The sequence below is a fragment of the Ammospiza caudacuta genome, chromosome 25 (genome assembly GCF_027887145.1).
Source record: "Ammospiza caudacuta isolate bAmmCau1 chromosome 25, bAmmCau1.pri, whole genome shotgun sequence".
Taxonomy (NCBI): Eukaryota; Metazoa; Chordata; class Aves; order Passeriformes; family Passerellidae; genus Ammospiza; species Ammospiza caudacuta.
In genome coordinates, this window is record NC_080617.1 from 3,993,627 (window position 1) to 4,062,781 (window position 69,155).

At 49.6% G+C, this 69,155-nt stretch overlaps 3 protein-coding genes across 4 annotated transcripts; 2 read left to right on the forward strand and 1 right to left on the reverse strand.

The window, feature by feature from the left end:
* The first annotated feature begins 11,532 nt into the window (after positions 1-11,532).
* EPHA10 (EPH receptor A10) lies at positions 11,533-43,504 on the forward strand. The gene is made up of 17 exons (XM_058819742.1): positions 11,533-11,590; positions 12,990-13,054; positions 14,882-15,551; positions 24,201-24,356; positions 25,539-25,880; positions 31,131-31,255; positions 33,642-33,795; positions 35,198-35,306; positions 36,001-36,056; positions 36,796-36,921; positions 39,213-39,398; positions 40,475-40,536; positions 40,624-40,827; positions 41,971-42,120; positions 42,219-42,412; positions 42,486-42,650; positions 43,390-43,504. Exons 3-17 carry the CDS (start codon positions 14,948-14,950, stop codon positions 43,502-43,504), a joined length of 2,748 nt encoding a protein of 915 aa, XP_058675725.1. The 5' UTR covers positions 11,533-11,590; positions 12,990-13,054; positions 14,882-14,947.
* Positions 43,505-55,995: 12,491 nt separating this feature from the next.
* Positions 55,996-60,722, reverse strand: CDCA8 (cell division cycle associated 8). The gene is made up of 10 exons (XM_058819843.1): positions 60,460-60,722; positions 60,240-60,368; positions 59,947-59,981; positions 59,388-59,463; positions 58,947-59,077; positions 58,591-58,664; positions 58,212-58,310; positions 57,175-57,301; positions 56,588-56,674; positions 55,996-56,294 (listed from the first exon to the last, which is right to left on the reverse strand). The coding sequence occupies exons 1-10, from the start codon at positions 60,539-60,541 to the stop codon at positions 56,238-56,240; spliced, it is 897 nt and encodes a 298-aa protein (XP_058675826.1). The 5' UTR covers positions 60,542-60,722; the 3' UTR covers positions 55,996-56,237.
* An 86-nt stretch (positions 60,723-60,808) lies between these two features.
* Positions 60,809-65,505, forward strand: AIRIM (AFG2 interacting ribosome maturation factor). Of its 2 annotated transcripts, XM_058819841.1 has the most exons (5): positions 60,821-61,074; positions 61,142-61,324; positions 61,420-61,541; positions 61,835-61,878; positions 65,297-65,505. In XM_058819841.1, exons 1-5 carry the CDS (start codon positions 60,821-60,823, stop codon positions 65,324-65,326), a joined length of 633 nt encoding a protein of 210 aa, XP_058675824.1. In that variant the 3' UTR covers positions 65,327-65,505. The 2 variants fall into 2 exon arrangements, with proteins under 2 accessions (XP_058675823.1, XP_058675824.1); XM_058819840.1 differs by lacking the exon at positions 65,297-65,505 and having other exon boundaries at positions 60,809-61,074; positions 61,835-62,672.
* Positions 65,506-69,155: the final 3,650 nt, after the last annotated feature.

Consider the following 69,155-nt stretch of genomic DNA (forward strand, 5'->3'; position numbering starts at 1 on the left):
CTGTGCCATGCCCTGGTGGCCCAGATCTGCCTGTGCCATGTCCTGGTGGCCCTTCAAAGGAAAAATGCTAATCTCTGTCTGAACAAGACGAGTTACAAATTCTACATCAGCCCCTTTTTGTGTGTGCTCCATGCAGCACCTCTGCAAAGGGTTTGAACAGGGATGAAAACCCCCTGGTAAGAAGAGAGGATGAGTATGGTGCTGGCTGGCAGCTGCTCCAGGCCTGTGGTATCTCAAAGCTGGGGCTGCCATTGAGGGTCCCCAGCCACCTGCAAGGGAAGAGCTTCTTTAGGATTATAACAGTGGCATCCCGTGTCCTCTTTGGTCCAAGCTGATGTTTGCTGAAGGATATTGGGAGAATTAGTAGAGCTATTTCTCTTTAATCCTGTCCCAAGTGACAGGAGCAAAATCAAACTAAAAGGCAGGAGATCCTGTGCTGTTGTTTTAGGCAAGAGCCCAGTGGTGATAACAAAGGGTTTTATCTTTATGGGGGTTGTTTGATTCAGAGAATAAAATAACCCTAAATAACAAAGCTGGATGAATTAAAAGCTTAACAGCAAAAAAACATTTTCTAGCCCCACAAACTCTTCAGGAACTTGTCTGGGCTGTCCCACTCCTCCCTGAGACCAGTGACACTGCCAGGCAGCACTGTCCTTCCCTCTGGGGCTGTCCATACTTGGTTGCTGGATTTACCCTTTGTAGGAAAGAGGTTTTAGGGCAGGCAGGTGGTGGCTTTTGGCAGGGATGCAGCACTGTGGGGCTGCTGGGGGGTTCAAAGAGCCAGGACACCAATTCTCACTGCTTGTGGTTTGACTTTTATTTGATGAGTCAAGGGATTTCAATAAATGGGCTGTGTTTGCAAGGGTGATGTTTCTGCATCCCTGACTGCCATGAACAAGGGCTGGGAGGGGAGGGATAATGGGAAGGGATGTTTCTGAGAATCTTCTTCAGTCTTTGCTCTCCTTTCCTGGCAATATCAGCGAGCACTCCAGCACTGCTGCCCTCTAATCTAATCAGAGCCAGGGAAACAGGATTTGTCTGACCACTTAGATACCCACCAGCAGAGTAAATACCAGATATGTTCTGTGAGAATGGCCAAAAGCTATTCCAGCCCCTTTCAGTGCAGGGACAAGATCTCAGGAACCTGCACCTCTCCCTGCTTTGGGCTGCTGCTCCAAATTCCACCGCTGCTGGCCTTGAGCAAGGCTCTGCAGGTGGGTTCATCAATACAGGGCAGGATCTGTACATGGGGAACTGCAGCCCCTTCCTTCTCATGAGCATTTATGGGTGTCTTCCAAAGTGTTTTCCTTTATGATTATTGATTAGTAGATAAAAGGCCATTTCTTCTTTTAATAGAGGCTCTGATGTTAATGGATTCCCTCCAATCAGATTAAGGTGTTTTGGCCCATTTTGCTCTAATGGAGGATGATTGAGAAATAAATATCTGGTTCACAGCTGGCTCCTTGCACTCTCACTGTGCTGAGATGCTGAGACACTGCTGGGAAATAAAAACCAAAAAGGCTGGAGGAGTTTGAAAGCCTTTACAGAGGGTCCAGCACTCCCTCCTACCAACCCCTTCTGGGCTGGGGGCACATCCTGGGACTATCCCAAGAAGCACATGGAGAATAGGGGGAGGTTGTGCTGGGGTTGTGCTCATCCCTCTGAGCTCTTGGGGCAACTGGTGCTGCAGTGACTGCTCTGCTCTCATGCAGTGGGAGCTGTGCTGCCCTCCCTGCCTGCTCCTGCCCTCCCTGGCAGCCTCTGCCATGTGCCATGGACAAGGGCAAAGCAAAGCTCTGTTGTCTGCTGGATAATCAGAGCTATTAGATGCACTCGTGTGTGCAAGAGGGTGTGAAATGCAGATGGCTGGAGGGCCCTGGGGAGCAGCAGAGAACAAGTGGGGACGTGCCCATGGCTCTGCTGAGGCCAGGATGGAGCACTGGCTGTGGTTGCTGGCCTGGGGGCCCCTTGGGCCCCTGAGCCCATCTGAGTTGTACAGAGCAGCTCCCCAGGCTGTGGTTGGTCCCATTGTGTTAAGGCACCACTTCTGCATTTTAAGTGTGTACTCCTGCCTCTAAATGATCCTGGAAATGCATTGCCTCCTTAACTACTTTTTAATTAAAAGTCAGGGATATTAGAAAAGAGAAATCAATTCTTGTCACAATTAAGACTTGGTTTGAACAATTGCAGCATGTTTCAGTGAAGGATCCTCTCTGGGCTTATTGATCTGTATTGTCATAATGTCTAGGTTATTGCCATGGCTCAGACAGACTTAAATGAATATTTCAGCTGAATTATGTATGTTATCTGGCAGGCAGAGGAGGCTGCCTGCTGCCACTCAGAGCCTGCAGGGCTCCCCTGGCTCCCACTCCTGCCGAGGCCTGGCTGGGATGAGCACTTTGTCTCCTCTGTGAGCCTGCTGATTGTGCCCAGGGCCTGGTGAGTGGCTGGGCAAGCCAGGTAATCTCGGGGTTTGCAGCCGCAGGAAATTCTCAAAGCTTGCAGGCAGCCACAGGGCAGCCAGTGGCACCTGCAGTGCTGCATCTCCTGCTAACAGGAGCTGAGCACAGGGGCTGAGCCTTCCCCACAGCTGCCTGTGCCTCCCCCAGCCATGGAATTCTCTGTCTTCCTTTGTCTTCCCCTCCTTCTCCTTTTCCCCCTCTTTCTCTCCCTCTGCAGAGAGGGGCTGGTGGGAGGTGTCCAGCACTCTCCACTGACAAAGTGACAGGAGAGTAGGAGGCTGATTAATCAAAATCTAATATGATGAAGGACCTTTTTAAAGGTAAAAGATGTCCAAGTTATGGTTTGTCTGCCCTTTAAAAGTTCTTGAGAACTAGGGGGTCTTGGAGGGAAAAAAAATTGATTTCTCATGGTTCCTCTCGTACCTTGGAGCAGAAAGCAAATTCAAAGGGGCCCTGCCATGAAAGGTTAGAGTCTGCTGCTGTGGCTGATAATGAGATCTCTCAGAGATAAATCAAAACACCTGGACTCCACCACGGAGCAGCCACTGGTTTAACCCAAGAGCTGGAATCAGGAAGAAGAGAGGGTACGTGCTGAACCTGGCCTGCTGTGGAGGCAGAGGTGGCAGCAATGCTGCAGCTCCTGTTATGTTGGTGCCAGAGCTGTTCCCTCCTGCCTGGCGGTGCCTCTCCACAGTTTGTGCAGAGCCTCTGGCCCCCACCAATGTACTTTTCACATCATCACTGCTGCCTTCCATGCAGTGGCACATCAGCAGCTGTGCTCCCCCAGTCCTGTGAGCTGCATCCCCCAGACTTGGGGGCTGGGGAAGGAAAACCCTGATGGCCTTGAGTTAACCCTGGTTAACTCCTTGTTAACCAATGGCCATGCCTTCAAGGGCTGCAGCCCTCTAGATCCCATTCACTTTGTGATAAGTAGGATTCACATAATAACTTCTGGCTCGTATTAATGCTTTTAATCTGCAGACCTCAGAAAGAGATGAGCCAGAGAAAACCAGGAGGAAAAAAAAGAAAGGAAGCAGAGAAAAGTGAGTAGGATGAACTCTTTACCTCTCTATCCCATTAGCATGTTCACCATGGATTGCAAATCCTGTTAGGCACAGGCAGCCTGCAGATCTCCGGGCAGAGCAGAGCAGTGTTAGAGGTGGCTCTGGCTCTGCAGCAGTGCCAGGGCTCTCCTCACTGCTGGCTGCCCCCAGAGTGCTGGGGAGAGCTCCAGCACAGCCTACCCTGCACTGGTACTCCCCAGCTCTGAGATTTGGTGCTCTTTGTTTTGGGTTCAGCAACCCTCAGGCTCTGTGTTCGTGCCTTTGCTGTTTGACTAATTGGAGAAGTGTCTAATCCTCTTCTCCACCGATGTCACTGTCATGCAGCCTGTGATTAAACACGCTGTCAGCTGCTGCTGTTTACAGATAACAATGCTGCTTTCTCTCATTTCTACACTATCAGGCTCATTAGGAAGGTTTATGGATAAATTAGTCAGTCTGGGATTGAATAATGTCTGAAACGTCCTCAGTTCCACTGAGGAGCTGCATCTTCCTGCTCTGGATAGCCAAACGGGACAGGGTGACAGTGACCTGAACCACTGCATGGGGCACAGGGTGACACCCAGATCTGGAGCCTGGTTGCTGTCCCCATGTGGGCTGTCTTCAAGGAGACTCTTCCAGGGGTGAGCCCCCACTTCTGGTACCAGGCTGGAGACAGCAGTCAGTGCCTGGTTGATAAAATCCTCTCTGATGCTTCATTACAGCAGATTCTGCAATACACATAAAAAGAGGTTCTTTTCCCACTCTCTTTGCATGAAACTCTCCTACATTTCCAGAGAAGGTTCCTGCTAGGCTTGCTGCCTGGCTGTTCAATACAGCAGCAACAAACTGCAGCTGCAGATGGGAACAGGTTGTTTCTGCCATTTGTTATTTTTTCCCCTAATTATCATGCAGATTGGATGCTCTCTCCAGCATTCCCTCCCTTTCTGTTTATTCAAGCAGGATTTTTGTGTACCTGTACACCCATTTCTGTCTGGGCCTGGAGTCCCCCATTAGAATGGAGAAGAATTTATTGCTCCCCTGAACTGCAGCTCTTTCCCCAGTCCCTTCCACACTGGCCAGAGCTGAGCTGGGATGGCAGCAGGCTGGCATGTGAGGGTCCCCTCTCCATCCTCAGTCTCTTTTCTCTCTCCAGGGCTGTATCTCACCCCTGGCAGGGTGGCAGCAGGAGCAGAGGCACCTGCAGGCATGGAAAGCTGTCCTGCTCTCTGCTAAGCACTGAGCAATCTGTAATTACTGGAGAGCTTTCAGGGAGCTGGACACATCATGCTGGTGCCTTATTTAGAGTCTGCCCAAGTGCTGAGTCCTGGAGAGTAAAATGCATCTCTGAATTAGCCACAGCTGGATTAAATTGCTAATTATAATTTGCAAAGTGTGTTCCCTTCTTCTGTCAGGGACAAATGAGAAAGACTCACTCTGCATGACCTCCCCATCACCCTCACCCTGTGACTGGGGGGGATAATTGGTGAATGCCTTGTGGTGATTGAGTTACCAAGCAAGTCCTGAAGTGTCTTTCCTCATCAGTGTGTCACACAAGTTGCATTTCTGCTTTTCCTGGTGAGTAAGAGCCAGAGCAGAATCACTCCAGGGAAATCCCCAGCAGTTCAGTGCCCTCGTTGTTAAGGGGCATTTACTGCCATGTTATTGAGGGGGCCAGGAAAGTTAGAAATCTTGGTAATGCATTTTAAATCGTGATCTGCACAAAGATATAAATATGACAAAGCTCTTAATAAATAGAGGAAACACCATCAAACTGGGGAATCCAGGCCTAAGGTGCATTGGCACTTTGGGGTCCCCCTTTGGGGTGCACAGGGGTGCTCTCCTCAGGAGCAGTGTGAACCAGACTGGCACACTTAATCTTCAAATTAACCAAAGTTTGAGCTGCAGGTTCAGCACAGGGCAGCTTGGAGCTGCTGAGGGAGGTCTGGGAAGCACTCAGGCTGTGGAGGGAGCCAGGCACCAGGGCAGGCACTGGCCCTTGCTGTGGCCACTCTGGAGCTCCTTCCCTGGCACTCACCTCAGAACCACACAACCAGCAGGACCAGCCTAAAACACCTCTGACAGTGAATGATGGCCACATGCTACAGATCCCTCTGGGAAACATAACCAGCCTGCTGTAAAACCATTTCTGATGTGACTGAAAATAAAAATCCTGATGACAGCACTTCAAACAGAACTGCTGCAAAGCTCTGTAAGTGGATTTAATGAAACCAGCCAGGAAGAGAAGGAGAGCAAATCAAAGGTAGGACAACTTCTTTGTTCAAATTACTGTAATTGGTACCAAAATTATGTTGGTGGTGGTTTGCACCATTATACTTGAGGTACATCCTCATTTCTCCCTCAGTTCTCAGAGGTTCACCTACTCTGCACCTCTGCCTTTCAAACAGAGCAAGTGAAGCCACAGCAGAGGGGCAGGCTGAGGGGAAGAAGCCTGTGGGGTGCTGGAATCCTGCCCTGTGCTCAGGGCAAAGCATCTCTGTGGGGCAGCACCTGCCTGTTGGGAAGGATGAAAGTTTGACAAGAAAGTCTCACAGATATGTGTGCTTGGCAGAAAGATTTCTGAATGTAGAATCGGAAGAAGGAATAGAAAAGAAAGCAAGTTTTGATATAGAAGAAAAGAATTGCTGAGCCAGTCTTACTGGATAACCAAGGAGGCAAAGGGTGTGTTAGTTAGAAGGGGGTTTATGGCTTAGAGCAAAGGATAAACCCACCCCAAACAAGAAGATGGTTTTACCAAGCAGAAAGATTTCACAGGCAAACAAGTCAGCAAAGTTGCAAGTAAAAAAAGGTCTCAGAATTTTCCATTGCAAGAAAACTGAAAAACACCTTCTAGCTTAAACTGTAATGTACTGACTTTTAGTGATTGGAGAATAATAACATGAATATGGTAATTACAGTAGTTATGATAGGCTATAGATAAAAGTTAAGGTATAGATTGGTTCTGCTGTATTAAGATGCTCAGCAAAGAGAAGTATAGAATTCATTGTATCCAAAAGAAAAGTATAGAATGCAATGTAGCCAAAAGAAAAGTATAGAATGCAATGTAGCCAAAAGAAAATTATAGAATGCACTGTAACCAAAACCAAAGTGTCTCCAGGCCTGCCTGCAGCGGGAGCTGACAGCTGTAGGCACAGGCTCTGTCACCCACAGCCCCGGGCTGCTGCAATGACTTGGATGTCCTAAACTGCATTTTGGAGAGCAGCCTGGAGTCCCACATCTCATTTTGTCTCTCACACCTGCCTCCTCCATCAGCCTTCCCACTGCTCCCAGGGGAGCAGATCCCACACACAGCTCCTGAGCTCAGAGCCCCGTGTGCCCTTCAGGCTCTGTCACCAGGCTGTGACACCTGGATCCCTCCTGTCTGGCTCTAATTAGCAGCATGTGGTAATTTGTCTCTGCTTGAGTTGGAATTTAACACCGGGTGCATCCGTGCCCCAGCCAAAGGCAGGGTTCATGCTGGTGATGACAGAACAGGGTATGACTTACATAAGGGTAATGATGTTATGCTGCCTGGAGCTCTGGATTTTCTCAGTATATGATGAATGTGAGGCATTTAAAAAAATTAGAGACTCTATTTTACATTATTTTCTAGAACGTGGATATCTGGGAGCTGTCTGGAAATCCATTAGCAAGAAATGTAAAGATGCTTTAAGGCATTTACCCAGATTAGCTGTGTTTATGCAGTCAAGGGTCTTTTATGTGATTACCTTAAAAGCTAAAGAACGTTGCAAAACATTTCTAGTGCAGAAGACATTGTGAGGCAAAGAGTACAGATCTGACAGAAAGACAGAGCTGTTAAAAAACAAGAGCACAGCTCTGGTAGCTTTGTATTTGCAGACAAAGAACCCAGAAGGTGGAAGAGTTTTCCCTTTGCAGCTTTGAGCATGAGATTTATGGTGTGGTGGTGTTCACAGGGGTCTCAGGATGAGGGAAGAGATGAGAATCTTGACTTTGTGTTTTGGAAGGCTGATTTATTATTTTATGATATATATTATATTAAAATAAAATTATATATTAAAACTACACTAAAGAATAGAAGAAAAGGATTTCATCAGAAGGCTAGCAAGGAATAGAAAGGAATGATAATAAAATCTTGTGACTGACTAGAGAGTGAGACAGCTGGACTGTGATTGGCCATTAATTAAAAACAACTACATGAGACTAATCAAAGATTCAGCTGTTGCATTCCACAGCAGCAGATAATTATTGTTTACATTTTGTTTCTGAGGCTTCTCAGGAGAAAAATCTTGTCAAAAGGATTTTTCATAAAAGATGTCTGTGACAGGGAAGCTTTACATTAACTTCCATTTTCACTGTGATTTCTCCCTGTTAGCAAGAGGGGATGAGCAGGAATGGAGCATTGTGACACAGGGAAGAAATATCTGAGCCCTGGGATCAGCTGGGGCTGGCACACTGGTGAGGTGCCACTGGGACCTGATATCTGAGCCACTTTCCTCTCTGGGATATTCCAGAGAATAATGCCAGGCACACTTGTGCTGTATTGCTGCTGCTTCCTCTGCTCTGGCTCTGCCCTTGTCACAGCAGAAGTCCTGGACTGTGTTTGTGTGACATGCCAAAAACAGTACAAAACTGCAGAAATCCTTTGTTTTTATTGTACAATAATACTTGCAAGTGTGGAAGAGAAAGGAGAGGTGCAAAAGCTTTTGTCAAGGATTGCTCCTTCAGCTGTACATTGGGGCCTGCATCCTCATGGCTCCTTTGTCCTTTAGCATAAAAAGTAATTTGTCAGCAGAAGAAGTAAGTTTTGTTTTTCAGTACAGATCTGGCTGTCCTCCCACTGAGACTTTCAACTCTTTTTATCTCAGGAATTGATGGTCTTGGTTTTTTATTCTCTTTCCTTGGTGTTTGTATTGATTTTTTTTTCCAGGAGGGTTATTTTCACCGTGGTGTCAAAACTATCTTTCTGTCTGCACTTACAGCAGGTAATAGCTCAACTTGGCCAATTACACATTTTCTGGGCTAGCCCTGCTCTTTGCACAAGATCCCCTGAAAATCTGGAGCTTGGCTGACCTGATGCCTTTGCTTTCCCTTTGCTCTTGTCTGTGCAGGCTCCAGGAAGGAGTGGGGAAGGGCAGCAGCCCCAGAGCTGGATGTGAGCAGCAGAGATTGTGGTGTTTGTCAGGGTCCCCAGGATGAGGTGAGAGATGAGAATCTGACTACAAGTTCTTAGAAGGCTGATTTATTATTATATTATATTATATTATATTATATTATATTATATTATATTATATTATATTATATTATCAACATATCATATAATATATAATATCATGCTGTACTAAAACTGTACTAAATAAAGATAAAGGATACATCAGAAGCTTTAGCAAGAATAAATAATAAAATCTCATGACTGACTCAGAGTCTGACACAGCTGGCTGTGATTGGCCAGTAATTAAAAACAATTCAGATGCTGGATAAACAATTTTCAAATCACTTTCCAAAGCAGCAAAACAAGGAGAAGGTGAAGCTTCTCAGCTTCCCGGGAGAAGGAATCCTGGCAAAGGGATTTTTCAGAAAATATCATGGTGACAGAGATAACCAGACAACCTGGTGTTGCTCTTCCTTCACCTGCAGACACCAGCCCCTTGTTGTGGGCTGTGCCATCCTGGGGACAGCATTCCTCCATCCTATCCTTGGTGTGACTTTATGAAGAAATCCAGTAGAGTCCATTAAAGGCTGCTCTGTTTCTCTGTTTTCTTCACACCAGCAATGGCTTTGTCATCTGCTGCTGCTGCAACAAAATTCATGAGATCATTTTCCCCAAAGCATGATACTTAAAATCTCAATTAAAATACCTCTGGCTGTTCTACTACCAAGATTTTATAAGTGCTTGGAATAATATTTCATATAAATGGATAAGCTGTGTGCTTTTAACATGACAGACCCTTCTCCTAGTAAAACATATCTAACATAAAATCTTCCATATACTTCCAAAATCCTCTTCCCTGCTTGGCTCCTCAGTGACAGGAAAGTGTAGATGCCTGTGGAGCTTGGTGGTGAATGGAGCTGTCCCAGGGGTCTGGATTGATTTGCTTCATGACATTGATACCTTCCACTGTCCCAGCAGCAAGACCCAGTGTGTGAATACTAAAAGGAAGCTGCTGTGCCTGGAGGCAGGCAAGTGAAATCCTGTATATTACACCGTGAGAGTTGTGTGTCATATTAGAGCAATCTGCCTTTAAAGGGCATCTTTCAAGCACAAACTAGCTTTTTCCCACACTTGAGTGATCACACAAATAACTGTGATTAAAGGTCAAGTGCCTGGGTTTTTCTATTTTACTCCTTAAAAATTTATATGCGAAAGAAAACCTAGAAGTTAACATAGCATGAAATTGTCATGCAGTTCTGAGCCTTTAACGACAACTAAATATCACTTTTCTTCCTGGGTGGCTTGAGAAATCTCCAGTAATAACGGGTCACTTCTTTTGGTTTCCACTTGAGGAAGATTATGAATAAACCCTGTCTTTTGCTTCCCTGCTCTGTAACATGAAGGAGGGAGGGTTTTGGTGGTATGAACATGTGTCCTCAGCCTGCATGGCTGTTCCTGCTCTCACCAGGAGCTCCTGGGCTGCAGGTGCATGGCAGGAGGGGCTCCAGGGCTGGTGCAGCAGCACACCAAGCACTGATCCATGCTGAGCTGTCCTAGATGGGAAGAACATTGATAAATGGATTTCCTCACCAGTAAAGTTAACACAGAAAGGAAAGGTAATGACCATGTTGAGAAATGGAGAGCTGGAAACATCCTCTGGCTCCAGATATCCAGCTGGGCTTGGGCTGAAGTCTGAGCTCCAACTCCTGTGAGCAGGGCTTGGATTGGGCTACCAGAGCCTGGCCGGGCTGTGCTGGATGGAGGCTCAATGCTTTTAATTTATACTGCAATGTTTTACATCTGACACACAATCACAGCAAAAGGAACATCTCACAGGAATAAATGTTTGCTTTGGTATCACGGTATCTGCCATCAGGAGGAAAACTGGTGGGCATTCAGCCTGACTCAACTTTGCAAGAACCTGCAAGACCTACAATTAGTAATAATCAAACCTCATCGAGTTCCTTCCCCAGTGCAGAAGCTGGCGGCAAATACCTTGGCTTTTACACGACTAAAACAAAAAAGGGATTTTACACGACTAAAACAAGCCAATAAACACTGGATCGTTAAGGCTTTGTGCTGTGGTTTGCACACCAGCATGAGCACCAAGGGTCAGTCCAGCCCTTGGAATCCCAGGGCTGTACCTGGGGAGGTCACTGGGAGCTGTGCCATGTCTTGTTGTTTCATCAGCCCCTGGCTGTGCTGCTGGTGTTGGTCTAAAGCCACTTTCAGTGAGCTTGGAGTTGTGCTCCTTGCAGCCAAGGATTGAAGAATCGCCTCTCCAGCCCAGGTGGCCACAGCACTGCGCTGGGTGTGGGTCTGGCAGGACTCGCCCTGCCCGGGCTGCCTTTCTGGCGTTTCTCTCTGGGCATTTCTGCTTTCACAGCAGCTGCTGGGCTTGGAGGACCTCGACATGAAGCCGGGAATAAAATTCAAGACAGAAAGGCTCGATAAAACCGACATTCCCGGGCATCGTCTGCAGCCAAGGGCAGGGATGAGACTGCCCCGCTACTCTGCCGGGCCCTGAGGGCATGAGGGGGGCAAAGCGCTGCTGATTGCGGCCGCCATCAGCGAGGGGAGCAGCTCCAGCAGCACAAAGCTCGGAACAGCCGCGCGTTCCCTCAGGAGCCAGCCCGGTGACCGAGCCCGGTGACCGAGCCTGAGCCGGCGGCCGCCCTCCCTCAGCCGGTTCCGGAGTCACCGCCCGCCCGTCTTGACCACGCCCCCTTTCGCCCCGCCCTTGTCTCCCATTGGCTGCGCGGGCCGAGGCCCCGCCCCGGCGGCGGCGGTTGGCGCGCAGCGGCGGCGCGGGGCGCGGAGTCGCGGCGCCATGGAGACGGCGCTGCCGCTGCCGCCGCTGCTGCTGCCGGTGCTGCTGCCTCTGCCGCTGCTGCTGCCGCTGCTGCTGCCGGTACTGCCGGTACTGCCCGTGCTGCCCCGCGCCGCCGCCGAGCAGGGTGAGCCGGGCGTGGCGGCAGCGCCTGCCGGTGCTCCGGCGCCTCCCGGTTCTTCGCCGCTCCCGCGCCGTGTCCCCGGTGCTCCGTCACCGCCGTGTCCCCGGTGCTCCGTCACCGCCGTGTCCCCTCGGCGTATCGGCCCCGGCTTTGGTTGCCCGCGGCGGGTCGCGCTGCGCGTTGCGGTACCGGGAGCGGCCGGCTCGGCTCGGCGCTGGGGTCGCTCCGGGATGGCCGGACGGGTTGTGGGGCAGGTGTGCCGCCGCTCTCCGGGGCGCGGAGATGTGCCGGAGGAGCGGGAGAGGACGGACGGGTCCCCGTGGAGTGACCGGGTCAGCGCGGGGTGTCCCGGTCCCCGCGGTCACCGGAGGAACGAGGCAGCGCGCTGCCAGTGCCGTGACACGGTTCAACCCTGGGGTCCGCGTTCGCGGGGATCGCGCTGCCACGGACGGCGCTGGTCCCGGAGGCGAGAAGAGCGTCCCGGAGCATCCCGGAGCGGTGTCAGGGATGTCCCCGCCGCTATGCGCCGCCGCGCCCCTCGTTCCCGGTGTCCCGGAGCATCCCGGAGCGGTGTCAGGGATGTGCCCGCCGGGGATGCGCCGCCGCGCCCCTCGTTCCCGGTGTCTGAGCCCGAGGCTCAACCTGCCGCTCCGGGGCTGTGGCTGTTTGCTGGCTGTGGAAGGATCGTGAAGCTGTGAACTGAGGGAAATAGCTCTTCCTGTCAAAGACAGAATTGTCTGTTTTGTGGGAGAAGGGTGGTGTTTGCCAGGGAAATCCCTCTTTCAAAGCAGCTGCTGGTGCCTTTCGGGTCCAGCATCCGCACGCTGTGGGCATGGCACAGTGGCAGTGCTGTCTGAGATGATGGCACAGTGGCAGTGCTGTCTGTGGGCATGGAACAGTGCTGTCTGTGGTGATGGCACAGTGGCAGTGCTGTCTCTGGTGAGGGTACAGCGGCAGTGCTGTCTGTGCTGATGGTACCATGCTGTCTGTGGGCATGGTACAGTGGCAGTGCTGTCTGTGGTGAGGGTACAGTGCTGTCTGTGCTGATGGTACAGTGGCAGTGCTGTCTGTGGTGAGGGTACAGTGCTGTCTGTGGGCATGGTACAGTGGCAGTGCTGTCTGTGGTGAGGGTAAAGTGCTGTCTGTGGTGATGGCACAGTGGCAGTGCTGTCTGTGTGTCCCTGAGGTTGCACAGTCCTTAGGACATTGATCAGGCACCTGCGAGCTTGTTCTGGGTATGCAGTGACAGCTCCCTGCTCACACGGTGATGCCATGGCTGCTGGAGCCCTGGCACAGCATGGCACTGAGCTTCCCAATGCATGGACACGGTGGATTTTACCAGCTTTTTTTTAACCAGCATTTCCTGTGTCAGTGTTTTCTTAACACACTGTCTTGCCTGCAGTTGTCCTGCTGGACTCCAAGGAATCGCAGGCGGAGCTGGGCTGGACCTCTCACCCATCCAACGGGGTAAGCACGGGGTGGGACTGTCCCTCTGCACCTCTGGAGAGGGTGGAAGGGTCAAATGCTCAGCAGCACTTGAAGTCCTGCCTGTGAGAGCTTTGCTTACACGGAGCTGGGGTGGGGCTGGCAGCCTCGGGACCTCCTCATTCAAGGTCGATGGGTAGCTTGGTATGATCACTGCCAGAAGCCTCTGGGAGCAGAGCAAGGAGTGAGGTCCCTCCTCAAAAGGGATTTTACACTACTAAAACAAGCCAAAAAACAATAAACATCAGGGGGAAAACGGGTGGGCATTCAGCCTGACTCAACTTTGCAGGAACCTGCAAGACCTACAATTAGTAATAATCAAACCTCGCTGAGTTCCTTCCCTGATGCAGGAGGCTGCTGGCAAATACCTTGGCTTTTACAGTACTAAAACAAAAAAGGGATTTTACACTGCTAAAACAATAAACACTGGCTAGTTAAGGTTTGTGTTGTGGTTCACACACCAGCATGAGCACCAAGGGTCAGTCCAGCCCTTGGAATCCCAGGGCTGTACCTGGGGAGGTCACTGGGAACTGTGCCATGTAATATTTATTTCATCAGCCCCTGGCTTTGCTGCTGGTGTTGGTCTAAAGCCACTTTCAGTGAGCTTGGAGTTGTGCTCCTTGCAGCTTTGGGTTCATTTTCCTAAATGGAAATAAAGTGTTCAGAGGGAAGAGTGATAGGTCTGGAGTCATCTGTGTGGCACAGCTGTTTGTTTGCAGAAGGAACTCTGTTCTGGGTATGTTTTGACTGTTTTGCATAAATTTACCCCCAGAAAAGATTGCTCTGGGAAATTGCCAGGTTGTCATTCAGGCTGTGAGGGTTGAATCATCATCATTTCACTGATCAGAATCTCTGCTGATAGCTTTGGGGAAACCCTGTTTCACTTGCAGGATTGGAGGATTTGTCCTGTTGTAGCTGAAACTTCTCCTGGCAGAGAAGCTGCTGCTGTTTGTGAAGGTGTTTGACATCCTGATGTCATGATGTGACTGGTGTCCTTAGAGATGGATTTCTTGGAAATCTTGGATTTCTCTGGGTGGCCCAACCCTATCCAGCATTACACTGTGTGGATGCACCTTCCCAGAGATGGAAAATCTGAGGAGTGTGTGGGAGATGAAGGCTCTGGCTCCTCAGCAGAGGATGTGTCCAGAATCAGGCTTTGTTTTCCAAGATCTGCTGTCTTTCTGGTTGTGTTTTCACATTTGCACCTCTGTGGAGAGCTCAGGTGTTGGGTGGTCCAAGAGCAGCTGGTGGGTTTGGTGGGCTGAGGACTTCCAGTCCCTACAGCACCTTTCCAGGGACAGAAAATATGAGGAATGTGTGGGAGATGAAGGCTCTGGCTCCTCAGCAGAAGATGCGTCTAGAATCAAGCTTTGTTTTCCAAGACCTGCTGCCTTTGTGGTTGCATCTTGTGTGGTTGTAGCTCTGTGGAGAGCTCAGGTGTTGGGTGGTCCAAGATCAGCTGGTGGGTTTGGTGGGCTGAGGACTTCCAGTGCCTACATCACCTTCCCAGGGATGGAAAATCTGAGGAGTGTGTGGGAGATGAAGGCTCTGGCTCCTCAGCAGATGATGTGTCCAGAACCAAGCTTTATTTTCCAAAATCTGCTCCCTTTTTGGTTGCATTTTCACATTTTTACCTCTGTGGAGAGCTCAGGTGTTGGGTGGTCCAGGAGCAGCTGGTGGGTTTGGCGGGCTGAGGATTCCAGTGCCTAAAACATACTGACCTGTGGTGGGGAGGCTGTGGCAGTGACATTTCTGCTGGTTAGCATGTCTCTGCTGGGCCAGCTCCCGAGCTTTGTGTTCTGTCCCCAGTGGGAAGAGATCAGCGGCGTGGATGAGACCTACAAGCCCATCCGCACGTACCAGGTGTGCAACGTGATGGAGCCCAACCAGAACAACTGGCTGCAGACGGGCTGGATCGCCCGGCGCGACGGCCAGAGGATCTTCATCGAGCTCAAGTTCACCCTGAGGGACTGCAACAGCATCCCTGGCGTGACCAGCACCTGCAAGGAGACCTTCAACCTGTACTACGTGGAGTCTGACTCCGACCTGGGCTGGAGTGTCCATGAGGGGAAGCACACCAAGATCGACACCATCGCCGCCGACGAGAGCTTCACGCAGGGCGACCTGGGCGAGCGCAAGATGAAGCTCAACACTGAGCTCAGGGAGATTGGGCACCTGAGCAAGAGAGGCTTCCACCTGGGCTTCCAGGACGTGGGGGCCTGCGTGGCGCTGGTCTCCGTGCGGGTTTACTACAAGAAGTGTCTGAGCACGGTGCAGAACCTGGCGCTGTTCCCCGACACGGTGGCAGAGACGGCGTTTGTGACGCTGGTGGAGGTGCAGGGCACCTGTGTGGCCCATGCTGAGGTGGATGTGGATAACCCCCCTCGGATGCACTGCAGCGCAGAGGGAGAGTGGCTGGTGCCCATCGGGAAGTGCATGTGCAGCCCTGGCTTCGAGGAGAAGGACGGGGCATGCAGAGGTAAAAGTGGCCATTGGTGTCCTGGCAGCTTTTGTGTGTGTCAGTCCATGCTGCTGCCAGAGCTCTCTGGTGCCTGAGCACAGTTTGGACAAATAGATATTGGATATTTGGATAAGTGGAATTGTCTTTTGCAGCAATATGTTTGTTTGGGTGAAGGCAGCTCCCCATTGAAACGCCAGAGGTTTGTTTGGAGGGCACTGGACTGCTCTGCAGAAGTATCAGAGCAGGTTTGGTGGGCTGAGGACTGCTGCCAGAGCTCTCTGGTGCCTGAGCACAGTTTGGATAAAAGGATATTGGATACTGGATATTTGGATCAATGGAATTGTCTTTTCTTTGTTTGGGTGATGGCAGCTCCCCAGTGAAGAACCAGAGCTTTGTTTGGAGGGCATGGGGCTGCTCTGCAGACCTAGCAGAGTGGATTTGGTGGGCTGAGGACTGCTGCCAGAGCTCTCTGGTGCCTGAGCACAGTTTGGACTAGTGGATATTGGGTATTTGGATAAGTGGAATTTGCAGCAATATGTTTGTTTGGGTGATGGCAGCTCCCCAGTGAAGTACCAGAGATTTGTTTGGAGGGTGGCATGGGGCTGCTCTGCAGAAGTATCAGAGCAGGTTTGGTGGGCTGAGGACTGCTGCCAGACCTCTCTCTCTGGTGCCTGAGCAGAGTTTGGACAGGTGGAATTGTTTTTTGTCAGCAATATGTTTCTTTAGGTGATGGCAGCTCCTCAGTAAAGCACCAGAGGTTTGTTTGGAGGGCATGGGGCTGCTCTGCAGACATGTCAGAGCAGGTTTGGTGGTCTGAGGACTGCTGCCAGAGCTCTCTGGTGCCTGACCACAGTTTGAATAAAAGGATATTGGATATTTGGATAAATGGAATTGTCTTTTGCAGCAGTATGTTTGTTTGGGTGATGGCAGCTCTCCAGTGAAGAACCAGAGCTTTGTTTGGAGGGCACGGGGCTGCTCTGCAGCCTGCTGCTGCTTGGGCAGACGTGTCAGAGCTCAGGATGCTGGCAGGCATTTCCCACAGCCTTATCTGTAATGTTAAAATTACTCTGGAACATTAATATCCCTATTGATACGCTTTGGACACGGTTTAATGATTTGGTGACTGTACAGCTCACAAGGTTGTGTTTAAGGGCAGCTGCACAAATGGATGCACCCTCTGCCCTTAACAAGGCATCCCACTAATGAACCTGGGGCTGGGACCACTTCCATCTTTCAAAGGCAGGTCAGAGCCAGGTGTGGGATGCTGGCTGCCATGCTCTTCCTCAGGGTGTGCAGCCTCTGAATGGAGACAGTTGCTGGGCTAATGCCACCCCTGGGCACCTTCTTGCCAGCTGGGACCTGAGAGAGGAGGTTAATTCTTCAGTAAAACACATCTGAAAAGACCCTTTGATGTCCAGGTGATACCTTGGATGTCCCTTTTCACCTCACAAACACATTGAGAAGAAAACAGCTAAAAGTCCCAGGCACTGGAGTTCCCCACACTGGAGGCAGGAGGTGCAGTAGGAGATGGAGCTTTCTGCCCTCCAGGAGCACATCCAGGCTGGAGGTTCTGCCTTCCTCCAGGTTGGTGGGATGCCCTTCCCAGTGCTCTGGGCAGTGGCTTCTCCTTAAGAAGACCTTATTAAAGCTATCAAATTGAAATCTCAGTGCTGTTGATTGCTTCAGTGGCTGCATGGCAGCTTGCCACGCTTCCCACATCTGTTTGGAGTGGGGATTTACATAGTGAGTCCCAGAAGGCTTTTGCTGATGTTTCAGGTTTCTCTGTGTTGAGTTTAAATAATTCATATTCTCTGAGGAAAAATATTTGAAGTAATTTAATGGACATAATTAAGTTTCTCTCCCCTCTCACAGAAAGCAGGTCATTAGTCATTCTCTGTGGAGCAGCGTCTGATGTCTGGTCAAATATCAGAAAATAGTTTTTAAGGGTTGAAAGTTTTGGGTTTGTTTGCAGCCCTGCATTAGGATAGTGCTAAGTGAATAGCTTGAAAAGATTCCTGATGAAAGCTGTGGAAATCCTTCAGTGAGGACAAAAGCCCTTGAGCTGGAGGCAGCTTTGGGAGTTTGGGGGTGTTAAACCAGCCAGGTGATGGCACCACCACTGTGATCCTGTGGAGGCTTTGGAGGGCTCTGAGGGTGTGAATCCTGCATGAAACCTCTTGGTCACAGTTTATTTTGCAGGTTTTGTGGGCCTGAGAGGTCTGGGTGGTGGACTGGGGGTGGTAGGGGCTTTGCTGGTGCCTGTGGGGTGACATGGGGGCCAGGGTGGTGGTGGCAGCAGGACTATGGAGGTGACAGCAGGGCTGTGGTGACAGCAGGACTGTGGAGGTGGCAGCAGGGCTGTGGAGGTGATAGCAGGACTGTGGTGGCAGCAGGACTGTGGAGGTGGCAGCAGGACTGTGGAGGTGATAGCAGGACTGTGGTGGCAGCAGGACTGTGGAGGTGATAGCAGGACTGTGGTGGCACCAGGACTGTGGAGGTGGCACCAGGACTGTGGAGGTGGCAGCAGGACTGTGGTGGTGGCAGCAGGGCTGTGGAGGTGACAGCAGGGCTGTGGTGATGGCAGCAGGACTGTGGTGGCAGCAGGACTGTGGTGGCAGCAGGACTGTGGAGGTGGCACCAGGACAGTTACAGGACTGTGGTGACAGCAGGACTGTGGAGGTGACAGTAGGACTGTGGAGGTGACAGTAGGACTGTGGTGACAGCAGGACTGTGGTGGCAGCAGGACTGTGGAGGTGACAGCAGTGGAGGAAGCAGGACATGAACTGCTGAAGGTGTTTACCCTTGGTGGCAGAGCTGGTGTCCCTGTAACCCTGATTGAATTACTGAAAGCATCCTGTACCAAGAGAAGGTTTGTGTCCTCACTCTGAAATTAGGAGAGATGACAAAAAGGACAACAGGGTTTCTGACTCTGCTAATTCTGCCTGCAGGAGAATTAGCCTTCCCATGAAGGAAGCTAAGGAGAAAGGAGAAGCTAAGGAGAACGCTGAGCCTTCCCATGTCCAACCTTCAGTCCTGCACCACTGACAAGTTTGCATGTTTCTGATGAATTGTTTTTCTGTTTGGTGGAGTGCAGCCATCTCTGGGGTGGGGACTGCACAACTTTAGTGTCTGTTTAACATCCACCCACAAAGAAGAGGAGAGTTTGTCACTGAAAATACACTCAGACTTGTCTTGCCTGATGTATCTCTGCAGCCAGCTGCTGCTCTGTGCTTCCTCTGACCATAAAACCCATTCCCAGCAGATGCACAGCAGGCAATTGGGCAGCCCTGTGCTCTGTGGATGATCCCTTGCCCATCCCTGTTTTGTTTTTACTTGCCTTCTCAGCTTTGATGTGTTTTTGCCATTAATTTTGTCAGGTGTGAGCTGTAGCCCCTTTGTGCTGGTTGTTTTGTGTAAATGAAGCCCTGATGTGGGGGATCTGCCTGACATTTTCATTCAAAGTTGTCTCCTTCTGCTTCCTCTCTTCTATCCAATCCCTGGTAATATCTGCAAGGAGAATTTCAGCAAAGCTCAAGGTTAATATTTACCAGCCAAATTTGCTGCAAATAAGACAACTTAAACCAGACATTGCATTAATATGATGGAGGCCAGTTACCAAAAATAGCAGCCAGCCACTCTTCTTTGACAGAAACAGTAAATTTGTGCTCTGGCAAAGTTTCCTCCTCAATTCATTTCCCTCCATTTCTGACAGCCCTGGCAGGAGCCAGCTCTGCCCTGCTGCTGTGTCCCATGCTCTGCTGCCCCCACCAGCACCTGGAGCCCAGCTTGGTCTGGTCAATGATGGTCTAATTAGTGTCCCTGTCCCTTGGCTACGTGGGAATGACATCACTGGAAACAGTTTTAGAGTTTAGTGCTTTGTCAGGATTTTTAAGTGACCTTTTAAAGAGATGAGGGTTGCTCATCCCTTTAAAACCTCACACAGGAGGTGGCTGCAGTGACAGCCTTGTCCACAGGTGCTGTTTGAAATGGGGAATAACAGAAATTCCCCCTCCTTGTCTGCATCACTGGGTGGATTTTTGAGCAGCATGTTGAATTCAGCCAGCTATGGACAAGACACAAGGAAGATTTATTTGTATTTCTCTTAGGGAGAAAGCAGAGGTTTAGGGTGGGAGTGGGATGTGGGGTGAGTCAGATGTTCTTCTGTCCTTTGGATGTGTCCCACCACAGCATTGTGTCACTGCAGTGTCCTTAGGTGGAAAAGAAATAGTTCCATTGAAAGTTAGAGCAATTTTTGACAATATTTTGTCATTTACTGCAAAGATACCTCCTGAAGCCTGAGGTCTGCTTTTCTGTTTAAATAGAAAAAAGATGGATCCAAGTGTACAGCACTTGGAGCTTTTGATTTGTTTCATCTTTTATACATTAGCTTACAAACCTGTAAGTGCTCCTGGAGTGTTCTTTATCTGCTGACTGATGCTGGAGGATTATGCATACATTTATTTTTTCCTCCTGGGGCTCTGCAAGTTGCACAGAGCACCAGGTTTTGCTTTCATCACAGATGCAGCCACAGGCATCCCACAGTCAGGCTCTGTGCTTGCTGCTGTGTGGAACTGGAGGAAATTCCAGAGGAAATTCCAGAGGAATTCTGGAGCTGGACACATTGAGGGGGATTATGAGGTGGGATCAGCTGGGTGCTGCTGCCCACCAGCCACACACATGGAGCAGCAAAATGAGTTCAAATGAGTCCCTAATTTTTGCTGCTGTGTGGAACTGGAGGAAATTCCAGAGGAAATTCCAGAGGAATTCTGGAGCTGGACATGTTGAGGGGAGGTTATGAGGTGAGATCAGCTGGGTGTTGGGTGCTGCTGCCCACCAACCATGCACATGGAGCAGCAAAACGAGTCCCTAATTTTTGCTGCTGTGTGGAACTGGAGGAAATTCCAGAGGAATTCTGGAGCTGGACATGTTGAGGGGAGGTTGTGAGGGATTGGATCAGCTGGGTGTTGGGTGCTGCTGCCCACCAGCCACACACATGGAGCAGCAAAATGAGTCCCTAATTTTTGCTGCTGTGTGGAACTGGAGGAAATTCCAGAGGATATTCCAGAGGAAATTCCAGAGGAATTCTGGAGCTGGACATGTTGAGGGGAGGTTGTGAGGTGGGATCAGCTGGGTGCTGCTGCCCACCAGCCACACATCTGGAGCAACAAAATGAGTCAAATGAGTCTCTCATTTTTGCTGCTGTGTGAAACTGGAGAAAATTCCAGAGGAATTCTGGAGCTGGGCATGTTGAGGGGAGGTTGTGAGGGATTGGATCCAGCTGGGTGTTGGGTGCTGCTGCCCACCAGCCACACGCATGGAGCAGCAAAATGAGTCCCTAATTTTTGCTGCTGTGTGGAATTGGAGGAAATTCCAGAGGAATTCTGGATCTGGCAACATTGAGGGAGGGTTATAAGGTGAGATCAGCTGGGTGTTGGGTGCTGCTGCCCACCAGCCACACACATGGAGCAGCAAAAAGAGTCTCTGTGCAGTAATGTCCAGCCTTGGAGGTGTCCATCCTTTGGGATTGCACGTTCCCTTGCTGCTCGCAGCGTGTCTGAAATAATTCTGCCTTTGGAAGTCCACACAGACAGATCCACACACAAATCGCTCCGTGACATTTGATTTCAGAGCAAGCTGCTCTGACAATTACAAGCATCACAAGTTGTTTGCAGGACTCCTGTGAGGTTAAGGTCATGGATATCATGGATAACGTGTTGGATGGGCTGTTGAAATCCAGAGGGGACGTGTCTTGCCCACAGCTGAGGGGGTTTGTGTGAGCTCAGAATGCTCAGCAGGGCTGTCCTTCTGTCTGTCTGTCTGACTGGTCAGCCAGTCCTTCACCAGGAGCTGCTTGGTGGCTGCATTAGGGAGCTGAGAACACAGCAGTGAATTGCACTTGGCTGAGAGGATGTGCCTGCTTCAGTGTGTCCTTGAGGAACATTCTGGCATAAATAGCACAATGAGGTTCTGTCAGTCCTGGCTGGATTCATCAAATGCACTCTGGTAGATATTTCCAGACTGTCTTTCTTCTGGACTAAATCACGAAATTTAATTTCTGCTGTTAAGAGTTCCTTGTTGGGGATGCACAAGGATCTTGCCCTTGGACTCAGGTTTTCGTTTTAGTACTCCACAAATTATTTAACAAGGACAAAATTTACAGAGTAGCATTGTCTAGAGGTGTCAGAATTGCTGGCAACGTGTTGGACCATAGGCTGTTTGTTGAAAACCAGTTATTAAAAACCTCCAAATTGTGTGGAAGGCTTTTGGATTCTCTGGGGTGGTGCAGCCTAAAGTTCCCATCCTGGCAGCCATGGAACAAGGTGAGAAGAGCCTGACTCAGTGCTTGCATTGATTGCTCCTCATGCTGGCTTTATCCCTCTCACAGAGGCACAGAGATTGGACATGGGTGCTGTCCCTCCTCTCTGCCTGCAGTGTTGATCACAGCTGGTGCAGCAAGGCAAGGTGAGACCTCAAACTCAGCATGGAGGGGCAGGAGCCTCTCTGCCACCCAAGGATGTTTTCAGCAAGGCTCTTTGACTACCTCAGTGCAGCACTGAAGCTCTGTCAGTGATTTGGTGCCCTGTCTGGTTTGGGCAGGGTGTCCTTGTCCATGGGCACTGCTGGCAGCATCTGTCCCTCCTTGGGGCTGCCGCTCTCTCCTTCCCCCTGTGCTGGCCTGAGGCACTTTGCTTCTGAAGCACTGATGAAATGTTTGGAACATAATAAACAGTGACTTGATAATGGGATTTGGATGGATGGAGTAGGGCTGTGTCAGTGAGGGGTCAGCAGGAGCTCCTGTGAGAGATGCATTGGGAACAATTTGGGTGACAGAGGTGACATTGCAGGTTTGAGTGCTGCTCAGGGAGGGCTGGAGGGGCCCAGTGCTCCCAGTCTGCCCTTGCTGGGAGGGATTTGGGCTGTCAGGCTGCCTGTGGTGCTGTCCTGGTTCCTGCTGTGGCACCCCCAGTGCTGGCTGCCTGTTTCCCCAGCTGTGGCTTTCCTAAAGAGCATTTTTATGAATGTCTGCTTCAACAGAGAAAATTAACACACATTAAAGCAGATGAACTTTGTCAAATACAATTCCAGGACCAAAACTGGAAAGGAATTGATTTTGGAAGACAACCCAGTTGTAGTGTTAATTATAAATGCCTGTATAGGCATTTTGAGTGAGGCTGCAGCTGTTATTAATTCATGCTGGCACACACAGCACTGCTGCTGGTAGGACTTCACTGGGAAGGGGAATGGAAAGCTGTGCTGTGCCACTGGAGTAGGAAACCATGCATTTTCTAGGTCTGCATCCTCAGTTACCCCTGCTTTCCCCATGGCACAGGCTGGGAATGAGAGAGGACGTTGCTCTTTCCAAAAACACCCTGGTGCTAAGAGAAGCCTTTCCCAAGGTTGCTCCATGCTGGCTAATTAGCCAAGCTGCCTCACAAATGAGTGCTGCTGCTTTGGCAGTGTGCAGGCAGTGTTACAGAGGGGGAATGTGCTCTCCCTGGCAGTGACAGGATCCTAAATGTGTTCCTCCCCTCTTGAGGAGCTCCTGTGGTCAGCATGGTGGAGCTGGAGAGAGGCACTCGATCCATCTGACCCATGTGACTGCTTCTCTTTGGCTCTGGGACAATGAATCATTGAATTTCATTGTTTAATAATTTAGTTGTGGTAGCACCAGAGGACCAGGAACATGACAGAAAGCAGTGTACAAAAAAAGAGAATTTCATTCTATAAATTGATGACCTGATCCCCCAAAGAGCTGTCACATTCCCACTGCAGAAATAAGCAGTGTGAAACGACAGGGACACCTAAACCAGCTGGAGACCAAGAAAAACACTCGTAGGATGAGGTGGAAGAGGGTGGGAGTTTGTCTGAAAAAAGAAACAGAGACACACACATGATGCATCACATGTGCTGGGCACTTTTGTTCTTTTCAAGGGCAAGGTTTGGACAGCCAAGATAAAAAAAAAAAAGCAAATAAAGCTCATAGCTCCTTGTGGAACATACTCACATGTGGTGCCTGCTCCTGGGACATGCAAATTGGGGCATTTTGTGGCATTATTAATGTCAGGCACTTCTGTAAACTTACTTCTGGCTGTTGGAAAACAGGGTGGGCTATTCTGAAAGACACTTCTAATTGTGAATGTGCAGTTTCCTGCCATGAGATGTCAGATTTGTGTGACAGGCACATCTGAGGGATGGGGTCTGGGTTTAGTGTTGGATCCCATCATGTTTGTCAACAGGATTGATTTTCCTGTCTGATGCAGTGATGTTTCTGCTCTGTGTGGTGGTCAGTGCTGCCTAACTAAATGAAAAAAGCACACTGTGTCTCCATTCTATGAATACACTACAAGTTTTGATTTTGGTTTCTCAACTCTAAAGAGAGAACTGGAAATTTCAGGAGTCATTTTAACATTTGCTATTTTTTCCTGGTTTATCCAGCACCCTAGACAGGGAATGACATTACTGGGAAAGTCAATGCAGAGCTACAGAACCCAAATGGGTAAAACCAAGGGAATCTTTCTTTGTTGGTGCCAGGATCATGCAGGTGCTCAGGGAAAGCAGCTTAGAGGGTGGTGTCTGCAAAGGAGGCTCCAGGAAACAGGGAAATGCACTCATCAGATGTGTCCCAATTTGTGTGGCTCTCCCCTTAACAGCCTCTCTCTCTTTCAGCTTGCCTTCCAGGGTTTTACAAGCTCTCCCTCCGTCTCCCTCTGTGTTCTCCGTGCCCTGAGCACAGCTTCACACATGAGGAAGCCTCCACCTTCTGTTTGTGCCAGACAAATTACTCCAGGTCTCCTTCAGACCCACCATCTGCCTCCTGCACACGTACGTCTCTGTCTGTCTGCCCAGGCACTCTGTCTGTCTGTCTGTCTGTCCAGGCACCCTGTCTGTCCTGCAGTGCCCAGGGCTGTGCCTGCCTGCTCTGTGTGCTCACCTCAGTCTGTGCTGGGGTGGGGATGGAGGGGATGGAGGGGCTGTCCCTACAACCCAGACTGGTGAGGCAGATGTGCAGTCAGGCTCACAGACTCCCTGATAAACTGGGGCACTGTCATTTAGTCACTATAATTCACAGGTTTTAATTAAATGGCCTCTAGTTAATTGGACTGGACTCCAGCTGCTCTGGTGATGGATGCTGTCCAGCTGGCAGCACAGGGATGAGGAACCCTCCGTGTCTGCTGAGCATGGCTGGGCAGTGTGTGACCAGGAGTGGGCTCCCAGGGCTGGTGCTGCTCAGGGAGGTGCTGGGACCAGCCAGGTGCTCCTCACTGTGAGCTGTGGCTTGTGGTGCACACACACCCCTGCAGCTCGCATCCTCTGTCCCACATCCCACCAATGCCTCCACGTCCCCTCGTGCCACCTCTGGCTGTCCAGGACCTCCTGTCCCCTTGTGCCACCCCTGCCTGTGGCTGTCCAGGACCTCTGTGTCCCCTTGTGCCACCCCTGGATATCCAGGACCTCCCTGTCCCCTCATGCCACCCCTGCCTGTGGCTGTCCAGGACTGTCCCCCTGTGCTCTACCCCCAGTGCCTGCTCTGCTGCTCCCAAAGAGAGCATTTAGGTTTGTGATGTGTTATTCTTTGAGCCAGGTCTTATGAGCTCTCAGAGAAACCCATCACACCTGAGACAGCTCAGCTACCCTGAATGGCATAAAATTAGCAGCGTGACTTTTGAGGCAGTGTTGGAAACAGAAAAAGGTTTAATAAAAGGCAAAATGACAAAGCTCTAACAGAGAAAAACCCATCCAGGTTTTGCAGGGGCAAGAGGTGCTAAAACACCCCACAAAAGTGATTATTTGCTTTGTTGAATTAACTAAGTGGGAGCTCTTGGCCTCTGTCCAGTTGGGCAGCCCCAGGTTTGAGGTGAAGTCCCCAAGGTCCAAACTGCGAGAGGAACTTGAGGGCATTATCCCTTTTGAAGCAGACAGAATAATTCAGTCACTCCACCAACAGAGAGCACATTCCTATATGTTTACCCCAACACCTGTGCCCTGACCCTGTTTTCCTTGCAGGCCCCCCCTCAGCCCCCAGGAACCTGGTGTACAGCCTGCGCCAGAGCTCGCTGGTGCTGCACTGGAGCGCCCCGGCCGACGCAGGCGGCCGCAGCGACCTCACCTACAGCCTGTGGTGTGCCCGCTGCCCCGCGGGGCCACCAGGGCACTGCCAGCAGTGTGGCACCAGCGTGGGCTTCGTGCCACAGCAGACGGGGCTGGTGGAGCGCACGGCCACGCTGCTGAACCTGCTGCCCCACGTCACCTACACCATCCGCGTGCTGGCGCTGAACGGCGTCTCGGCCGTCAGCCCGCTGGGAGGGCAGCAGTATGCTGAGGTCAACGTGTCCACTGGGCACACAGGTAGGTGACACTGCTGGAATAATTACCAATATAGCTGGATGGGATGTGCGTGAGCTTGTCTGGCCTTGCCGCTGAACCAAACAGCAGCACTGTGGTGTTTCACCCCACAGACACTTTGGGCTGGCTGGGTGTGTGGTGTTTCACCCCACAGACACTTTGGGCTGGCTGGGTGTGTGGTGTTTCACCCCACAGACACTTTGGGCTGGCTCGGTGTGTGGTGTTTCACCCCACAGACACTTTGGGCTGGCTGGGTGCTGCAGCTGGGCCCGTGGGGACAAGTCCAGGCCTGCAGGAGCTCTGGTGGTGCTGGGATGGAGCTTCCCCCCATAACAGGGGCTGCTCCTCAGGTTTCCCTCTGGCAGAGAAGCTTTAAGGCGATGGTGAAGGAAAGGAGTCGGTTCTGATGGAGGGTTTGGATGCAGAGCTTTATTCTGGCCCACAGGCCTCTGAATGCAGCACCAGCTCCAACAGAACTCCCTGAGCCCGTGGTTGCTGCTCCTTTGAACCCGGGGAGAGGGGCAGGGAAGGGGCAGGGAGCCACCAAGCAGGGACAGGAGGGGAGGGACAAAGGGACAAAGGACACCTGGATGGCCCAATGCCCCCAGGGGTAGAGGGCATCCTTTGAATCTGCCAATCACTCGACACCTTCTGGAATGCCAGGAGTGACAGACAGTGCTGGGAGGGGAAAGGAGAGGTGACTGACACACCTGGGAGGGAATTATCAGGGGAGGAACCAGGCTTCTGGGGTAAACCCTGAAATCACAATGCAAGAGCACAGATGGGGACAGCTCGCTGCTTTGTGCCCCTGTGGCTGCTTTGCTCTGGCATGTTGTATTTGACACTCCTCTGGGAGGCAAGGTGCTGTTGGGGAAGGTGAAACAGGAAAGCCTCATAAATATGATTGCCTGGCAAAAGATTTTGAGAATATGGAAACTCTAAGCGAGATTGAAATGAAAGCAAGCTTTGAGATCCCTCAGTTACTGAACAGCAGGAAAACAATGGCATGGCCAGCTGAAGGTGATCCCCTTTGGAACAATCCCCTCTGCTTGCAGACAGGCCCAAGACTCAGAGCAGACCCTGCCAGCTTGGCAGAAGGGGCCAAAGAGGAGTTTTTAGGGTTTAAAATGTAACCCAGTGTGGGAATGTAATGATTCTTATAGGCTGTATGGAAATGCTGTAGGATTTGTATCTTGCACTAGACTGGTTAGTGAGAATGAGAATATTCAGCACAGAAGAAGATTTATGGTATTGTAAGGGGAACTTTGCTCTCTTACGCTCTTACCTTCTTTACTGTCTCTCTCTCTCTCTCTCACCCTCTCTCCCCTTCTCTTCTCTCAGCCTGCTCTGAGCTGTGGCTGGCAGCTCCCAGCAGGGCCCTGCACCCAGGCCCTTTGCAATAAACCACAAGTTCCCAGCCCTGGCTGCAGAGATCTCTGCTCTCTGTCCATCCCCACTGTCCCACCCCCATCGCTCCTACACAAGGAGTGAGCCTGGTGACAGCCTGAGATGTGAAGGGACAAGTCTGCTCTGAGATCTGGCTGCAGTTTGAATTTATAAATCATAAAACCCCCTTTGATGAAGCAGCATTTCCAGCCCATTCATCAAAAAACCCTCCTTAAAATAGATAATTCAAATGTTGGCTATCCTTCAGAAACAAAAAAAATTTATTTCCTCTCTCTATCCTGTGCTGGTCTGTGACACAATTCTTACTGTAACTGTCCCTTTCCATTTCCAGTTTGGCATTTCTGTTCCCTTGGGTAAGGGGAAGTGAGTGCCCATCCTGTGGACAGGTCCCTGAGCAGAGGGGTTGGCTCAGGAGTCCCTCCTGAGGTATTGTCTGTGCCAAAGGACAGTCAGGTCCCTCCTGTGCTGTTGGCTCTGCTGAAGGACAGTCAGCTCTGGCTTGTCGTGTCCTTGTCCATTCCTCTGCAGTTACATTATTAATTTGCATGAAAACCCTTTCCCAAGCCACACTTAATGGAGACAGATGATCCTCAGGTACCTCTTGGCAGGAAGCGGCCAACAATTTCATCTGAAGAGATTAAACTTTGATCTTGTTAGAAATCATTCTCCCACCACTTGATCAAATGCTTTTTTGTGCACGTTGCTGCTTTCTCTTCCCTCATGCCATAATCCCTGTGGCTGCATTGGGGGATGCTGTGCTGCAGACTGCTCCTCAGCTGAGGTGTCACTCCTCATTAGGATCTTTGCTGTTCAAGGATGGATTTAGCTCTGGGAAGGTCTTCTGCCTCCTGAGCTCAGGCCAGGGGCACAGAGAACAGGCTGGGATGTGGTGAGAAGCCATTCCTCCATCCTGGTGCAGGCAGAGAGACCTGGAGCTGCCACCTTGCCTGGGCCCCCAGGTCTGAGCTGGCACAAGCTCAGGTGTGGGCAGTGAGTGCCCTGTTTTCTTAGGGAGCAAAGCAGCAAGTCAGTGATGCCAGTCATGCCTTGGTGTAAGAACCTGAATGAGAGATGTGGGACTCCAGGCTGCTCTCCAAAATGCAGTTTATTCCATCCAAGGTGTTACAGCAGTCCAGGGTTGTGGGTGACAGAGCTGTGCCAACAGCTGTCAGCTCCCGCTGCAGGCAGGCCTGGAGACACTTTGGTTTTGGTTACAACGCATTCTTTTGGTTACAACACTTACTTTTCTTTAAGTCCCAATGCGTTCTATACTTTTCTTTTGGTTACAATCCATTCTATACTTTTCTTTGCTGAGCATCTCAATACAGCAGAACCAATCTACACCTTAACTTTTATCTATAGCCTATCAGAACTACTATAATTACCATATTCACATTAGTGTTCTCCAATCACTAAAAGTCAGTACATTACTGTTTAAGCTAGAAGTTGGTTTTTCTTGCAGTGGAAAATTCTGAGACCTTTTTTCTGCTTGTCACATCAGCAGGCTTGTTTGCCTGTGCTATCTTTCTGCTTGGTAAAAACATCTTCTTGTTTGAGGTGGGTTTATCCTTTGCTCTAAGCCATAAACCCCCTTCTAACTAACACACCCTTTGGCTCCTTGGTTATCCAGTGAGACTGGCTCAGCAATTCTTTTCTTCTATATCAAAACTTGCTTTCTTTTCTATTCCTTCATCAGACTCTACATTTAAAAATCTTTCTGCTAAGCACACATATCTGTGAGACTTCCTTGTCAAACTTTCATCCTTCCCAACAGTCCTTGGCTGCTCAGAACAGCTTTTCCCCTGGGGAAGGGGGAAATCTCAGCCCCTTGCTCAATACCATGTACTCCTGAGGGAACTGAAATGCACGTCAAGAATGTGGATAATTAATCCTGTAATCTGCTCAAAATCAATGTCTCTTGTTGAGCTGTCAAGTCTCCAGATGCAGATGGTGGCTGGGAATTACCCAAGCAGCTGAGGCTCAGAAGTTTCTTGGAACACTGACAGTTTTTATTGCTGGGGCTGCTCTGCCCTGGGTCCTCTTGCCTCTGCACCATTGGCAGGGGTTGACAGTGATGGTTAACCCATTCCTGTCAACAAAAAAGGGGAGAACTGTGGAGAAGCTTGTCTCCTGAGCTCTGTCTGCTGATAAGCATGTTCAGAGGAAAAATTAAACAAGAAGCAAGACCTTATTTAGCTGTCAGAGCCTGCTCCTCTAATCCAGCTCCATGCTGTCCTTCCCCTCCAGCACTCACCAGAGGGAATTGTCCATCGCTCCTTGTAATTGCAGCCAAAAGAAGAGATGCAATTTAGTCTGCAGGTGGCAAAATTAATACTGTGTTTTTTTCTAATCTGTCCCCAGCATGAGACTAAATAAAAGTGTTTGAGGAGTGAGGGGAACTGTTTGCTTGCAGGAGTGGAGCTGCATTAGCCATGTAAATGTGCACTCCAGGCCACTGTCATTTGTATTCCCGGCAGGAATACAAGGCTCCTGCCTTAAAGAGCTTTTAAATCTGCTGCTGATTAATAATGCAGCCAGTGCCAGAATACAGCCTCCTTCCTGAGGCTGGAGATGGGGGTTGAGCTGGATTTGGTCCTCCAAAGCAGATTTGCCTGTGTGTGCCCAGGGCTGACTCAGTCACTGTGGGGCAGTGGGGCTGCAGGATGAGCAGCAGAAGTCTGAGCTCCTGGGGTCTTTGTCCTGAAAAGGTGCCTCTTGATGGTGAGGCAGCTTGTCTGCTTTGAAATGGAGATATCTGAGGCATGTTCAGTGTTGGGATGTTAGTAACTGGTGAGGGAAGGGAGAGCTAGCTCTATCTGCACAAGCAGGGGGATTTGATGTTTGTGCCCAAGTGCAGCTGTTGGGTGCAGTGAGTTGTTCTGGGGAAGGACACAGTGCCACATGTTATTTTATGCCTGTTCTGCTGTAGTTTTATGCCTGTTCTGCTGCTACCCTGCTTAATCAACAGGAGAAAACCCACGTACAGGGGAATGGAGTTTATAAAATCAGGCTGAGTGGTGAATAATTTAATGTTTGCTTTTTCAAATAGAGGCAATGATAGGAGAGCTTAAAATATTGATGGGAAACACATTTTTTTCTTCACAGTGTGAAATGCTTTATAGCCTGTGTGATTTTCTTTAATGTTTTTTAAACATGTTTGAGGCTGGCACCTGCTTTTCTGTCATGTACCACGGGCTCTGCTCTAAAGCCCATCTGTGAGTGAGCAGGATTTTTCCTGATGACTTTGTTAACAGTCAGGACCACACAGTCAGGTCTCTCCAGTCCATTTCCAGGATTCAGAGACACAGGAGGGCAGCTGGGTGATATTTTATTGATGGGGATCATACAACACAGTAAGGAGCACTTAGCTTATCTCACAAGAGCAGGACCCAAGGCAGGTGTTGGGGGATAATGTTGGATTATGTCCCACACCCTGAGGGAGCTGTGTGGGCCATGGAGCTGCACAGGAGCCCCTTTGACTCCTCTCACAGGGAGCCAAAGTGACTTGGAATCAAGGGGCAAATCACCATGAATAAAACATCATGAGGGCTTTTTATTTCAGCAAAGATTAATGAGCTAAGTAATAAATACAAAATTTCACAGATACTTAAGTTTACTTTCTAGGGACTTGTTCCTTTCCACAGGAGTCTTGGTGGGACAGAGACAGGTCCAGTGAATGTCCTGATTTGATGGGAAGTGGATGGCCACCAGCTCATCCTGGACCTATTCCAGTCCTGATTCAGAGAGAGGGGATTGGTATCTGCAGAAGCCACACACTCTGTTTAAGTGAAATGTTTTACTGGAGCAGCCCCTCAGTCAGTGCCCTTTTCCTCTCTGCATTTCCAGAGCCAGCTCCTGTCACTGACATCCGCACAGACAGAGTGGAGCAGAAGAGTGTCACCCTGTCCTGGCAGGAGCCAGGCCTGCTCACTGCCAATGGCACCGAGTACGAGGTCAAGTACTTCGAGAAGGTGAGCTCTGGGTGTGGGAGTCCTTAAAATCACAGGGCTGTGGGAAAGCTGCAAAAGGCAGCCTCAGAAACAGCAGAACTGTGATTGGAGCTAAGCAGAAGCCGTGAGACTGGTCAGCAGAAAAATTATGTGAGAAGTAGAAAAGTAAGGACAAATAGAACAATGGTCTGTGTATTAATGCTTAAGGAGTTATTATTAAGGAATATTAAGTGTTAAAATTAGTAAGCAGTAGAAAAGTAAGGACAAATAGAACAATGGTCTGTGTATTAATGCTTAAGGAGTTATTATTAAGGAATATCAAGTGTTAAAATTAGTAAGCAGTAGAAAAGTAAGGACAAATAGAACAATGGTCTGTGTATTAATGCTTAAGGAGTTATTATTAAGGAGTATTAAGTTTTAAGGAGTCTAGAATAACTCTCTAAGCTACAGAAAAGTTTATCTAGCAAGATATTAGGAAGTTCTGAGCTTAATAATGGAGCTCTGTGCATTGTGTCTTAAGGCTTGCAAGCAGGTATTGTATTTGAAATAAGCAAGCATTGTTTAACCAAAGGTACCTGTGCTTATAGTGGTTGGATGGAACTACTGTCAATGTGCTTTTGCTTTGTGTGATTGGTCAAAAAACTTTTAAAGTAAGTTGTAACATTGAGTTCTTTGTCTGCTGCCTGGGATGTGAGCTGGTGGCATCTTCCCATTGTCATCACCATGTAATGAGTCTGATGCTGGAAAATAAAACAGCTCAAGGCTGTTCCCCAGCAGTCCCACCCTGTTTGTGATTTGTACAAATTTGTACATATTGCCTGGCTGGCAATACTGGGCACTGCCATGGGCTCTGCTTGTGCCCCTGGCTCTGTGTCCTTCCCTTGCCCCCTTCAGGAGCAGGGGTGCTGCGTGTGCCCATCCATCTGGGACTGACACCACAGTGGTTCCTACATCCTGGAGGAGATGCTCTCTGTGTTCCCAGCCTGCTCTCCAGGAGGGTATTGCACCTTGTGGTCTGCACTGGTTTAGGACTGAGAGCCACAAACCTGTGACTGTGGGTGGCCCTTCTACATGGGGAATATTTTTATGACAGTTTTTTGATTTTAAAAACTGCTGCTGTTTGACAGGTGCAGTAGGTTGGGAATTTTAGGAGAAATACCAGTGGGGAGAGCAGGGACAAAGCTCTAAATGAAAATGAATGCAGTTTATGACACAGTTCTGCAAATTACCTTATCTGCGTGCGCTCAGGCTCGTTCTGGAGCTGATGGTGTGTCAGGCACACTGTGCAGGTGACATGTCAGCATTCTGTATTTAGAAACAAGCTACCCTGAAGCTGATTCATATTAATGTGATTTGCAGCATCTGATAGATTTGAGAGGAGGGATCTGTGGAGGAGGGCAAATGCTGGAGCCCAAGACAATAATTCCTGTGCAAATGGGCTGCAGCAACATGATACTTGGGGTATGAAATGAGGAACCTTCCTCCTTGAGTAGAGAATTTAAATTCAGTTTAGCACTTATTCACTGAAATGAGCCTCTTGATGCTGACATGGATATCAGCTTAGTTCCTAATCTTTGCTTTTAAAGCTTTTGTTTTTACTGGGAAGATTCAAAGGGGGAAACATATCAAATGGAAACACATTTGGTAGTGATGTGAGCAGTGCAGTGAATGGCTCCTGCTCATGCCCATGCCCATGCCAGACTGTGGGGCTGGGACACTGAACTGTGGGGCTGGGACACTGAACTGTGGGGTTGGGACCAAGAACTGTGGGGCTGGGACACTGCCTGTGCTGAATTGTGGGGCTGGGACACTGAACTGTGGGGTTGGGACCAAGAACTGTGGGGCTGGGACACTGCCTGTGCTGAATTGTGCGGCTGTGGGACACTGGACTGTGGGACTGGGTCACTGAACTGTGCTGAAATGTGGGACTGTGGGACTCTGTCAGTGCTGGACAGTGGGGTTGGGACACTGCCTGTGCTGGACAATGGGGTGGGGACACTGAATTGTGGGTCTGGGGTGCCCTTGGGGCTCCACCTGCCTTTCACCAATCCCCACAGATTTGCTCCAGTCCTCAGCATCTGCAGCAGGGGAGCAGGGAAGGACTGGGCAGTGCTGCTGGCTGCTGCCACAGCTGGGCCTGGCATGGGCAAGTTGCCATGAGGGGTGGCACAGCTGCTCCCCACCACCCCATTTTCTGCCTTCATGTCCTCACAGCACCATCCACCTCCATCTGCCATCTCCTGTGACCTTCCCATGTAATTTCTGTTGATCAGACATGCAGTGGATGTATAGTTTCTTTTGGAGGCTGTCCTGACGGGGCCCAGAGCTGAGGACAGGGCTGTGCCATGCTGGCTCTGTGTCACAGCTGTCAGTCCAGCTCCATCTCAGGTATCTCATTATTTCACAGGATCAGAGAGATCAAAGCTACTCAACTGTGAAAACCACATCAACGGCCGTGACAGTCAATAACCTGAAGCCTGGTACCCTCTACATTTTCCAAATCAGAACATCTTCCTCTCCAGACTACAACCCTGGCATTGAAGTGGAGACATTGGCAGAGTGTAAGTGCAGCAGGGCTCTAGCTGAGCCCTGGGGATGCTGTGCTTGCAGCTCATGCTCCTGGTTTCATGGAGCAGCACTTGTTCCTCTGGTTCTGCTGCTCCAGGTCTGAGGGTCACTGCTGCCCAGGAATTTGCTTCTCCTTGCATTTTCCCATCAGATGTTGATGAGGTTGGTCCTGCCTGTGCTGGGGGAGCCTTTCCTGTCTCTTCTCAGTGAAGAGTCAATGAGGGCAGCTGCTCTCTGGCTCCTTTCTCATGAGGAGGCTGGGACAGGCTCTGCTCTTTGGCTGAGCTTGCCCAAAACCACGCTTAGTTCATGGCTGCTCCCTGCTGCTGTCCTGGCTCAGAAGGCACTTGGCTTGCCTGCTCCTTGGCTGGCTCAGGGCAGCCAGCAGCAGTGTTATCTGCTGAGACTTCTCCTTTTAAATTCCCATTCATAACTCTGGTCCAAAAGCATCTTATTTCACTGAGAGAGGGCTGGAGGGATGTTGGGCTTCAGCACAATCCCCCACACTGGCTCGAAGAGCAAGGCTGAGCTGGCTGGCTCAGAACAGCTCCCACAGATTGTGTTTAACAGGGCTTTAAATTGCCTTCATTTGCCACACAGAAGACATTTCAGAATTAATTGAAGCCAATAAAATTTTTATAGAGAATGTAGTAGCTATCTAATACCCGTGTTTGCAAAAGCAGGAGGAAAAGGGATTAATGTGATGAAAGAAAACTATTTGTGAGGCCATAAATTTTGATATGTTCCTCTGATAAACAGGATTCTTCCTCAGCTCTGATTCCCAGCACCAGGAGCTGGTGCAGTAGTGCTGGACTCTGTCTGTCAGCATGTTGGACTGATCCCACCAGCCTGGGCTCTTAAAGCTGAAGCATGTCACAGACATGTTTTCTGAAAAATCCTTTCCTTAGCATTTTTTCTCCTGAGAAGCTGAGAGGCCTCAGGAACAAAATGTAAACAATGATTATCTGATGCTGTGGAATGCAACAGGTGCATCTGTGATTGGTCTCATAGAGTTGTTTTTAATTAATGGCCAATCACAGTCAGCTGGCTCGGACTCTCTGTCTGAGCCACAAACCTTTGTTATTCATTCTTTCTTATTCTATTCTTAGCTAGCCTTCTGATGAAATCCTTTCTCATATCCTTTTAGTATAGTTTTAATATAATGTATGTAATAAAATAATAAATCAAGCCTTCTGAAACATGGAGTCAGATCCTGATCTCTTCCCTCATCCTCGGACCCCTGTGAACACTGTCACAGAACCAGAACATGAATTGTTGTGAGGATGGTGAAAAAAGCAGCCAAACTCCCACAGCTCTTCTGGCCATGGGAGCAGTGAGCAAGGCTGCTGCTCTCCTCAAACCTGGCTGATGAGTGGCTCTGCTTCCCTCCTGCAGTGACAGTGGCCTCCAGTGAGCAGAGCCCCGTGCTCATCATCGCCGTGGTGGCCATCGTGGGGCTGATGGTGCTGCTGTCCCTGGTGCTTGGTGTCATTGTCTGGAGGAGGTGAGCAGGGCCAGCTGTGGTCCAGGGGGGTTTGAGCTGGGGTGAGGAGCTACTGCCCAGGTGCTGCTGGGCTCTTGGAGTCTCTGTACTCCTGGCTGACCCTGAGATGTGTCAGAGTCTCTTTTACCAGCCTGGCACCCAAAGAAGGAGTCAGGATTCTTCTGTTCTGCTTTTCAAGGTTGTTTATTTGCTGTTATCTATGACCTGCTGAGATCTGTCTGGCAGGTCAGGTTGTGGCACAGTCCCTGCCCTTGGGGTGGTGTTGGCTTTTTATACTAAAAACTACTTGTACTTTATTTACAATAATTTCCCAATACCTATCACCTATGTTAGACAGTCTGTCTCTACTCTAAACCAATCCAGAAGTGCCACCATCACAGCAGAAGATGGAGGCTTAGAAGAAGCAGGAGGCAGGACAGGACATGCCCAGATTCCTCCATCTTGCCTCCTGAACCCCATTCTAAATCCCCAAAATTCTACTTTGTCACCCTGTGATAAATTTACTTACATTCGATTCAAACTCTTGTGGCTTGTAAATCTTCACACAAAACTGATAATTGTTTCCATGGGCTCAAATCAAAGGCACAGGTGTTTGTGACTCTGTGCCAAGGTCTCTGAGCCCTCTGTCAGGGTTTTGAGTCCTCCAGAGGAGTGTCCTGCGTTCTGACACTGAGCATCTTCATTCTCTTTGCAGGCAGTGTGGGTACAGCAAAGCCAGCCAGGATGGGGATGAGGAGCTGTACTTCCACTGTAAGTGGCACCAGCTGTCACAGCCAGTGTGACTGTGGGGATCCCTGATTTATCCCTGATTTATCATTGTTAATATCCCACCAAAGGAGCCCTGAGCCCTCACTTTTGAAGTGCTGTCACCCTGGGTTATCCCAGAGCAGGGGCCAGCACAGCAAGGCTCTCTGAGGAGCTCCATGTGCCAATGTCTGTCCTGGCTGCATGGGGGTCACTGTGTGCCAGAGGAAACGGGGACACTTGCAGTTTCCATGGGGTGTGTAAATTATTGTCAGCTTCGCAAGCAAACAGCCTTGTGTTCTGGGGCTACTCTGGATTATTGAGCAGCAATATTTTACAGCAGTTGTCAGAGGGAATTCAGATGTAGGGACTGATGAGTTTATTTGATTCCAAGCCTATGGAGTGCACACATGCTTTTCTGTTCCCCAAAGCATCTCAGAAGGAGAAGAGCCTGCCTTGACCATTCCACTTGGCTTTGGAGGGTGGGAGCTTCACTGGAGCAGAGGGGCTGCTCTCCTTTACCCAAGAGTTGTGGTAATAGAGCAGAGCAGTTGGATTCACTCAATCCTAAAAAAAAAAATCTTAGGAATCTTAGAACTGAGTCTTTTGCTTTGCTTATAGAAAGGTGGTACATTGGTTCTGCCCACAGACCAGGAGATGGATGAGCTGGGATGGTGTTTCCCAGGATGGGTGGGTGGAAGTTCTGCTGAGCCCCTCTCCTCTGCCCTTTCTGCCTTTCCTGCAGTTAAAATTCCAACCAGGAGGACATACATTGACCCCAGCACCTGCGAGGACCCCATGCAGGCTGTGCACCTCTTTGCCAAGGAACTGGACAATGCCAGCATCAAAATTGAGAGGATTATCAAGACAGGCAAGTTCCAGGGGTGGTGGCTGTGCTAGTGTGCTCCCCTTCCACTGGGCCATGGCAGTCCTGGGGGTACCCACCTGCAGCACAGGAATTTATCCAGTGAGGGTTTTATCCAGAAGCTTTGTTCCTCATTCCTGGTGTTTTCCTGAGGCACTGAGCACAGCCAAGCCACGCAGAGCAGAAAGCATCAGCAATTATCTGCATCTGGGCAGTTTGACAGCAGCATGAAAACTATTTATAAATACGTGAACCTAATGATTTATCGATTTTCATCAACTTCACTGCCTAAAACTTAAAAGCAAATTAAAATCCCCTGACTGGACCCTAGAGCCTTAATGGCTGCTGTATGCCAGAATGTGGGAAACGTGATCATTCTTTGTCATTTGTTTTCCTAAAGATAAATTCAGCTGTAGCAGCAGCAGAGGTGGAGGAAGGGAGGAGGGAGGGCTTTGCCTGCAGCTGAAGGACAGTGTTGAAGAGGAGAGGACACTGAAGAGGGGATGAGGTTGCCTCTGAACTGCAGGGTGGAGCAGCTCAGAGGAGCCCCATGTACCTTTCATGAGCAAACTGGTGTTCGAAAAATCAAGAAAGAAATTAGTAATGAAGACATTTAAATCTAAGGAATTGGGAGTGTGTTTGTCTCACTGCTGACCTAACAATAACCTGATTTCCAAATCAATAAAGCTGCTCATAGCTACATGCTTTTTGCTGTCAAGCCAATATTAGTTTTTTATGTTGGGAATTCTGTAGCTGCTGTTGTGGAGCACATGGCTGTGCAGTGGGATGTTCTTCCTCAAGGATTGCAGGAACCCTCCCTCACAGCCCTGCTGTGTCCAGCTCTGTGGGAAGGAGACCAGGAGGCAGAACCAGCCAGGCCCAGAGCATGACCTTGGTGATTACTCCTCCTCTCATGGGCTAAAACACAATATGCACTGGGGCAGAGCATGGAGAGAACACTGAGAGGCTCTGGAGGGTCAGCAGCTTCCATGGGGTGTATAAATTATTGTCAGCTTCTCATGAACATGAGCAGACAGCCTTGTTTTCTGGGGCTACTCTGGATTATTGAGCAGCAATCATTTTACAGATAACAATTGTAAGACTATTGGAATTTACCAGTATAGCTGGACAAAACATGCCTGAGCTTGTCTGGCCCTTGCTGCTGAGCCAAACAGTGGCACTGTGGTGTTTCACCCCACAGACACTTTGGGCTGGCTGGGTGTGTGGTGTTTCACCCCACAGACACTTTGGGCTGGCTGGGTGTGTGGTGTTTCACCCCACAGATACTTTGGGCTGGCTCGGTGTGTGGTGTTTCACCCCACAGACACTTTGGGCTGCCTGGGTGCTGCAGCTGGGCACATGGAGACAAGTCCAGGCCTGCAGGAGCTCTGGTGGTGCTGGGATGGAGCTTCCCCCCATAACAGGGGCTGCTCCTCAGGTTTCCCTCTGGCAGAGAAGCTTTAAGGCGATGGTGAAGGAAAGGAGTCGGTTCTGATGGAGGGTTTGGATGCAGAGCTTTATTCTGGCCCACAGGCCTCTGAATGCAGCACCAGCTCCAACAGAACTCCCTGAGCCCGTGGTTGCTGCTCCTTTGAACCCGGGGAGAGGGGCAGGGAAGGGGCAGGGAGCCACCAAGCAGGGACAGGAGGGGTGGGACAAAGGGACAAAGGACACCTGGATGGCCCAATGTCCCCAGGGGTAGAGGGCATCCTTTGAATCTGCCAATCACTCAATGCCTTCTGGAATGCCAGGAGTGACAGACAGTGCTGGGAGGGGAAAGGAGAGGTGACTGACACACCTGGGAGGGAATTATCAGGGGAGGGACCCAGGGTTCTGAGGGAAACTCTGAAATCACAACGCACCATAAGACGGAATTCAGATGTCGGGACTGAGTTTATTTGATTCCTAGGAGTAAACTAGTGATAAAGATTAGTTTTGCCTGGGGGTTCATTAGCAGGGGAAGGAGTTGAACCATCATTTTTGGTGTATGGACCTGATAGCTTGTTCAGCTGACCCTACTAGAAAGTAATATAAAGGAAATATGGAGCATTTTGATTCCTCTAGTGTGGGTTTGATTCCTGCTTTTCTAAGTGCTAGGAGATGAGAGGGCTGGTATATCTCCATGTTCACTTTGTCAAAGTGACCCTCAGTGTTCAGGCACATTTCCAGTAGGGCCTTAGGTAAGGAGGTAGGCCTGCGTAGGTAGGCTCCCACACATGCACAGAGCTCAGGATGGCCTGGTATGAGTGCAATCAGTCCTGCCAGGGATGTGTTTAACCCATTTCTCTGCCATGCAGGAGAGTTTGGGGAGGTGTGCCGGGGATGCCTGAAGCTGCCCAGCAAGCGCGAGCTGCCGGTGGCCATCCGCACGCTGAGGGCCGGCTGCTCCGAGAAACAGCAGCGCTCCTTCCTGGCCCAGGCCTGCACCATGGGCCAGTTCGACCACTCCAACGTCATCCGCCTCGAGGGGGTCATCACCCGAGGTACATTTATTGGAATATTTACCAATATAGCCAGATGGGACATGCCTGAGATTGTCTGGCCTTGCTGCTGAACCAAACAGCGGCCCTGTGGTGTTTCACCCCACAGACACTTTAGGCTGGCTGGGTGTGTGGTGTTTCACCCCACAGACACCTTGGGCTGGCTGGGTGTGTGGTGTTTCACCCCACAGACACTTTGGGCTGGCTGGGTGCGTGGTGTTTCACCCTACAGACACCTTGGGCTGGCTGGGTGTGTGGTGTTTCACCCCACAGACACTTTGGGCTGGCTGGGTGTGTGGTGTTTCACCCCACAGACACTTTGGGCTGGCTGGGTGTGTGGTGTTTCACCCCACAGACACTTTGGGCTGGCTGGGTGCGTGGTGTTTCACCCCACAGACACCTTGGGCTGGCTGGGTGTGTGGTGTTTCACCCCACAGACACTTTGGGCTGGCTGGGTGTGTGGTGTTTCACCCCACAGACACTTTGGGCTGCCTGGGTGCTGCAGCTGGGCCCGTGGGGACAAGTCCAGGCCTGCAGGAGCTCTGGTGGTGCTGGGATGGAGCTTCCCCCCATAACAGGGGCTGCTCCTCAGGTTTCCCTCTGGCAGAGAAGCTTTAAGGTGATGGTGAAGGAAAGGAGTCAGTTCTGAAGGAGGGTTTGCATCCAGAGACTGCTCTGACTGCTGCAGCTCTCTCCCATGAGTGTGTGTGCAGAGCCTGGCTATGGATGTGATAGTTAAATGGATATTTGTGTAAATCCAAAGAAACCAGAACATGTGAGCTGATTCTAACCCTAAAAACTACGGTTTTCATAAGGAAAGGAAGTTCTGGCTGAGCTGGTTGCTTTTGCTTTCACTGGGCTGTGCTGTCCTTTGTGATTCAGAGCTTCTGATACTGGAATCCTTCCCAGCTGGGAATGGCAGGGAAGCCTTGGCCTAGTGCTCATTTTAACTTGGCTGAGATAACATCCTTATCTCCCCCAAAAGCCAGGCAGTGCAGGAGTTGGCACCTGGATTTGTAACCCCTGCAGGGTCTGAGTGATGGCAGCACTGACACCATGCTGTTTGTCTGTCTGTGCAGGGAGCACCATGATGATAGTGATGGAGTACATGGGGAATGGCCTGCTGGACGCCTTCCTCAGGGTGAGTACTGGGGTGTCTGCCCAGCTTGGACTCTCCTGGCCGTGTTCCCATGGTTGCCCTTTGGCTTTTCCTCCTCTGCTTTCACAGAAACACGAGGGGCAGCTGACGGGCACGCAGCTCATCTGCATGCTGCAGGGCATTGCCTCTGGCATGGCATACCTGGCAGAGATGGGCTATGTGCACAAGAGCCTGGCTGCCCACAAAGTCCTCGTCAGCAGCAGCCTGGCATGCAAGATCACAGGGTTCAGACAGCCTCAGGAAGACAAGATGGAAACCATCTTCTCCACCATGGTGAGCTGCATTTTCCACATTCTGTTGGCAACACTTTTCCTAGGCTCCCATCTCCTTCTTCAAGTATGAACAGGGATTCTGCACCTTGGGCTTCTTTCTCAGGTGGAAATCCAATGTGTTTGGTCAGGGACCTTCACAGCACCATGCCTCCTCTGCCCACAACCCTGCTGCACAAATCACGGCAGAGGGACTTGTGTTTGTACAGCTGTGAGGTGGTTTTCCTTAAATGTCAGTGTACAAAATGCCATCAGCTCTTCCTGGGGACATCCTCCTCCCCCATTAATATTTCAAGACTCACACTCCAGTGTCGCGTACAGTTGCAGGGACGTTTTAAACAAATTGAGGAAAAAGTTTTCTTTTAGCACTAAATGTGCTCCTGGCACATGGGTTTGCTCAGTGTCCACCCTGTGATGCCAGGCAGGGCACGATGAACAGTGAATGCCTGCCTGGGAATTGCCAGCATTGGCCACATCCTGCTGGGCTCTCAGAAGGTTGCAGTTTATTGTAGCCCCTAGATATGTGAAAAGTCTCTGTTTTGGCTGCATGTTCAAAGAATGAGTCAGAGCTCTTCAGTTCTTGGTCTCAGAGTTGTTTATTGTATCTTATCTATAAAAATTTTTCTCCTGCCCTGCCAAGGTCCATCCAGCAGGACAATTCCAGGCACTCTGCCTGCCCCCAGGGTGGTGTTGTCTCTTTATACTAAAAACTACGTGTAAAATGTTTACAATAACTTTCCAATACCTATCACCTATATTAAACAGTGAGCTTCTACGCTAAACCAATCCCAAAGTGCCACCATCACAGCAGAAGATGGAAGTAGAGAAGAAGAAGAAGAAGGGCTGGACATGCCCAAGTCCCTCCATCTTGTCCCCAAAACCCCTATTCTAAAAATCCCCAAAATCTACTTTTTCACCTAGTGATAATTTTATTATTACACTACTTTAACTTCTGTGGCTTTCAGGTCTTCATACAAAGCTGGTAATTTGCTCCATGGGTCATAATCAAACCCACAGGTGTTCTGGGCTGTGTGCCAGGGTCTCTGAGCCCCCTGGCAGGGGTCCTGGCAACTCTGGACACCCAGAGGGATGTCCTGAGTTCCTACACTGGGCCTGTAAATGATAAATCATTCCTGCCCTTCTGCAGCGTGGGAAGAGCCTGGTGCTGTGGTCAGCCCCTGAGGCCATCCAGTATCAGCACTTCAGTCCTGCCAGCGACGTGTGGAGCTTCGGCATCGTCATGTGGGAAGTGATGTCCTACGGGGAGAGACCCTACTGGGACATGTCCCACCAGGATGTGAGTGCCCTGCAGCTGCAGGAGGGGCTGGGAGGCTTTCCCCAGGGTTTGCCTCTGGTTTGCAGCACCAGCTGACCCCAGCCCCTGGTGTCGTGCAGGTGATGAAGGCTGTGGAGGATGGGTTCCGCCTGCCAGCCCCTGCCAACTGCCAGCCTCCCCTGCACCAGCTGATGCTCAACTGCTGGCAGAAGGACCGCAGCCAGAGGCCCAAGTTCTCGCAGATCCACAATGCCTTGAGCAAGCTGGTGCAGAACCTGGAGCCCCCAGAGTGCCCCAGCTCCACGTGTCCCAGGTGAGCACACCTGCCTGTCCCTCCTCTGCCCTGCTGTGCCCCACTCCCTGTTCACCCTGCTCTCTGCTGGCAGGTCCCATGGCACCTCCATCCCCCTCTCCAAGAGAACATTCTCGGCCTTCCCCTCGTTCAGCTCCGTGGGGGAGTGGCTGGAAGCTATAGAAATGGGCAGATACAAGGACAACTTCACTGCTGCAGGCTACTGCTACCTGGAGTCTGTGGCCAGGATGACAGCCCAGTAAGTGACCCCTTCTCCTGGCTGTAACCTCGTGTGTGGGTGCAGTGAGAGCAGAGCCACATCCAGAGTGATTTACTGATAACCTGTGGTGCTGCAACACAGGGTGGTGGGCTCAGAGCTGCCCCACACTGGTGGGCTGCCGGCTCCTGTTAGCCCACAATGCCTGGTGTCAGGGTCAGTGCTAAAGCTTGGGGATTTCTTATTTATGCATTTTCCTACTTGTGCATGCGTGGAATGGGCACTGCCTGGCCTGGAAGCAGTCAGTGTTGGGGCACACGGTGGTGGTCACAGTGATGTGAAATGCACATCAAGAATGTGATAATTAATCCTGTAATCTGTTCAAAATCAATGTCTCTTGTTGAGCTGTCAAGTCTCCAGATGCAGATGGTGGCTGGGAATTACCCAAGCAGCTGAGGCTCAGGAGTTTCTTGGAGCACTGACAGTTTTTATTGCTGGGGCTGCTCTGCCCTGGGTCCTCTTGCCTCTGCACCACTGGCAAGAGTGCAACGATTCCCAAATGGGAATCAAGTTAGCTCATCTCCAGATGCTTTTATATTCATTAGCCACATCTTAAGTGCTGTAAATACACACTTGAGAAGTGTGGATGGTTAACCCAATGATGGTTAACCCATTCCTATCAGCAAAGAAGGGGGAGAAGGTTGTGTGCTGGGGAGTGGCTGCAAGCTGGGTTTGTCTGTAAGGATTGTGTGTGCTGGCTGACGTGGGGCTCATTTTGCAGAGACATCCTGAGCCTGGGCATCACTCTGGCAGAGCACCAGAGGACCCTCCTGAGTGGGATCCAGAGCCTGCGGGCCCAGGTGATCCGGATGCACGGCCGGGGCGTGCAGGTGTGACACTGTGTCTGCAGCCCCTGCTCCTGGGGAGGAGAGACCTGCTGGGCCAGCCAGCCCCACCTCTGAATCCTGGGGGTCTCAGGTGGGCTGTGGGAACTGCTGGGTGCTGCCAAACACATGGTGGGAGAGCAGGGCTGCTGTCCCCTGTGCCAGCCCAGCATCCCCAGGGTGGTGCCTGGGGGACGTGGCTCTCCCCAGCACTGTTTGTAAGATGAGTCAAACTAGTGATGCCATTTCATGTGGTGGTTGAGTTCACAGGGTGGGATGGACCTTTTTGCACTGTCTTAATCCAGAGCCAACACTTCTGTATCTAGGATCCTGCTGGTGAATCCATGGGGACTTTTATACAGCCTGACAGATCACAGCAACCCCACAAGGAGTTTTTATTGCTTTTATATTTAGAGAGCAGCTCTCACCCAATGCCCAACTCCTGGAAGGTGACTTTCCCCATCTGTGCTGAAGGAAACTCTTTCCCAGTTGCATCCCTTCTGCTCCATGAGCTACTTCACAGAGTTTTGACACCTCAGCTGGTGAACAAAACCAAATATTCTCCAGTAAAGCACAGAGGAAATGGTGCTGGCTGCATCCATGCAATCCACACTTTGTTTTGTGAGCACTGTGCTGCCTGCCTGACACACTGGCAGCTCCCAGAGCTGCAGCCTGATTCCTGAGAAGACATAAATAGCATCTTAATAATACGACTTTCCTTGAGGTTTGTTAATTAAATGGGTATTTGCAGCTCTGTATGGAGTTTTGTAAGGTTTTATTGTGATCTGTAAGTGTCTCAAGTGAATTATTAATGCTGAAAGGCAAAGATTTACATAGGGGATGAAGGCTCAGAGTCTGGTTGGAAATGTGCTCCAGTCAGACCCTGCTGTTAGCTGCTCTGAGAGGATGAGGATGTGAATGAGGATTGAGTGCAGGGCCCCTTGGGGCTGGCAGGGTGAGCACTCTGCCCAGGAGAGTGCTGCATATGCTCTGGGGTGAACAAGATCTCTCCTTCCTGCCCCCTCTGCAGTTCAAACCATGCTCCAACCCCAGAGTCTCTTGGTCAGTGTTTTTAACAGAAATAATTTCTCCCAGTCTGGCCCATTCCAGTCAGGTTGGTCACTTGCCATCCCCGTTTTTCTCACCCTGAAGAGCAATAGCAGTGACCCAAGCCCTGCATTCAGTGAAATGCCTGATCCCAAGGATCAGGTGCAATTTGTGTGCTCTCTGTGTTTACATTTTATCTCTAGAGCAAGTACATTACAGCTCTCTAGGCAGGGGGTTGAACTAGCTTGGTTCTGGGTCTCCTCTCCCCTCTCCCTGCTGGTGCTGCCTGTTGGGATGCCAGAGCCATGCTGGGAAGCTGCTGCTGGAGGAGCTGGTTCAAGGAGATCTGGAGACATCTAGGGCTTGGTGGTGAGGTGACAGTGTGCCTCAGTGTCTTGGTTTGGAAAGACAGGAGTCTGCTGAGCAAGGCAGGAGCCTCCCTTGAAATGGAGAATATAAACTCTCCCCACCCCTCCCAATATTGCTATGAATTTTAAATTAAGGGGCTCCCAGGCAAAAATATGGGAGCAGGAAATAACATTTCTTTAACAGGGAAGAAAAAATAATAAAAGGATAAAATAAACAATGCAGTGAACTAAACCAACAGTGCCAGAGTCAGAACCCAACCTGACACCCTGTGGGTCAGGCTGTTGGCAGCAGTGCCATTGGAATTGTGGCTCAGCCCTCCTGCAGTGTCAGGGCTGGTTCTGCTGGAGCAGGGATCCTGCAGAAAGGTGCAGTCTCTGCCTCTGAAGATCCAGGGGCAGAGGCAGCTGCTGTTCCTCTGGGCAATGCAGTGCAGAAGCCGTGCTGGTGTTGCAGAATCTCCAGATTCTATCCGGGTAGGAATGCTTGGCTCCTCCCTCTGGGCTCCCATCTCCCAATGGGATGCTGTAGTTCTTATCAGCCATGCAGGGACATTCAATGGCTGTTATCAGCAGGTGTGTCCACCCAGAGGGAGGAGTGATTGTGATCACTCAGAAAGAGATAAGGCAAACTGCCCACTTGACAAAAGACAACTGCTATACAGATGGTACTAGAACGCATCTTGCCTTGGGATCTGGAACAGTCAGTTTGGAAAACAAACTTGGCCATGAGCAGGCAGCACCGTGTTCCCTCGAGTCCCCCAGAAAAGACCCTGCCTCCAGAATAAGGGATATGACAAGGGGCCAGCTCTGGGTGCCTCTTGTGACCACTAAAATCTGCTTTTCTGTCCTTCTGGATGCTGCCCAGCTGGAAAGGGATGAACCTCAGCTCAGATATCTGTGGTCATGGCTCTTTCCCTGGGCTGCAGTGGCTGGGGGCTGGCCAGAGCTCAAATCTGAGCACCTGTTGGTTTGACCACCAAACTCCCAAAAACTCATTTACTTTTCAAACCAGGACACTCCTGTAGTAGCTGTGGCTGTGTGGAGGGGTCCCACAGGAGCTGGGCTCTGGGATGAGCTCTGACCCAGCAGAAACAGGAATCATCAGCTCTCCTGCAAGGAAGGAAAGGAAAGCCCCCCATGGAAGCAGCCTCCTAGCCCAGTTTTTGCAAGAATAAACCCTTTTAATTGAGCTCTCACCAACACGAGATAACAAAATTCATAGATTAAGCTACAGATTGTTGTTATGATATTAAAATTAACTTGCATCCTCTCAGCTTCTCTCCTTGGAGAAGCAGTATAATTAAATTAATCAGCAAGGCTGTTTTGCAGCTGCAAGGGAAATGCTTCAAAATGACCCTGATCTCTTCCCATCCAGCCTCTGGCATGTCCTGAGGCTCTTGCCTTCTCCAGCATCTGCAACACTCCCCTCACTAGAAACCAAATGGGAATCAAGGTGGTTCATCCCCAGATGCTTTTATATTCATTAGCCACATCTTAAGTACTGTAAATACACACTTGAGAAGTCAATATATATTTTTATAAGCTTGAGACAAATGTAATATAATATTATAAAGGACTCTGTGTGCATCTCATGTTTGAACTATAGTCAGACATCTCCAGGGAATCTCAGTTGGTTTGGAATATTTATTAATAATGATAATAATAATAATAGTTATTATAAATGGTAATAAAAATCTATTGACATTTTTTAAAATTTTTGTATTTATTGAACCACGGTTGAAGCTGGCAATAAAGAGATATCTAAATATCAATAATCCTGCCCTGGTTTGTCTGTGTGGGTCATTTCAATGTTCTGGGGGGAAATGCCACTTTATCAAAGGTGCCATGTGGTGAGTAAGGGACAGTTTTAGTAGCACCAAGGTGTGAAGTGATGCCTTGTTTTGTTAAATGACATCTGTGCTAAGGTGGGTGACACCTGTAGAGGGGGCTGGAGGGGTGGTTTCTTGCTAGTGGCACTTTGTGGGGAGGAAAAAGTGCCTGCTTTGCTTTGCTGGTGCATGTTGTGGTGTCAGGAAGGTGCATGGGCTGGCCTGTGGGCCAGGTGCTGTTCAGAGAGGTGGGAATCCCTCCCACCACCCCTCATTGCATGGTCAAAGTGAAACCCAGCACTCAGCTGGCACCCCCAGCAGGTTTGGGGTTTGGGGAGAGCAAGGGAGGAACCAGGGCTGCTCCTCCTACCCCTCACTGCAGCCCAGACATGAAATCCATCCCCTTCCCCCTTCCTCAGACATGAAATAATCACCTTCCCCCTCCCCCTGTGTTCTCTCATTGCAGAGAGGCTGCCAGACCCGGGTGCAGGGCTCAGGTGAGCCTGGCGTTGCTGCCCCCTGTCATGGGCAGTGCCCTGGGAATGCTAAAAGGAACCAGGCTCTGGAGGAAGAGCAAGGTTTGAATGTGAATAATGGCTGATTATCAGGAAGAGCAGGTGCCATTTGTCATGCTAATCAGCGATCTGTCAGCTCAAGCAGCTCCTTTCCTCCTGCTGTTCCCCTCCCACGTGTGCCTGGAGAGCCCTGCCCGGGCTGGGACACTGACAGACCCCTCAGCTCCTCCTGTCACACCAAGGACGGGTCCCCAGTGCCACCCTGGGCTGTCCCAGCGCCACCCTGGGCTGTCCCCATTGCCCTGCACCCCCCACCTTAGCCAGGATTAGGTGAGTGCCCCTACACTGGCTGGCCAAGGGGTGCCCATGGTGAGACAGATGTGGGGATTTGTGGCCCAGCTGAGGCACAGCTGGATGACACTGGAGCAGGGCTGGGTGACACTGGACAGGATTGGGTGACATTGGCACAGGGCAGGGTGACTTGCACAGGGCTGGGTGACATTGGCACAGGGCTGGGTGACACTGACACAGCGCAGGGTGACACTGGCAGAGGGCAGAGTTACATTGTCACAGGGCTGGGTGACACTGGTACAGGGCTGGGTGACACTGACACAGGGCTGGGTGACATTGGCACAGGGCTGGGTGACACTGGCACAGGGCAGGGTGACACTGGCAGAGTTGGGTAACCCTGGAGCAGAGCTGGGTGACACTTGTGCCTTGCCACTCAGAGCAGGGCCATGTGCACAGCAGCAAGAGCAGCCTGGCAGGCACATCAGCCATTGAATGACACAATTATAAACAACTCCAGCCTTTTTATCTTCCTGGGGCTGCCAGGCACCTTGAGCAGCACACAAAGAGCAGCTGTTATCACTCAGCACAGCAGCTCCTCCTGGGCAGCTGCCACCCCTGAAGGGGCACAGACAAAAGCAGAGGAGCTGTGCTGTGCCAGCAGGGCCAGGAGTGTCCCAGAGCCACTGTCACAGCTTGGCCATGGAAGCCCATGGAAGCTGGAGCTTCCTTTTTTCTGCCACCTCCAGAGCCCCAGCAGCAGGAGCAAAGGAGATGGAGGACAGACACGAGGTTGTTCAGATGTTTCTGGAGTTTCTGTAACAATAAAAAGCACTTACAAGGTGTTCTCCCCTGGCACCTGCTCCCTCACACTGTTTGTTAAGGGTGATGTCTGGCTTAGAGGATGTCAGTAATTAAAAAGTCATTTAATGAGCTCAGGTTTATTGGCAGAGCAGACTTTCAGGAGTTGTTGTGCCAGGAGGAGCATTGCACCAGTGTTCATAGAGCTCTGAAAAGCAGCCACTGTTGGTGGCGCTGCACAGCTGCCAGGATGGCACTGGTGCCAAGCCAGGGTCATCCCCCTGCCTGCTCTGCTGCTGGGCACCTCCTTGGGTGCTGTGGCACATCCCTGCTGTCTTGGGATCTCAGCTGCTCACAGTGACCCCAAGATACATTAAAAAGTCTCTTTTCCCAGCCCAGCAGTCAAAGAAGGAGTCAGAGCTTTTCAGTTCTCGGTCTCAAGGTTATTTATTGTCTCTTATCTATAAATTTTTTTTTCCTGACCAGCCAAGGTCCACTCAGTAGGACAGACAGATGCACTCTGCCTGCCCCTGGGGCAGTGTTATCTTTTTGTACTAAAAACTACGTGTACATTATTTACCATAACTTCCCAATACCTATCACCTATGTTAGACAGTGAGCTTCTACTCTAAACCAATCCAAAACTGCCACCATCCCAGCAGAAGATGGAGGCCAAGAAGAAGAAGGAGAAAGGCTGGACATGCCCAGATCCCTCCATCTTGCCTCCCGAACACCCATTCTAAAAACCCCAAAATCTATTTTTCACTCTGTGATAAATTCACTGTCATTCTACTCAAACTGTCGTGGCTTGCAGATCCTCATCTAAGGTTGGTAATTTGCTCCATGGGTCATAATCAAAGGCACAGGGGCATTTTGGGCTCTGTGCCAGGGTCTCTGAGCCCCCTGGCAGGGTCCTGGCAGTCCAGGACAGACAGAGGGATGTCCTGAATTCCAACCCCCTGGCACCTGCAGCATGTGGGGAGCTGCCCTTGCTGTCCCTGCGTGGTGGGAGCCCAGCTCACTGCTGGGTGTGAGCTCTGAACATTCCTGACTCCCACAGGATTGAAATTCCATAATGGGGCTGAAATAAAGCAGCAGCATCAAATCCCTGTGGGAGCCCTCAATCATCTGCTCCAGAGGCACCCTGGGGAAGCGTTTGGAAGAGAATTTAGAACTGGGCAATTCAGGTTTTTCTTGCAAATCCCTCCTGTGTAATGAAGCCTGTTCCTGGTGGCTTGTACCCAGGGGAATATTGTGGCTCTGTTTGCTGGAAGCTTAATGCAGCCCAGGTGTGATGGGGCAGTGATGCCTCAGGTTTAGCTTTTATATTTTTCAGATTCTGTGCTGCTTTAGTGTGTGGGTCTGGGCTTCATATTAATGGATGGTGAGCTCTGTGCACAGAGCAGGGAGACAAAACAATTCCTTCTCTAGCTGGGGACCAAGGACAAATAATCCAAATTTCAGGCCCAAGAGCATAAACAACGTGGGATGAAGAGAGAAAAAAAAGAAGGGTGGGACTTCATAATTGGACAATTAACTCCAATATGCAAATGGAGCAGAACTGATAAAAGTGAGAGACCCCATGACCAGTTGTCCATTTTTGTGACCATTTTGGTTCATCTTGGGTATAGCTGGGTATGTGCTCTTGTGCTGCCCAAGGTGCATCCATTGAGGCCTACTAATAAATCCCTGCTTTATTCTTTAGCTCTGTCCAGTCTCTGTTCTAGGCCAGCCTTCTGAAGGCATCAGCAGCAGTGGGGAGCAGCCAGTGCTGCCAGACCTGGCTCACAAACCCTGTGGCTGCAGGCCCAGGGACTCCTGGGGTCCTGAGCAGGAGGTGCTGGGGCTGAACCCTCAGGCAGCCCTAGGGGTGGCACTCAGCCCTGGGGGTTTATTTGAAGAAATAAATATTATTTTTAATATTTATTTAATATTAATTAAATATTTTTAAGTTAAATATTTTTAAGTGAATTCTATTAAACACTAGGAGGCAAAAAGATTAAGAGGGCAATGAAGGAGATTTTTGTGAGATTTAGGTGTTCCTGGGTGATGGCAATTCTGTGCTGGATAAATGGCTATTTGTGAGTGTAAATACAGTCTCCCAGGGTAATGGGATGTACATCAGGAATGCTGCACACCCCTGGGGAAAAACAGGCACCTCAAAAATGATGAAAGTTTCCCTGAGCTGGTTAAAATCATCGTTTAGAAGTGCTGTCCCTCCTGAGGAGAGCTGGGTGGATCTGTGAGGCACACACTGTCTCTCAGCAATGCTCAAATCCCTGCCTTGCCTCAGGGGGAAAAGGATGTGTTAGGTATCACATCACACTGCTTCGAAATGAGAAGTGGCACAATGAATCCAACTCCCCAAAATAAAACTTTCTTCCAGAAATAAGCTTGTCACTGTCAATTTAAACTCTTGCCAAAGAAGCGTGATTTGAGACAGGTTCCTCTTGCCAGTGATTTACAGTGGTGGGTGTGTTTAATCACTATTTCTGATAGGAAGAGTCTAAAGAGAGGTGTTTCTATTCAAAGGTCCAAACCCAGATCCTAAATGCAGCTCTGATACAGCACAGCTGGGAGGAGGGAGCGCAAAGGACAATGCACTAAAGGAAAAGGAGCTTTTCCTGCATTTCCACTTCCCCAACACCACCCTGGTGACACAGGGGGGCTCTGGGCAGGACCACTGCCCACCCAGCCACAGCACTGGCCCTGCTCCTCAGCACCCTGAGGGGGTTTAAGGGGTTATTTAGAGACAAAATCTTACAAAACTGCAGGGAGGGAGGGGATCTGCCTGGTTAACAAACTGTGAGAAAAGCATCAGAGTGCCAGCTGGGGAATGGCCTTTGTCTGGAGAAAGCCCTGATGTGCCATGCATGGCACCAATCCCAGTGCCTCCATGTTGGGGAAGATGAAACAGGAAAGCCTTATAAATATGATTGCCTGGCAAAAGATTTTGAGAATATGGAAACTCTAAGCGAGATTGAAATGAAAGCAAGCTTTGAGATCCCTCAGTTACTGAACAACTGGAAAACAATGGCATGGCCAGCTGAAGGTGATCCCCTTTGGATCAAACAATCCCCTCTGCTTGCAGACAGGCCCAAGGCTCAGAGCAGACCCTGCCAGCTTGGCAGAAGGGGCCAAAGAGGAGTTTTTAGGGTTTAAAATGTAACCCAGTGTGGGAATGTAATGATTCTTATAGGCTGTATGGAAATGCTGTAGGATTTGTATCTTGGATTAGATTGGTTAGTGAGAATGAGAATATTCAATACAGAAGATTTATTGTATTGTAAGGGGAACCTCGCTCTCTTACCCTCTCATCCTCTCTCTCTCTCATCCTCTTTACCATGCTCTTCCCTTCTCTCTCTTTACCACTCTCTTTACCTCTCTTTCCCTCTTGCTTTTACTCTTTGATCTCTCTCTCTGTCTCTTTCTTTGGGGTTCCTCTTTGGGCCCTGCACCCAGTCCCTTTGCAATAAACCACAAGTGCCCAGCCCTGGCTTCAGAGATCTCTCATCTCCATCCGTCCTGACCATCCTACCCCTGACACTCCTACAGCTCCCTTACTCCATCTCTAGGGGATGGGATGGGATGGGATGGTGAAATGCTCCTGGGCTGTTCTGCTGCCAAGACAAATCCCTGCAATGCCCCCAGAGCAGCCCAGCCCTGCTCAGGGAACCCACTGAGGCACCAGCTTGTGGCTGGTGGGTCCCTGTGAGATCACGTTTGAGCTGTTTGGGTCCAATATGCAACAGGACCCTTCAAGGCTGAGCCCAGCAGGGGCTCTGTCACTGGCTTGAGCAATGTTTCAAACACATCATTTATTTTCATTACACTTGTACCAATATCTCTGTCCCAGCATTCCTGATGCAGGTAGACAGCAGTCCTCAGGAATGCTTTAATTGTGTTTTCCTGGCTTTGCACAGCTCTTATCTAATGCCTCCTGGCTTCATTAGATTAGACACCTCTTGTCCCGAGGATGTTGTCATGTTTTCAAATGGCTTCAATCAGCACCTCCCAGGCTCTGGCTATTTCAGGATACAATAAAGCTGAACCTTATCCAGGCTGGTGAGTAATGGAGGTGCATCTCCCACCCCCGTGCAGCCTGGCTTTAAATTTGCCTGCCTGACATCCTGTAGCTGCAGGCAGAACACAATTAAACCTCTTGTCTTTCAGGCATCGTCCACGCTCACACACAGCTCGGGAGGAAGAGCTCAGCAACAGCAACTGGGTTTGTAATGATCTTGTCATCCAGAACAGCAGAGAGAGATAAATGAAAGAGTGAGGAAGCAGCCAAGATCAAAGCCAGCTCTCCAGATGTCCAGGGCATGGCAGGTTGCAGGCTGGCTGTGCTCATCTCCTCAGACCCACGCTGGCACAGGATGCAGGGACGTGTCCTCAGTGCCAGGGAGTGAAATGCAGAGGGAGCAGCCTAAGCCCACCCAGCACCAGCACTAGAGGCTTCTCTCCAGGTTTGACTGCTCATAAACCTCATTCTGCAGGAGCCTTCTCCCTCTTGGGGTCCCAGGATCCCTCACCAGCCTGTGTCCCCACCACCCAGCTGCAAAGTGCCCACAGGCTCAGGAAGGAAACTGAGGTGGGAAGGGACAAACCAGACCCCAGGGTGGGGACAGAGACCTCCAGCTGCTCTCTGGGGGAGAGTGATGGTGATAGTGGAGCCCTGGAAAAAGTTAAAGATAGAATCCAAAATGTTAGGCTTTGTGCTTTCCCAGATCAACTGCACCTGCGTAAGCAGTATGATAAATTATATAATTGTTAGATGTGATGATTGTTTAGTAATTAAATATAATTATTATATAACCATAAGAATAATGAGAAACTATGTTGGAAATTCAGAGAGGGGCTAAATTTATGTATACAATAGAACAATATAAGTTTAATAATTAACATGAAAGTTATATAACGATAGAATATAAAACATGATCATTTTGGATGTATGGTCGGAGTCAGATTTGGGTTGAATATACCCCTGGCACCCAGAGCTCTTAATAAAAAGCACCACATATAATCCCTCTGTGATTATGTGGTTTTGAATGCTAACAATGGCTCCAGGACAGTGCCTGCACTGTGTGTCCCTCCTGCAGCCCAGCACAGCAATCCCAGGCACTCTCCCCTGGCAGCAGAATTACCTCAGCCCTATCTTCTTATCATGAGCCACCACAACATCAGCATCGATCCCCTTCACCCCACAGGCAGTATTTTGACTTCTGGAATTCATCTTACCTACCAAGAGACTCTAAATATATCCCAGACAATTTCCTCTCCTCATTTTTAATAATCTCTTTCAGCCTTAAATTAATTTTTGAAAATATGTATTGGGATGATGGGCTTTTTATCACAGCTGATGGACAATATCCATCACACCTGTGTCCTACTGCTCACAATACACACGCACACACATTCCTTACAGCACTCCTGCATCAATTTGAACACCACTTAATTCATTACAGCCCCATCACTGCCTGTGCCTGCTCCCCTCAACAATGGCACTGGTGATTTGTCACTTGGGTCCCTGTAGGCAGCTCTGTCCCACCTTGCAGAGCCACTGTCACTGCCTGAGCCATGGGATGGGGTGGAATAGCCCTGTTCAAGCACAGCAGGTGTAAAGGGTGCTTGTGAAAACCCAGGGCACTGGGAATAGTTCCCTGTCTGCTCTTGGGGTGCCCTGACCCCCAGGGGAGCACTGACTTTGACCATCATTTATGGAGCAAGTTTCCTAAACTCCAGAATAGCCTAAAATCCACTAGGTGTGAAGTAGATTGTAGAGAGCAGTGGAGATGCATCACTGAGGTGGGAAATTGAGGTTTTAGGATTTTTAGTATGTTGAGGATGGAAGCAAAAACCTGAAGACAGAAAAGATCCAGTGTGTCTCTCCTTCCTGACACAAACCCATTCCAGGTGTGTTTTTTGCCCTGGGAGGGCCCAGCCAGAATCCCAGAAGTTGAGGAATCAGCCACAAGTACCCAACAGCTGCTTCACTGTCCCCACCCTGGAAACCTCCAGGAGGTGGCAGGTGGGAGAGCAGAAGCAAAAATCCCTTTCCTGTCCAGGATCTCTTGTCTCACTGGGCACAGCAGGGCTGAGGCTGTGCTGGCACATCCTCCCAAACCCTGAATCCTGGCGAGACCAGAAGGGAAGATCAGGCTCTGGCTATTTCAGGATACAACAAAGCTAAACCAATGTGCTGAGGCTGTGCTGGCACATCCTGCCAACCCTGAGCCCTGCTGAGACCAGAGGGCAGCCATGGGCACAGCACCAGTGGTGCCTCTCTGGGCTCCCAGCTCAGTCAGGGGCCCCAGGACAGCAGCTCCTCTAGGAAAACTTCTTCAGCAAATTCCCATTTTGCTAAAAATTGGGCAGGACCAATGTGTCTCTCTGGGCCCCCAACTCAGTCAGCTGACCCAGGAAAAACAGATTTTTGGTGGAATTACATGGGTCAGGGGAGAGAGCTGCATGTGCTGTCCTGCACCTTCAAATCAAGAACTCCTGCATGAAAAATCTGCCTGGAGATGGCTCTAATTTGTACCAAACCATCATTCCTTCCATCAGCAGGCAGGGAATTGTTATCTGTTTATGTCTTACACTGCCATTGAATCCATGGCCAGCTGGAAGATGTTGTGGATGACAAACCTGGCAGTGCAGCTCTGCCAGGCTGCTGGAGCTGCTGCTCAGGAGCTCAGAGCCAGCACAGGGGATTCACTGATAATTATTTCTCAGATCAATAGTTTTACATTTCCATTAATAATTTGGGCAGAAATGTGGAGCTCTCACAGCACAGCTCAGCACACAGAGTCCCCCAGGTCCCAGGAAGCCCTGCCTGAAGCAGGGCTGAGCTCTGGCACAGCCAGGGGAAGCAGAAATGCATTTTCCCTGCCAGGCTGCACTTACCCAGCCCTGGGGAAACAGCCACGTGCTTGTTCCCTCTGCAGCTTCCTCTTTCCTAAGGAAAACTTCTTTTGGAAGAACTTTGGTCTTAAAAATTGCAATTAGAGCTTTTAAATCAGGTGACTGATCAGTTAGAGCTTTTAAATCAGTGTTGATATAAAAGAATTTTCTAGCCAGGCTAAAATTCTAGTTAATTTTGTTTTCCTTTTTTAAAGCACAATCTCAACTTACACATCTATGAGCACATACATTTTTAATCTACAGCTCAACTAATGGATGCCTTTAATTAATTAATATGTGCACAGCAGAGCAAGGCAGGTGTAGGTGGAGCTGAGTGGGATATGTTATTGCCACCTGCAGTTAGGACTCAGAATCTGCTCAAACCTCTCAAAGAGAGTTTTCCAAATCCATGAGGTCTTCCATACAATAAAATGGTTGTTCTCCAAAAGCAAATTAATGTATAAATGCTGTTCTATAAGCTTTGCCACACCCTGCACCAAAGAGCTCTGATTGCAGCTTATCTCCATTTTAACCATGTGCAGGCCTGGTTTTGCCAAAAGTAGAACTTTTGAAATACAGAAAAGGTTTCAAAATCTCAACATCCTTGTTTATAGCCCCATAAAGAGGCTTAAATGAAGGATAAAGAGGCATCTTTGGAAAGGACAGAGCACCAGCTTACAAATAAACAGGCTTTTTTCTAGAAAAAGAAAATTCTAGACAAAGTTAGAGAGAAGCAGAGTTCTTTACTCTGAACATGGCTCTTAACATGACAACCATCAGGCTTTCTGCCCACTTGCTAATCTGCAAGCCCAAGAGAAGTGTCATGGTTTCAACCTTAAAGGAAATTTTCAATTAATTTTATGTCTCTCCAAAGTTCCATTCATTTTTCTCCCATTACACACCATAGGTAAAATAACTAGTTTTTAGCTTCCATTCTGCATATCAATAAAAGAAATATACAAATAAAAACAAGAACTACAGAGGGATGTCTTGCTCACTGACTTCCATCCAGGGGCAATTTTGCCTCGTTGCAAGCCTGTGTGAGACAAACCTGAAAGGAAAGAGAAATCCATCAGAACTGAGACTGGTACAGCCCACAAGCACCTGCAGCTCCAGCCTAAAGCTCAGCTCTGTTTTTCAGAGTGACAACAGCTCTTTTCCCCACTCTGTACTGAGCCAGATGTGATGTAAAGTTCCTGCTTCTCCCTTCTTCACCTCAGCCAAAATTCAAGACAAGGGGTCAGGGGAAATAGGAGTTTCTATTGCAGCTCAGCAAGCCCCTGACTGGTGAGAGAGGGACAGCACTGCCTTACAGCCATGGCTGACAAAAACATCCAGACTTACTGACAGCTTCTGCATGAGCCCTTGGGCCTTGGGGTTTAGCTGAAGGAAATTCTTCTTGGTCAGATCCTTTTCTGTCAAACGTATGCTCTGTGGAAACAAACACAAAGCTCAGGTTTTCTGTCTGGCCAGCTGAAGACAGTAAAAGAGTTAAATAAAAGAGGTTAAGATCTAAGTATAGACAGGCAGAGAACTACATTCAGCTCATCTCACACCTTTCCTGCCGAGCATTAATGCATTACTGGCTGTGGTGGTTTTAAATATCTTGATTTGTGGTATGGGGGATAAAGCCACACTGAGTGAATGATTTTTTTTTGTGAGTGCACGGGCATTCAGCCATCATCAAACCCACTAAAGCTGCAGTAGTGTCAGTGTAAGTGCTTTATAGTGAATGCACAATGAAACACCCTCCTGTTGTTTCAACCAGCTTGAGCAGTCCCCACTTCTGGCTAAGAACCTCTTCCGGTTTGTTTTAAACTCAATCAACCCCTCAGATAAACTGCAGTGGCACAGCTAAAGAGACAAGAGGGGCTGAAGGGGAGCAGGTGAGGCTCCAAGAGGTGCCTGGGCACTGGAGGGTCAGGATTTACCTCTCCCCCACCGAGGGGCAGGGTGAGGATGACATCCTCAGGCTCAGCCAGGGGGCTGCCCTTGGCAGAGAAGGTGTAAACGCGCTCGTTGATGGCGGGAGTGCGCAGCCCCGGTGTCTTGAACATCCTGAAACAACGAGATAGGAGAGAGTGATGTCTGCTCACAGCACCTGCAGACCAGTAAGAACCTGAATGAGGGATGTGGGACTCCAGGCTGCTCTCCAAAATGGAGTTTGTTACATCCAAGAGGTTACAGCAATCCAGGGTTGTGGGTGACAGAACCTGTGCCTGCAGCTGTCAGCTCCAGCTGCAGGCAGGCCTGGAGACCCTTTTCTCTTGGTTACATTGCATTATATTCTTTTCTTTTGGTTACAATGCATTCTATACTTTTCTTTTGGTTACAATACATTCTATACTTTTCTCTTGGTTACAATGCATTCTATACTTTGCTGAGCATCTCAATACAGCAGAACCAATCTATACCATAACTTTTATCTATAGCCTGTCATAACTACTGTAATTACCATATTCATGTTACTGTTCTCCAATCACTAAAAGTCAGTACATTACAGTTTAAGCTAGAAGTTGGTTTTCAGTTTTCTTGCAGTGGAAAATTCTGAGAATTTTTTCTACTTGCAACTCTGCTGACTTGTTTGGCTGCGCTATCTTTCTGCTTGGTAAAAACATCTTCTGTTTAAAGTGAGTTTATTCTTTGCTCTAAGCCATAAAATCCCCTTCTAACTAACACACCCTTTGCCTCCTTGGTTATCCAGTAAGACTGGCTCAGCAATTCTTTTCTTCTGTATCAAAACTTGCTTTCATTTCTATTCCTTCTTCAAATTCTATATTCAAAAATCTTTCTGCCAAGCATACATATCTGTGAAACTTTCTTAGCAAACTTTCACCATTCCCAACATAGTCTAAGTCTTTCATTTCAGGTCCAAAGAGCCACTAAAGGCTGTGTTATAAACAGATGGTGCAAGGCAGATTGGATTAGAGATAGAAGGGAAATGTATTTGTTTTCTCTGTTAACAAACCTGGGATCAAATCTGGGTGTAACCATGGAGGTGCCTCCCTGACCACACATATCAACCATTCTGCCAGAAGCTGGAGTGATGAAACTGTTTTTGCTTGATCTGTAAAAGGGAAATAAATATCTGTACATAACACAACCTCTAACAAGTGTACAGACACTTGGAGAAGGTGACCACCACGAACCCCAGGGGTTATCACTAACCACTGACCCCGAAACTGGGGACAGCTTGTTCTCACAGGACAGCCAGCTGTCATTCACATCAGTTCTGCCCTGTAGTGAGGCACAACTCTCCCCCCCAAACCAAAGCCCATCCCACCAAAGAGAGATATTGATATTTGCACTCTCCATTTCCAGAGAGGAGACAGAGACATCCCCTTTACCTCTTGTTCATGCCCTTCAGTCTCGCCGAGGGAGGTCTTCTGGCCACACGTGGTTTTTTGGTGGATGCCTTCACCTGCAGCACACATCACTCACCAGATCAGTTACTTCCATCTCGTGGGACAGTTGAGTCCACACAAAGAGGCTTCCACACAAAATGCTCAGTCCCTTTCCATGCACAAGGGCCCAGAGCAAACAGCATTCTAGCCTTTGGGACCCTCCCCACTGCTAGAACTCTCTGGGAAGCACCAGCTGGTGCAGTCCCCCTCAGGGCATCCTGGGCAGCCCTAGTCAGCAGCTCAGTCAGGAATTCCTCTCCTGAGGATAATTCCACCCCAGAGAACAGCTACTCACTCACCTTGGCAGTCCTTGCATCCCCACTCTCAGCCTCTGAAGGACACTGGTTGGCAAGTCGAGATCTCTTCTGCCGTGGAAGTGATGGAGGCTCTGCTTCCTCATCACCTTCAACACTCCTTTTGATTCTACTCACTGCAAAGAGAAAGTATTATCTAACTGAATAACAACTTTAAATTATTATTTAGCAGGGAAGGCAAACAGCTACAAGCAGTTTTAGCAACAACTTGCTTCAGAAATCCAAATTCTAAAGCCTAATTGTTGCCAGAGCACTACTTTGGACTATTTTGAATGTTTTAATGAAATTAATTAGAGGTACTTGTAGGTACTAGGGATAAAAGTAGAATTATTATCCTAGTTTAAGCATACTGATGGACATGATCAAGAATTGAACTATTCTTCACATTAAGCAACCACAACATGCTTCCACAATGTTTAAACTCACCCTTCTCAGCAATATCCAACAGGGGATCGACGATATCTGTGCTCAGCCTGCGGATTTTCATTATTTCCGTGTCTGCCTAAAATTAAAAACACTTGTGGCACCACTGGGATTGTTGGCAGCCAAAAGTTCGTGTAAGTTAAAGTTGCAGAGCAAACCCCCAGTAATTTTACAGCCAGATGAGCTCCCTGTTTGCTGTTGTGCTCAAACTGGGCCTTTCATGCATCTCTGCCTCCCTCAGGACTCGGTGCCTGGTTGGCAGCTGCAGGTGTGCCTTTCCTACACCCTGCTGCCCAGCCAGCTTAGAAATGCTGTGCTTTACTGCAAAGTGCATGTGCTCTTAGAGATTAGGGAGTGCCATCTAGCAGATCAGGAAAGATCAACAGGGAGGAGCAGCACCACATAAATCACATCTCTGATGGGATTTACCTGCCTCTCTTATTGTTGAATTTTAAAGAAACCTTTGTGAAAATATTGATGTAACTGTTTCACTTGTAACCATCAGTATGATGAGCAAAGTAGGATAGCTTTAGAGAGCTTTATGTTTGTTCTGGACACCTACCTTAGCCACATCCTCCAGTGTGTTTTCACCTCTTGCTACAGGTAGAAAGAAAATGAATCAGATACATCAGGACATGTCAGGGGACACTCACACAGCACAGCAGGGTTGTCACCATGGGGGTGAAAAACCCAGCACAAACCAGAGAACAGAAGCAGTGGGGTAGTGGGGTCTTTCCCTGGGGATTGCAGGGAGAGTAGATCCCATCCCATCCCCTCCCTTACACCCACTGGGGTTCATTATTATCCACGGAGGAAGGGGTCCCTGAGCCCAGCACCCCCAGCCCCGCTCCTCACCGAAGAAGTCCAGCCAGTTCATGTCGCGGATGGCGGCCGGCAGCCTCAGGATGGCCATGTCGTACATGTGCTCCACTTCTTGCACCATGCGCTCCCCGTCCGCCTCGATCCGCTTCAGCCGCCGCTCCACTGCGGGGAGACGAAGCATTAGCCCTGCCCGCAGGCCCCGGGTCCCTCTCTCCTCCCCACGATCCCTTCCTTCTCCTTCCCCCTGCCCTACCTTCTCTGTCGAAGTCTTGGAGGAACGCCTCCATTTTGCGGTGGCGGGCGCTGGAGTTGCCCTTTTTCTTGGTGGGCGCCATTGGTGATTCTGTGGTTCTCTCCTCAGCGGGTTCTTATTACGGGTTCCTTACTACGGGTTCTCTCTTCAGCAGGTTCTTGTTACTTATTGCGGGTTATTTATTGCTTATTGCGCGTTATTTTTTGCGGGTTCTCTCCCCAGCGGTTCCTCCGGGCGGGCTCACCGAGGGTTCCCTCAGCGCTCGCTCCTTCAAACGCAACCGCCGCCCGGGCTGGCCAATGGCGGCGCGGCGCGCCCCGATGACGAGCGGCAACAGCGCCGGGCGGCGATGGCGGCGGTGATGGCGGCGCCCGTGGCCGCGCTCCGGGCCTGGTCGGAGGCGGTGGCGCGGGCGGAGACGGCGGCACGGGGAGCTCTGGCAGCCACGGCCCCGCTGCTGGGCTCGCTGGCCGCGCTGGCGGCGCAGATGCGGGCGGCGCGGCGGCTGCCATGGGACGCCACGGCGCTGGGCGCCTTCCCGGAGCTGCGGGCGCGGCTGTGGCGGAAGCAGCGCGGCGCGGCCGAGGCGCTGCTGGAGCAGCTCGGCCAGCGGCGGTGAGGAGGCGGCCGGGGCCGGGCGGGCAGGGCTGCCAGGGCCCGCCTGACCCCGCTGTGCCGGCAGGGAGGAGCTGCGGGCCGTGCGGGACGCCGTGGGGGCCGCGGGCAGCGCCGTGCTGCGGCTCGTGGAGGAGCGGGGCCCGGCCGAGCTGGGGCTGGCCGCGGTTCTGAGGCGCGGGCCGCGCTGCCCCTCGCTGGCCGATGTGCTGGAGGGGCTGCAGGACGTGGAACGCTACTACCGGCACCTGTATCCATCCTGCCGGGGGGCTCTGGGCGGCGCTGGGGGTGTCAGGGAGGTGCTGCGGGTTTCTTTTGTCCTTGTTATCCTTAGTAGGCACGAAGGTACTTGGAGATCAAACTGCTCCTGCAGCGCTTCAGCTTGGACAGCCTGGCAGACGTGGAAGCCCTGCCGCAGTCCTGGGAGAGGATTTTGGAGCGCTACAAAGAAGATGAGGTTGTTCAAGGTACCTCTGTGTATAAAGAGCTGAGGGGTGATGTTCCCTGGGGAAAGGCCTGGCTGTGCTAGCTCTGTGGCAGTGTGTGACCCTGCTCTGAGATCTTGGTCAGCTTCAGGTGAAAACACTCACCATCACACCTGGGCACAGCTGGAAGCAACATCCTCACAGTGTGGCAAGGGCTCAGTGCTCATCAGTTCTACCCACACTTTTTTTTTATTGCCTTTAAGACAAGTTTTTGGGATACAGAATACAGGTAAAGCACGTTCGGCTGACGGGGTTGTTGTTTCTCTCTGTCTCAGATACTCTCCTGAAGGTCTCACTGTTTGTGGAGAACCATCACGAGGTGAGCTGCTCACCTGGCTCCTGACAGGCAGCAGGGACTGGCACTGCCCAGCTTCTGGCACGTTCTGTGATGCTGCAAAGGGGATGAGGAACTGAGGGAGCTCTCCTGGTGCTTTTTGGAAACTGAATGAGTTGAGTCTTGGCCTCAGCATGAAATGCTTGGACTCTACCATTTTCAAGTGGAAATGGTCTTGATCTCTGAAGAGGCTGAGCCAAAAAAGCCATGAAGATAGAAGGGAGTCACCTCCAGCTGTGGAACTTCTCCTTTCCCTCATCTGCCATGCCTGTTTTGTGTCATGGTAAAAATGTTGATACTTACATGAGGTGCTGCAGGTGTGTGAGTGTAATAGAGTCCTTCAGGCTGCTGCCATGAAAGATATTTGTCCTTACAAATAAAGAAAACATGTCAGATTAGAGTTTAGAAACAGTGCTCACCTCGTGTCTTTGAGCAGTGTGTTTGCACTCATCCTACCTGGGAATGGAGGAGGAAGGAAGCAAATCTGAATGCACTCTTAAAATTTCACTGTCTGGTAGCCACTGCTGACAGTTCAGGGACACCTTTTGGTGGCCATGGCCAACAAAACTGATCCTCTGAACATTCCCAGGAAGCTGTGGGGTGTTTGTCTCCCAGCTGTGTATTTGGTGAGGAGCTGCAGGGTGGCATTTTCTGGGGTCCCCCATGGCAGGAAAGAATGAATCTGATTCCATGTTCTCAGAAGGCTTATATTATATTATATTATATTATATTATATTATATTATATTATATTATATTAATCTAAAACTATACTAAAGAATAGAGGAAGGATACAGACAGAAGGCTTAACAAGATACTAATTAAAAACCTATGACTGTCTCTAGAGTCCCAAAACAGCCAGACTGTGATTGGTCATTAAGTAAAAACAATTCACATGTTGGATAAACAATCTAACCTCATTCCAAAGCAGCAAAACACAAGAGAAGCAAATGAGATTAGAATTGTTTTCCTTTTTCTCTAAGGCTTCTCAGCTTCCCAGGAGAAAAAATCCTGGCAAAGAGATTTTTAAAAATTTAATAATAACACTGCAGCTTCTTGGAGAAAGCTAATAAAGAATTGCATGGGACAGGTTGTGGGTGTGATGTTTGTGCTCAGATTTCTGTGTCCCCAACCTGGTTCTCCGTGGCCACCTGAGGGCACTGCTTGACCCATGAACACTGAGGGGAGCAGATTGGGGTGCTGGGGGTGCCAAGGGTGGGAAAGGGCTGGATCAGGGCTAGGGCTGCCAGTGCTCCCATCAGGAATAGGGGATCATGAGTTCTAGCTGCAGTTCTTCACACACAGAGTTATAATTGCAAAGAAAACCCTCTCCTGGTGCTGGGTGCCCTGCCTGTGGCATTCACATCCTCTGAAAAAATTCCTTCACCCAGGGTTTTCTCCTGGGAAGCTGAAAGGCAGCAAGAGGCCTCAGAGAAAAGGAAAACAATTCTTATTTCATTTGCTTCTCCTGTGTTGTGCTCATGTGGAATGTGTTTGGAGATTGTTTACCCACAGGTGATTGTTTCATTGCATTCTGCTGTGAGTTGTTTTCACTCTTTGGCCAATTGTTGCCAAGCTGTTTTGGGACTCTGGAAAGAGTCTCAAGTTTTCATTATTATCTTTTTAGCATTCAGTATCTTTTCTGTTTTTAGTATAGTATTCTTTAATATAATACAGTATAATAAAGTAATAAATTAGCCTTCTGACAACGTGGAGTCAGATGAATTGTTCTTCCCTGCCACAGGGCTCACTGTGCATTTACAATGCCCTGCCCAGGGTGGAGGTGAGGTGGGTTCTGTTCCTCGTGGAGGCTCACATGCCTGTGCAGCCTTGGCTCCTTACACAGGGTTTGGAGCATGGCTGGTGTCTCAGGGTGAATCACAAACCAGATGGTGAGCTTGGATGCAGAATTGTCCTTGCATGTGTGCAGCTGTACAACCCTTCAACACCCCTCTCCTGTCAGCCTCTCTTCAGGACAGCCTGCCAGTGAACAAATGGATTTAAATTCAGGGAGATGTTCAGCACAGTTCAGTGGTGGCCCACAGTTCTGCTTCTCCCAGATGTTTGGCCCCTGATGTCTGTCTTTGTGCTAACAAAGTGCTGAGGGAGCTTTCTGCATTGAAAGTGGCCGTGCCCTGACTCTGACTGACTGAAATGGGGTGAGTGAGGTGCTCCTTGAAGTTCTGGTGTGATTAATTGCTCTGTGCTGTTCCTGCTTCCTGGGCTGTGTCATCAGCTGCATTTGTCTGCAGCTCTCTGTGGGGTGTGAGTGAATTTCTGCATCAGAGCACTCTAATTGGGATCAGCTGTGGGTTGTTCCACTGCAGATCTGCATTTTCTGCCAGAGACCCCAGAGCTGAGGAGGACATGGTTCCTTGTGTGTGCAGAGCTCCCTTCAGCCTGGGAGTCACTGTGAGCAGAGCCAGGGTGGGCATTCAGCCTGGCAGTGCCACACAGGTCCTCAGGCAGGTGCAAAGGCCACTCCTTGCCATCACCCTGCCTGTCAGGGTGATGCTTTTTCCTTGATCCTAAAGTTAAGAGCCAGGCACAGTTAAGGGATAAAGGGTTTTTACCTTGTAATTTAATAATGATCCTTTTGGTGCAACACTTCATTAAGGTGGAGTATGCTGAAATGTACACCTGAGAGATTGTAGAATTTAATAGATTTTACAAATTAGTATATCTAATAAAGATGCTTCAATGAGAGGCTTGAATCAACAGTGTCACATTTTCTCATCTCAAAGTATTCCCTTTTGGATGGGCTTAATCTTAGTTTATAAGATATATTTTAGATGGGACCTTGGATTTTCAAGATAGTGTAGGGCTTTCCAGCTTTCATCTACAAGGCCTTTAGGATGTTTGATCTTCTAGCCTGACAGAATACCAGGACTATATTAAATTATCAGACTTAAAAAATTACAAGTATGTATTCTAAGAGCACTGAGAATACATAAAAGATACAGAAAAGATCTATAAAGGATATATAAAATGCAAAAATTCATCATGGCATCATCCAGCCTGTGCTGTGTCTTAGTGAGGCTATGGGTAATGCAGCACTAAAGGCTGTGAGACCAACTGGTAAAATATATGTAACCATAAAAATAAATCCAAGTACCTTTATTTTTGGAGTAGAGCTCTTAAAAGTATCCTTGCACGGAGATCTGTCTTTGAGGAATGCAATAAAATGCAGTTAGCAGCTGGAGCTACCTTGTTAAAGGAAAATTGTCAGGAAACACAAAGCTCACACTTTGATTTTCAGCTTTGCCTCCTGCTAACTCCATTGGAAAACAGTTATTCTTCACTTACAGGAAAAGCACAAACTCAATTCAGCTATTAAATTCAAATGCCCACAAACATTTATAAGAGCACCTGACTCATGTGTGGTTGTTTTGTTTCCTCCCATAGGGTGGGCACTGCTGGTGCAGTTCTGCTTAGAAATGGGGACCTGCTCTTGGTAACACCAGATTTCCAAAACAAACCCAAAAGCTTTGCTTCAGCCTAAGCTCATGGATTTGAAACAGATTTCAAAACTGAGTGTATTACAAGAGCCCACAGTTATGGAAAAGACAAAGGATTTGGCACCTGAACTGAAGTGCAAAGTGGCTCAGAGGCAGAAATATGTAATAAAAAGCTTTGTGATTAATTTAATAAACCAAGTATGGGCTTCACAAGTCCCTGTGGTTTTTGAGCTTATTCTTTGAGACTTTCATCTTGGCCTGAAGCAGAACTCCTCTGTGACTTTGCTGAGGGGCTGCCTGAGTACTTATTTGCTCTGAAACACAGCAAACATTCTCCACTACATGTTAGCTGGCTTTTTGCTGTTCCCCAGTCCTGGCTCAGTGTTTCTCTAGTGCCTGTGACTTTGTCACAGCTTTTGCCCTGTTGAGCTCCAGGGAGGGGCAGGTTCTGAAGATCTGATGGGTGTGCAGTGAGTGGGGAATGGTTCTGTGCTGTTGGCACCCCAGGCCCAGGAGTGGGGATGTGCTGGAAGGATGAACCTGCCTTGTTGCCCTGTACTTCCACCACCTCCCCAGCTACCAGTGCCTCCCCACACACCAGAACATACAGAAATATTAATCATATATTTAATTTCCCAAAAAAGCACCCTGAGATTGGGTTCCCCTCTGTCCCCCGGCATGCCACATCTGCCTCTTCACTGATGGCTCCCTGTGTCACCATGATATTATGAAAAATCCTTTTGCTAGGATTTTTTTCTCCTGAGAAGCCTCAGAAATAAAATGTAAACGATAATTATCTGCTGCTGTGAAATGCAACAGGTGCATCTTTGATTGGTCTCATGTGGTTGTTTTTAATTAATGGCCAATCACAGTCCAGCTGTCTCAGACTCTCTGGTCAGTCACAAAATTTTATTATCATTCCTTTCTTTTCCTTTCAAGCCTTCTGATGAAATCCTTTCTTCTAGTCTTTTAGTATAGTTTTAATATATAATTTTCTTTTAATATAGTATATATCATAAAATAATAAATCAACCTTCTGAAACACAGAGTCAAGATTCTCAGCTCTTCCCTCATCCTGGGACCCCTGCAAACACCCCCACACTCCCTCTTCTCCCTGGTCCTTCTCTCCACAGCCCAGACAGTCTCTAGGCTGCCTGGGGAAAGCAGAATGAAGAACATCAAGCCAGTAAGTCTCCTAACCATTCTGCTATGTGAGGAATGAATCCAAGAGCCTTTGCACACTATTAATCTTTTCCAGTTCCTAAGAAAGCAAACGATCTCCTCCCGCTCCCATAAATCCAACCTCTCTCTCCAGCTTCTCCCCTGGTGTTTGAACTGCTCGCCAAGAGCTTTATTAAAACCTACAAGATGCAGTTTTGTTCCTCACTGAATCCTAAACAACTGTGCTAGATGGAGAAGAAACATTTGGTGCTGTCAGCTTTAGAGCATTTTTGTGTGTAGTCCATGGCCACTTGTCAGCCTCAGCCCCACACTGAGCTCAACAGAACCTTTGCTCTGCTCCCCTGAGGTTGGGAGATAAATTCAAGCTGGCCAAACCTCATGGCCTCATGTCCCAAAGCACCTGGCACTGATCTCTATGGGGGCAGCAGGAGGGATGGGTGCAGAGTGCTCCTGTGGCACCCTGCCCTCCTGTGCCAGTATCTGCAGCTTGCCAGTGGCCTTGGGGACACTGTGCTGGGCAGCTGTCACACCCTGGCACCTCCTGCTACCTTCTCTCCTGCTCTGAGTGGAGAGGCTTCCTACAAACCCTGTGTGTGTCCCCTTGGCATCACCCAGCCAGTGCCACCGTGGGGGTGTGGGGCACCAGGGGATGGTGCCCAGGTGCTGGGATGAGCAGAGAAGCTACAACTGATGTGGGGCAGCAGGGGATGGTCTGTCAGAACCAGGACATTCCTCTGGCTGCCCTGGGTGACTCCAGACCCTGGCAGGGGGCTCAGAGACCTTGGCATGGAGTCACAAACACCTGTGCCTTTGATTTTAGCCCATGGAAAAAACTATCAACTTTGTGTGAAGAGTTACAAGCCACAGGGTATGAACAGAATGATAGTGAATTTATCACTGGGTGAAAATGTAGAATTTTGGGGTTTTTAGAATGAGGGTTCAGGAGGCAAAATGGAGGAATCTGGATGTGTGCTGTCTTTCTCCTCCTTCTTCTTGTCCTCCATCTTCTGCTGTGATGTTGGCACTTTGGGATTGGTTTGGAGTAGAGACAGACTGTCTAACATAGGTGATAGGTATTGGAAAATTATTGTAAATAAAGTACATGTAGTTTTTAGTTTAAAAAGACAACACCACCCTGAGGGCAAGGACTGTGCCACAAACTGACCTGCCAGACAGATCTCAGCAGGACAGACAAACAACGTATTAGATAAGAGCAAATAAACAACCTTGAGAACGAGAGCCAAGGAATCCTGTGTTGTTCTTTGGTCTCAGAGCTGGGAAAAAGAGACTTTCCAACACCTCAGGGTCATCCCACCACCAGAGACCCCCATCAGTGGTGCCCAGGTGCTGGGGTGAGCAGAGAGGCTGCAGCTGGTGCTGGGCAGCTGTCGGTGTGCAGGGACAGCCAGGTGAGGGTGAGGCTGGCAGGTCCTGTGGGACAGTAAAAGTGAGGAGCACAGCAGAGCCCTGCAGCTGCCCTGCATCACTGCTGGTTCCTGGCACATCCTGCAATGTGTCACAGCCTTCTCCCTTTTGTTTCCTAATGTTCCCTCAGTCTGAAACTCATCAACCAGAGCTGAGAGAAAACATTCACAGATGAAGCCAAAGCAGAAGTGAGCAAAGCTGTTCCTTTGGCTGGGTTCCTCCAGCTCCTTGTGTGCTTGGCTTGAGCCAGAGCCACCTGAGCCATGGGGAGGGACAGCAATCCCCAGCTGCTCTGGGGGAGAGCTCTAGTTGTGGCTTTGCCAAGGAGAACTCCCTTTCATGGTGCAGTGCTGGTACCTCTGCCCGAACCCCAGGGAAGGGGTGAGACCAGGTTGTGAGAGACGAAGACAAGCCTTGCACAAGGAGTGCTTTTAAACTTCATAAACCTACTTGTGAGGAGCAGGAAAGAGGAGAAAGGGATGAGAAAGCCAGCACAGCTGTGCCCAGAGGAGAAGCAGTTCTAGAAACAAGAAGCTGCAGCTGCTCTGCTGGAAGCAGGGGCTGAGGGCACTTGGGGCACTCACAAAATCCTGCTCACGAGGAACCTGAACAGGAGCCCCTGTGCAAGCCCCATCTGGGGGGCCCAGAGCTGGCACAGGGGGGTTTGGGCAGTGCTGGGGTGCCAGGGAGGACAGGGAACCAAGCATGAGGAAAAGCCCCAGAGGTGAATAATCCAGCCCAGCTTTGGCTGGACACGGCTCCCCCAGCTCTGAAAGGCTTTTTGGTTGTGTTTAATGAGATTAGTCTGTAAGCTCTGGAGATGTCAGCCTGCTGGCAGCTCCCTGTTCAGTAGTTCCTTGTGTGCCAGGGAATGATGTTCATTTCATTGGCCTTGACTCTGCTGGATCAGGCTGCTGCTCTGCTCCTCAATTAGCTGCATCTGCGTGGCAGTAATGAGCTGGAGGTCACACAGCCCAGAGAGGGGTGCTGAAAAGTTCACTGGTGTGCAAGGGAGCTCTCCATGCCCCCAGACAGGAGATGCTGGGGCTCTGCACCCAACCTGACCCCTATTCTCCTCAGGAGCCCCACTGGGGTCCAGACCCTTCTTATCACTGCACAGCTGAGAGCCTGTGCTTGTGAAAGCTCCAGTCTGAGTCTGTGCTGACATTATTGAAGCTACTGGCAATAAAACATGTCAC

Excerpts from the sequence above, each read along its gene's own strand:
- CDCA8 (XM_058819843.1), bottom strand. The coding sequence starts at position 60,541 with ATGGCGCCCACCAAGAAAAAGGGCAACTCCAGCGCCCGCCACCGCAAA. Across the intron at positions 59,982-60,239 it reads GAACTGGCTGGACTTCTTCG|CAAGAGGTGAAAACACACTG; the intron begins GTGAGGAGCGGG and ends TTCTACCTGTAG. Across the intron at positions 57,302-58,211 it reads ACACCCAGATTTGATCCCAG|GATGTTCAAGACACCGGGGC; the intron begins GTTTGTTAACAG and ends TCGTTGTTTCAG.
- EPHA10 (XM_058819742.1), top strand. The coding sequence starts at position 14,948 with ATGGAGCCCAACCAGAACAACTGGCTGCAGACGGGCTGGATCGCCCGG. Across the intron at positions 31,256-33,641 it reads AGGTCAAGTACTTCGAGAAG|GATCAGAGAGATCAAAGCTA; the intron begins GTGAGCTCTGGG and ends ATTATTTCACAG. Across the intron at positions 40,828-41,970 it reads AAACCATCTTCTCCACCATG|CGTGGGAAGAGCCTGGTGCT; the intron begins GTGAGCTGCATT and ends GCCCTTCTGCAG.
- AIRIM (XM_058819840.1), top strand. The coding sequence starts at position 60,809 with ATGGCGGCGGTGATGGCGGCGCCCGTGGCCGCGCTCCGGGCCTGGTCG. Across the intron at positions 61,075-61,141 it reads GAGCAGCTCGGCCAGCGGCG|GGAGGAGCTGCGGGCCGTGC; the intron begins GTGAGGAGGCGG and ends CTGTGCCGGCAG. Across the intron at positions 61,325-61,419 it reads GAACGCTACTACCGGCACCT|GTACTTGGAGATCAAACTGC; the intron begins GTATCCATCCTG and ends GTAGGCACGAAG.